The sequence below is a fragment of the Kogia breviceps genome, chromosome 10, assembly GCF_026419965.1.
Source record: "Kogia breviceps isolate mKogBre1 chromosome 10, mKogBre1 haplotype 1, whole genome shotgun sequence".
Taxonomy (NCBI): Eukaryota; Metazoa; Chordata; class Mammalia; order Artiodactyla; family Physeteridae; genus Kogia; species Kogia breviceps.
The window spans coordinates 60,846,670-60,918,758 of NC_081319.1; the positions used below are offsets into that span (position 1 = coordinate 60,846,670).

General features: G+C 44.6%; 1 protein-coding gene across 1 annotated transcript; it reads right to left on the minus strand.

Moving 5' to 3' along the window:
* Positions 1-24,069: 24,069 nt before the first annotated feature.
* On the minus strand, positions 24,070-52,058 carry LOC131764155 (death-inducer obliterator 1-like). Its single transcript, XM_067043202.1, is given in 13 exon segments — positions 24,070-25,487; positions 31,181-31,376; positions 32,189-32,278; positions 33,002-33,155; positions 33,592-34,120; positions 34,344-34,479; positions 34,725-34,830; positions 34,984-35,099; positions 35,602-35,761; positions 36,009-36,486; positions 42,417-42,612; positions 43,401-43,676; positions 51,996-52,058. Coding segments are annotated over 13 exon segments (3,918 nt in total).
* Between the last annotated feature and the right edge of the window lie 20,031 nt (positions 52,059-72,089).

The following is a 72,089-nucleotide window of genomic DNA, read 5'->3' on the forward strand; positions in this document are numbered from 1 at the left end:
CCCTTTGAGCCAAATTCCCAAAGGAAGACAGGCACAAACTCACCTCCCACCCAACACGACGGCCCCATCGCCACTGTCCCCCCCCCAGGAGAGGGTACCGGACCTCCGGTCACTTCTGGGCCGGCTTCCCGGTCCTGCAGACTATGGGAGTAAGGCCGGCCATTCTCCTCGCATCCTACGCGAGCAGGGACGAGCAAGGAGGAGAAAAGAAAAGCGTGCGGTGGATAAACACGCAGGCACGGTTCCCTCAAAAGCAGGACGGGGCACGGCTGTCACAGCCGTCACTCCTGGTGGCAGCCGTGGCGCTGGTACTGACAACGACCCCCTCCATGACACTGTCAACGCTCCCTGGGCCCTCCGCGGCCTGGTGGGTGACCCAGACCTTTGCTCCTGCCGGGTCTGAGCCGCAGCTGTCGGGCCCGAGGACATCGCTGTGGCTGTCCACCAGCTTGGAGGACGAAGAGGACCTGCGTTCTCCAGCTCCTCAGCCGTGAGAGTCGGGCCCTGCCACTCCTGCTCTGGGCCTGAAGAGTCCCAAGTGGCCAGGCCACAGCCTCCACCGAAGGCCCCCCGGAAGCCTCACTGCGTCCCCAAGAGGAAGCTCTCTTCCCCTTGGGACTGAGCCCTCTAGAACTGAGACTCACAGAACAGGAAGCAGAACAGATTCTGTGGGGCATCAGGAGAGGTAATAGGGAGAGGGGCCACCCCATTCGCACCCCTTGATTCCAGATCCAGCAAACCTGGAGCGAGAGCACCACTGGTTGCGGAGCCCAGACCCTGTCCCGGGAGACACCGCCCCCGCCCTGCCCCGCACGGGGTTGCCACCTAGCGGGCACAGTAACTGAGTCTTCAAGCCTCAGATCCTGTGCTTTCACAGCCTCCTGGCTGGCTGTGCCCCAGCTGCCATCCTGGAACCTCTGCGTGCCTGGGTGTGCCTGCTCTCCCTGTTCATCACCAGCTTTGCCAGGGAGCTGCTGCGTCCTGCACTGCTTGCTGTACGCCAGAGTACCTAGACCCTTCATGTACATGAAGTACAGCCTCATACCGTGTGTGCACACCCATCTCCTTACCTTATATCCTGCCTCTAAGCCAGGCTTGGGGGTGACTACAGTGTGCATTCAGCTATGTGAGGTGCTGGGATCAAAGTGAAGTTCCCAACTTTTGAAGTTGCAGGCTTGAGGGTCACACAGTGATTTAAAGTCGGGCCACCTGACTTAAAGCGGGGTGGGGGGAGCTGACTGTTTTAAAGCCAGGGCAGCTGACTTAAAGCCTGCCTGCGTCCCTCCGCTGCAGGACAAGACCACCTTTGGCGGTGTACGGGTTTGCTCCAAGCCAGCACTGCTGCTCAGGAAGAGCTTCCAGTAGCGCCCTCTTGCGGGGGAAATTGGTCCCTTGTCTTGCCCATTTCTTCAGAGGGGGTCCACCTGCTCTTCTGGAGGAGAATCAGGGAGGGGGAAGTGCAGAGTCCTGGGGCTGGAGTTGGGGCACCCGTTTTCTGATGGCAGGGAAAGGGGGGAGGGACTGTGTGGTGTCCTGCGGCTGGACTCACCAGGTCAAGTCAGCCTCTCAGCCTCCTAACCTGCCCCCCACACACATACAGCCCACAAGAGTCTCCAATAGTATGTAATTTCACGTTAAGTTCTCGGTCTTCAAACTCACTCACACCCAGGCTGCCAGGCCCCTTGATTCAGCCAGTTCCTCTGTGCTCTTTCTTCTATTCTATTAGATACAGACCCAGAGGGAGGGGCCTGGGGATGGGACTGGAGGGACCACGGAAGCACTGGCCTCAGCCGAGTACATAGATCTGGGGGCTTGTGCTATCACACATGTGCGAGGACCCTTAAGGCGGAATCGAAGGGGCCAGTTAGAGGCAGCCCTTGCTGCCTCAAATGAGTATAGATCACCGTCGGGTGGGGATCCCGCTGAGCGCTGAGAAGTACTGTTAGGAGGATGTGTTCCTCTCCCGGCTTCAAGGACATGGGTGGGCTTCAGGGCTCCAGTTCCCCTCCAAGCCTCCAGGTCCGACTGCACCTCAGGGGCCTTGCAGACCTGCCTTCCTGTCCCAGAACGTGCCAGTCTCCAGGAAGAATCCAGACTGCAGAGATGGTGCCTGAGTGCTCCAGCTTAAGAAGTGCTGTCCCTGGGGACACAACAGTGGAGGCAGGAAGGGTGGAGGGAGTAGGGGGGTGGGGTAGGGAGGGATGGCTGCCCTGGGAGACATTGAGAGAGGAATGTCGCCCCCCACACCCCCTGCCCCCTGCAAATGACCCACTGAGGCCATAGGATCTCAGGGCCCTTTAGTCAGAGATGCCTCTGTTTCTTTACTCCTGTGTTCAAAACTATGCAAAACCAACTCTTCATCCTCTTGCTGCCTTGCCAGGACTTTTGAAGCACTGTTGTTCTGAAGCACTCGTTCCCTAAACTGCAGTTTGGAGCTGCCCCAGCTCTTTGAAAGTGTTTTCCTTAAACTAAGACTAACTCCTATTCTTTTGGAAAACGAACCTTCACTTCAGAGGAGATTGTCTTTTCTGCCCATTCCTTCCTTCTACTGTCCTCTTAAAAACCCCTGTGCTTAAAGAGCTTGGTGATTTATTTTTTGCTTGATGTCAGAAAGAAACCTTCCCCATGCATCCCCAAAAGCTTTCCTGGAACATAGGTGTTTCAAAACCATCAAAGTGTTTTGCATTTAGTATACACTCGGTAGACTGCCTAGCGATCCCTCCAAGAGGCAGAGGTGAGCAACACCTTTACTTATTAGATTGGATGCCCTTCAAGTTTAGGAAGGTCCCATTCTTATGACCCAGCAGGTAAGACAGAGCCCTAGATGGCTGTAGCTGTGATTAGATAACTTGTGGTGATTTGATTTCCCTTCCTGAGCTGCTGCTTCTAGGTTAAATTCATTTTCTTTCCTGTCCAGTTTTAAGGAAAGACTGACAAAGTCACTGTAATAGGTCAGGAGTCTGAGCTCAGGGTTGGTCAAAGGTACTCACAGGGAGGAAGGTGGATAAAAATAGGTGGGTAGAACAGGAGGGTTGGCAAGTACAGCCAGGACACCTGTGTTCACCGTGCATACTAATAAAGGCCAGAACCTCCTCGTTTATCTCTGGTGGGAAGTTCTGATGGTTTCACAGGATCAAACTCAAATCATATTGCAACTAGCGGATATTCTGGAGCATAAAGGGAAGTATCCATCCCTAGCAGGAGTCGCTGCAGGGGAATAAAGATGTAGAGAACGGACTTGAGGACACAGGGAGGGGGAAGTGTAAGCTGGGATGAGGTGAGAGAGTGGCATGGACATATATACACTAGCAAAGGTGAAGTAGATAGCTAGTGGGAAGCAGCTGCATAGAGCACAGGGAGATCAGCTGGGTGCTCTGTGACCACCTAGAGAGGTGGGATAGGGAGGGTGGGAGGGAGACACAAGAGGGCGGGGCTATGGGGACATATGTATAGGAATAGCTGATTCACTTTGTTATACAGCAGAAGCTAACACAACATGGTAAAGCAGTTGTACTCCAATAAGGATGTTAACAACAACAACAACAAAACCAAAAAAAACTAAGTCAGTCAAGCCAAGGGAGACATTGTATATGCTAGAGTTCAAGAAATCCACCAGAGAATCCTTTATTCTGTACTTAATGAATGGACCATTCGAAAAGAAAAAAAAACTTTCTGAATATTGTTTCTCCATTTATTGTTCAGAACGTCATTTCTTACCTCTACATTTCTTACTATTCAAAGCCAAGTCACCTGAGTTACAGGGAAGCAGCTGATTGATTTAAAGTTGGGTCATGTGATTTAAAAACCAGTGGCAGTTGATTGATTTAAACCCCAGTCCTATGACATGAGGAGAGGGTGCGAAAAACTGCTTTTTCATCTCTGGCTCAGAATATCATATTTACCTTGGTTTCTCTGACGATTTCGAAAACTTGAGCTGCCTCTCCTTGGAATCATCAGGAGAACAATATAGTGTATCAGGTTCATTCTTGAAAGCAACTTCTCACTGTTAAGGTGTATTGACTAAAAGATCTTCCGAGCCCACCTGCCACTTCCAGTTTAGCGCTCCAGGGTCAGATTTGGGTTTGGAGATAGGGTTGCTGTAACCCCAAGGAGGTGAGCAGAGAGGAGGAGTTGATTACCAGTCTGCTCTGAGTCTGTGGCCAAACTTGCCTGGCTTCACAGGGGGGACAGAGTTTTGCTTTCAGCAACTGATGGGCCACTTCCAGGCTGGTCGGATCGCCCAGCGGCCCGACAGCCTGACAGGCTGACTGCGGTGTGACCGCCCTTTGTTTCTCCAGAATGTGTACATCAGGAGGTGCATGGTTGTGGGAGCCCATTCACCGCCACCCAGCCCCCCACCCCCCACCGACAGGGGGTCCTGGCACTTTCCCTGGCCGTGCCCTATGATCACCAGGCACTTGAAGTGAATGCAAGTTTTTTTGACTTAAAGGAAAAGCTCACATAACTGCTTCTGCCTCATAATGTGTGGGATTTACTGTAATGGGAGGACATTATAAAGAACAGGTAGAAAACTCACCTGTTGGTCTCCATGTAGGAGTTTATTTTGCATGAATCCCTCCTCCATGAGTAGGTAGCAGAGGTTTATTTTTGTGTCCGTGTGCGTAGTTGTGGCAGCGGATGTAGGTATGGTGATTTGAAGCCCTCAAAGAAATTTTCTCAGAACTCTCAAGACTTCTTGATTGGAACCGAAAGAGACCTGGAAAAGGAGGAAAAGAAAAGGAGGAGGGAGAACGAATGGCTGTTTGTCAGTGAATTCACCTTCCTGGTTGATTGTTCTGTCTTCTGCTTTCTTTTAACTTCTATGTATGTCTAATGGAATAATGCAGAAAGGCTGATTTTTCTGCTTTAAAAGATTTTACATCACAAGGAAACTAGAAGTGGCTAAGAGAACTTATTCAGATCAATTTGACATGGAGACTTTGATATTAAATTTGTATACTAAAATGGATTAATCCAAATTTTCTCTTTCTTTTTGAGTGAAAATTTGTAACATATTTTTGTAGATAATAATTTCCCCTAGCTATAGAAAAGTGTGAGAATGGGTACCATTTTTCACCACTTAAATGATTTCTTTTAAATAAATAGATTGTATACTTCAAATGCCAATGTTGTGTCTTACATGTTGTTTTTTAATTCCTTGATTTTCAAAACTTGTGTTTATTTAATTGATTTCTATCTAATAATCTGTGTCTCCCCTTTATTGTTTCTTACCTTAAACTCTATTGATCTATAGTTAATTTACATTATTATAGTAGTTTCAGAGGTACAACATAGTGATTCATAAATGTTTAGGTTCTTCTCCATTTATACTTATTATAAAAGAGGGGCTATATCCCCCATGCTATACAGTACATCACTGTAGATTATTGATTTTATACATAGTGATTTATACCTCAAAATCTCCTACCACTATTTTTCTCCTCCACCCTATCTCTCCCTGCTGGTAACCACTAGTCTGTTCTTTAATCTGTGAGTCTGTTTTTTTTGTTGTTGTGTCGTTGTATTCAATTTTTTAGATGCCACGTGTAAGTGATAACCTACCATGCTTCTTTTCTCTACGGCTTATTTTACTGAGCATAATACCCTCCCAGTCCATCCATGTACTTGCAAATGGCAAAATTTCATTTTTTCCTGAAGCCATCATAAAAAATCTTTTTTATCCCCTAACCTATTGATGAACACTTAGTTTGACTCTATATCTTGGCTATGGCAAACAACACAGTTATGAATATCAGTGTGCAGTTATTTTTTTGAAATAGTGTTTTTGTTTTCTTCTGATATAGGCAAGAGTGAAATTGCTGGATATGATGGTAGTTCTATTTTTCATTTTCTGTGGAACCTCCATTCTGCTTTCCAGAATAGCTGCACTACTTCCCCTTCACATCAAGAGTGTACAAGTGTTTCCCTTGTCCACATCCTCACTAACCTTTGTTATTTGTGATCTTTTTGATGACAGCCATTCTGACAAGACTGAGGTGATATATCTCATAGTTTTGATTTGCATTTCACTGCCGATTAGCTATGTTTAGCATCTTTGTGAGTTCTGGCTGTCTATCTGTGTTTTGTCCTTGGAAAATGTCTATGTAGGTCTTCTCATTAAAAAAAAGATTTGGGGTGTTTTTTTGATATTGAGTTGTATGTGCTGTTTCTGTAGATTAGACATGAACCCTTGCTCGGTCATCTTTTTGATGTTAACGTTTTATCATGTGCAAATACTGTCACTCCTTCAGCAGGTTGTCTTTTCATTTTGTCTTTGGTTTCCTTTGCTGTGCAAAATCTTTTAAGTTTAGTGAAGTCCCATTTGTTTCTTTTTGCTTTAGTTTCACTTGCCTTAGTTGACTGAACGTAAAACTGTTGCTGTCCTTTATGTTCAAGAATGTTGTACAGTTTCCTCTAGGGGTTTTAAGGTTTCTGGTCCTACATTTAGGTCTTTATTCAGTTTTGCATATATTTTATATATGGTGTGCTACAATAATCTAATTTTATTCTTTTCCATGTAGCTGACCAGTTTTCCCAGTACCACTTATTGAAGAGACAGTTTTTTCTCCATATTGCCTGCTTTGTCATAAATGAATTAAGTATAAGTGTGTGGGCTTATTTCTGGGATATCTCTTCTATTTCAGTGATCTTTGTGTCTGTTTTTGCTCCGGTACGATTCTCTTTGATTCCTTTCACGTTGCAGTCTAATCTGAAGTCAAGGTGCGTGATGCCTCCAGCTCTGTGTCGTCACGTGCTCTACTGTCGTCAATTTACAATGTTGTGGGTTCTTTTAATACATGTTTATTGGAGTATAATTGCTTTCTCACACTGTATTAGTTTGTGCTTTACAACAGCTCAGGAGTGTACAACAATTTCAGATGAAACTAATATTCATTGACTATCTCTAACTCCGCAGTTGTTGACTTCTATTAGTCATTATTCTCCTGGTGTGAGCTCTGATGTGGGGATTACAGAGGAGTCAACATTTAAATCTTCATCATCTGTGTATTTGTAGCTTCAGTATCATTAGTGACCCATCGTTTTCATGGTTTGGGAAGAGTTATTGATTTCATGTATCATGTAAAGGATTCACCATGATGATAGGGCAATTAAGATGACAATGATGGATGGTAAATTGTTCACATTTTCTCTACCCGTGCATCTATTGTATGTATATGAGTTAGTTTAGTTGTGAATATTAGTGAAATAATATAGAGGACAAGAGAACTTATTTTAAAAATCACTATTAATGTGACATGATGAAAATTTAAATGTTCCTCCATCATCGGTGATGTTGTATCTTGAGAGCCTAGATGAAATTGATATGCCTTAGTGACATAGAGGATTTTAGCCTATGATTTAACGTTGACAAAGCTACTTCACTTTGACTTTTATCTCTTTTCTTGAGAAAGACATAATTGTTATGGTGTTGGCTTGGAAGTGGTTGAAAAGGACTTGAGACCTTCCTTATTTTACATTTACATAGGTAGGATCTTGAAACATAGGATATGGTGGAGGGCATTCGTGTCACCATTCTAGGTTAGGAGTAGCCGTTTCCAGTGCTAAGACTTCTTGTTTGGAGGCAAATGCTTTTCAAAGTATGAAGATGATTATTATCATTCCTGCTGCTACTGAGATGAGTGAGCCGAAAGACAAAATATTTCATGTTGTGTGTGCTGCCTCAGAGTACTGAGACTAATGTAATGACATCCCTGAGAGGCCAGAAAGTGCTGCTGTGCGAAGTCATTTTTACTACTACAAATATACTTGTGAAGTGAATTTTTGCTCATGCTGAGTTAACTGTATAACCTGAGAATAGTGGGAATCCGTGTAGGAAGCCTCCTATAATGGTGAAGACTGCTCCCACGGACATTAGGTCATGGAAGTGTGCTACTACCCCGTATGTATCCTGGAGGACAGTGTCCGGGGATGAGTTGGCTAAGGTGATTCCTGTCAAACCTACTACTGTAAAAAGAAAAACTGAAGCCTAAAACTCATAATATATTGGACGTCATATAATACTACCTCCGTGAAGAGTTGCTAACCAGGGACTTCCGTGTTGGTGCAGTGGTTAAGAATTTGCCTGCCGATGCAGGGGACATGGGTTCGAGCCCTCGTCTGGGAAGATTCCGCTTGCCGTGGAGCAAAAAGCCCGTGTGCCACAACTACTGAGCCTGCCCTCCAGAGGCTGCAAACCACAACTACTGAAGCCCACGCCCCTAGAGGCTGTGCTCTGCAACAAAGTAAGCCTTTGCAGTGAAAAGGCCGTGCCCCGCAATGAAGAGTAGCTGCCGCTGCCTGCAACCAGAGAAAGCAGGCTTCTGTAGGTATAGAAGCAATTATGGTAGCTTTTGCAAAGTATGCTCCTGAGTGGACAGCTATCCCTATGGTAAAAATCTGATGGGCGCCCACAAGAGAAATCCTAAAAAGCCAGGGGGCAGGACTCATACTATTCCCAAATAGCTGAAAGGCACTTTTTGTCTGAAATAGTATGTGATGATATGTGAGTTTATAAGAAACCCCGGTAGGCCATGAATACAGACTTCTGGGTGACCAAAGAATCACAGTAGTTGTTGGTATAGGATACAGTCTCCTCCTGCAGTGTCAGAGAAAGTAGTGTTGAGATTTCTATCTCTTAACAGTATGGCAATTCTGGCTGCTCGGACTGAGAGTGGTAATTATAGTAATATGGCTATAGTTGGGGAAGATTAAACAAATAATGGTGTTTGGTATTGGGATATGACTGCTGGTTTTGTATGAAAGACTGTACTAATAAAAGTAATAGCACGAAGTAGAGAAGAGACACCTGCTAAATGTAAGAAGTAAATGGTTAGGTCGACAGAGGCTCCTGCGTGGGTCAGATTGCAGGCTAGATCTGAATACACGGTCCACTGGTACCAGAACCAGCTTCTACTATTGGTGATATGAGTAGGAGTAAGAACGATGGGGGAAGTAGTCAAAAGTTGACATGATTTATTCAGGGAAATGCTACCTGAGGTGTCTGAGTTCTTATTGGCCCAAGTGAGTTTTCAAACCCTGCAATATAATGGGTACAAGTATAAAGAAAATGATTACAAGTGCAGGGACTGTTAATGAGCACGTTACCGATTTGGGCATCTCCAAGTAGCGCTCCAGGTTAGCATAGCTCAGCCTGGATTAATATACTTAGGGTACTGCGTGCTACTCCAGCTCAATCACCAAATAGTAATTATAAAATGCTGATATCTTTTGTGATTTGTTGAAAATAATCAGCAGCGTATGAACAGAGGAAAAATGACTGAGCTAGCATTCGACTGTAAATCTAAAGACAGAGATTGAGCCCTCTTTCTCGCAAACCCTGTGGTGAATCAACACATTGAATTGTCAGTTCAGAGAAGCAGCTTCAATGCTGCCGGTGATTTTCCTGCCTTTTATTTCTTGTTTTCTTTCTCAAATGAAGGAGACCTAGACTGAAGCCAGTTGACTAGAGGATTTGCCTGTTAAGTAAAGTTTCCTGGGGTTAAGACTCACCAGTTTCATAAGGATTTGGCTTAATTAGAATGTTTGCTTTACATTCAATTGATGTAGGATAAAGTCTTCCAATCCTTATTTTTAGGAATTAAGCAAATTTTACTTGTTTAGGGTTTTGAAAGTTCTTGCTGTGACCTAACCTAAATTCCTAGTCCAGCACCGATAGAGTGGGTGTTACGTGTAGTAATGGTCTGGGTATTATGTTTGGTAATGATAGGAAGGTTATTTCTTTGAACGTTCAAATTGTTTTGTTTTTGTGTTGTGATGTGGAGTATGTTAGCTGAGAGTAGAAATATATGCTGAGGACTGCTAGATGGCTACTAGTGTTGGTAGAATGATGTGGTCATGTTTGTTATCTGTTGCATAAGTGTTCATTTGGGTAAACACCCTGATAATGATGGGCTGTGTCCCAATGATACTGTAATGGTGAGGGAAAGGATTGTGATGGGAGGTGTTTGACCTCATGTGTGTGATAATGATGCTCTTGTAGTACCTGATCTTGGCATAAATAAGAAGAAGATAGTGTTGTTATGATATAAATTAGTATGTTTAGAGTTGTCATAATCTGAATATACACTGTAATAGCTGTCATTCATCCTACATGGGCAGTTGATGGGGAGAGTGTAAGTTTGTCCAGGTGAGTATGGCTAAGTGTGCCTCCGCCTCCAGCTATGACGTATAATATCACTATGATCAATAGTATATTTAGGTTGATGGATGGTGACATGTGATATAAAACTGATGAGGGTGCAATTTTATCATGTTGTTAGCACCAGGTCTGCTGTTCACGGGATGCCTTGTGTGACTTCAGGCCCTCGGAAGTGAAATGGCGACAGTCCTACTTTTGTGACAAGGGCGATTGCCATGGGGGTGGATGCTGCTGGATTAAAGATTTTTGTTATTCATTGTGTTCCTTGACCGGAGTATATTAGATTCATGATAGTAGCCGTTATAAGTAGTATTGGTGTGGTGGATTGTTTTAGGAAATATTTGTTGGATGCTTCTGTAGCTTATGGGTCCGTGGTTTTTTATTAGAATGGGGATACCATTAACCAGTGTGAGCTTCTTATACACTTATATTTCCTGAGATAATGGTCAGTAGAATGAGAATAAAAACAATGAGAGTTTATTAGTACAGGAAGGATATAGGACAACATCTTTATTGCAGTATAACTGTTTTACAATACTGTGTTAGTTTTTCCTTTACAACAAAGTGAATCAGTTATACATATACATATGTTCCCATATCTCTTCCCTCTTGCGTCACCCTATCTCCCACCCTCCCTATCCCACCCTCTAGGTGGTCACAAAGCCCTATCAGATACTGGTCCATTTGGTTAGTGTCAAATACTTAGCTGTCTGATTCTCCAAATATCCTTTGCTCCTGTATTTTCCATCCCAGCATACTACATACCCATTAAGGCATTGTTTTATCTCATGTTGGACCTACTCCCATCCAGAGGCCTACACTTTGCTAGTTCTCATACTTTCTGGAAACCCTGTTATGGCCAGGTCTGGATTTTTGGGTGTTCCCCCCCAAAGCCTGTATCTTTTAGCAAGCTGGCTATAAGACCAACATAGATTTTCTAGTTTCTGGTAGATTTATGTCACAATTTGTACACTGTCATGTCTATACATATTTGTATCATTTGTACTTTTTGGCCATTACGTGTCTATTGGATAGTTTTCATAAATTGCAAAAGAATATTATATGACTTAGCACCAAATTGAATGTGCCTAATTGTAAGTTTGTAAACTATGTTGAGCTAACATGTATTTTTTCTATATCCAAATAGTAATTTACTAATATTGTCCGATTTGTAATTATGTGGGAGTTTTCAGAATTGTAAATAAATGCTTGTGGATTGAAACTTGGTTCGACTATGACTGTCCCAGATACCTTAAAGCTAGTGACCTTTTTACTCATTCCTTCACTCATTCAATAATTCTTACCTTCCTGACTCCGTTTACCCAGCTCAAATGGTTGTGAAGGTTACTAACAGTGTATGTAAGATACTTTCAGAAATGAGAAACTAAAAAGTAAAACTAACAGAAAACATTCGTTATTATAAATAACAATGGAATTTAGTATGGTATTATACCTTCAGACCCTACTGTAGGACATGCTGTTCTTTGCTGTTCCACTTGTGGCAGGATTCATAGTTTTTCTAACGGGTACAGATCACTATGCCTGATACTGTGAGCAAATGTTATATGTTAGCTCCACTCTTATGTCTCTCAGGCATTTTTTGGTATTGTGTAAAATGTAAATACATACTGTCAACCTCCTGAATGATACCAGGCACATCATAGGAACCCAATAAATGTTTCACTGTGAGTGGAGTATAAGTTGATAGAATATTTTCGAAGGTTGATTAGGCAGATTAGATTGATTGAAAATCTTTCAATATTTTAAGTTTGCATCTCTTTCATTCCAGAAATTCTATGTCTAGAAATTTATATAGAGCTCTATACATGTATAAGGATGTTCACATTGCAACCTATCTGTAACAGAGGACAAGAACAAACAAAAAACCCCCAACTGAAAACAACTAAAAGCCCATCAATGTTGGACTGGCCATGTAAATTATGTAATGTTACGCAGCTATTAAAGAGAATAGAACGGATGTACACACAAATTGACTGGGAAAATCACTATCCAAGACAGATTGTATATATGTATAGTATGCTGCTCTTCTATAAAATACAGGATATCCATCACGTACAAATACTTACATACAAGATACAACAAGTGTGAATGTAAGCACTTGGGAAATATCTGAAAGAACCACAGGAGCAACTGGGAGAGTGGGACAACTTTCCATGTCCCTTATGACTCGAATTCCGAAGGGTACACACACGAACTAATAGACCTCTCCTGCCATCCTCCGGCTTAGCAGGGAATTGCAGGCCTCCCAGTCCTGTGCTAATCAAGCGTCTCAGTCGGCCGGCGTGATGACGTCATCGCGACTGGCCTTGGCGCATGCGCAGTAGAAGGCGGTCCGCGAGCTGCGTGTGTTTGTGCCTAGGCGCCTGTGGTTCAGGGCCTGGTTCTGGCAGCCGGGTCGCCGGGTTGGCGGCTTTGGCACGCGTGGCGTTGGGTGGGCGGCATCTTGGGGGGTCATATGAACCAGTGGCATCATGCCCGTGCGCGCTGGAGTGAGGATCGCGGCTTTTCCGGCCGGACGGTCATCGGCCAAGAGGAAGGGCGGAAAGCACATCCCGGAAAGGTAATACGCCTTGGCTCCTGGGCGTTGCGGGTGGAGCTCAGAGCCCCTGGGCCTGGGCTTCGTCTCTTGGGCTGTCTCCTCTCAGTCTTGCCCCCCGCGCGCACTGCCCCGTCCGCGTCCGCGCTGTGCTAGGGGATTTTGGTCGTCTCGCGGCTCAGTTCACAGTAGCTGAAAGCGACAGTGTGTGATGTTCTGATTTCCCCCCATCGTTTTACAAGGGAGGCTGTAGCCATTGCTCCTCGGGTAAAATGCAGAGGGACTGCTTTTGAAGATGGGACTGTCAGTGTTGGGGACGGTACTTAATTACCAAAATGGAATCCCCTTCAATTCCTCAAGCTATGTTGTTTTGGCACAGAAAATGTGAGTAAGAGGTACTGGAACTAAGTTTGAGTGAAAAAACGCACCGGTACCGCCGAATTTTCCATCGAAACAGTTGATTTGTGTTGTCTCTAGGAATTATAAAGGGCGTACTGTTGCTTCCTAACCGGTGTCATTTGAGAGATCTACCTCTGTAGTGAACGTACATCCATTGATTAATTTTGAGACTTTGCTCATGTGTGTAGTAAACCCTTTGATTCCCAAAGACCTTCCTTTCCTCCATCTCATACCCCATTAAGCCCGCTTCAGTTGATCTCCTGAATTTCTTTTGAATCTGTCAACTCTTCCTCAACATCTAATACTGAACTTGCCTGTCGGTTGCAATTAGGTCCTAACTAGCGTCCATATTTCTTATTTCCTTCCAATCCATTCTGCACACAAGAAAGCTTAAAAGCAAGTTGGAACATTGCTCATAAACATCGCTCCAAAACATTGTTTAGAGAATAGAAAACAAATTGTTGGCCTTTAAGACTCTGCGTGGTCTAGAATCCTCTCTGCTTCTCTAGTCCCATCTTGTGGCACTTTTACCCTCACTTTCTATGCTTCAGATACACTGAATTAACCTTAGTTCTAACTCATCTTACAGAAGTCAGTTCAGATATTATTTTTCACTGTGATTCCTAGCATTAAGGGATTTTATTATCACGTTTTGTATGAGGACGAAAAATAAACTGTGAAGTGGAAGAATTGAGTTTAAACTATTTCGGTCAACAGGCATGTATTAACGATACCTTAGTAGTCAACACTGGGCTAGGTTTTATCAGGGATACAGAAGTTCTGGGCATCTCTGGTTTTAGCTATCCCTTATTTGTTGAGACCTTTGCATTGTTTAGCTGCCTTTTATCTGTTTTCAAGATGGGAAAATAGGAACAAGGAAAGTATAGGTTATTACTGGGGGGGGGGTTGAATAAGTGGAGCAGCAAAATGCAAAGCAGAAAGAAGAGGGACCTACTATAGAGGGATATGATTTCCATTTTCAAGGCGCATTCATCCTATGCAGGGAGACAGCCTAATATAAAATTTGCCTAACAAAAAATATATTGATATGTGGAAAGACTATCTCCCAGTGGGACAGCGGATGCCTGGCACTCATTTCATTGCTTTCAAAGTTCCTTTAAAAAAGGTAAGCGAAAGTTAATACCCTATGCTTCCAGAGATCTGAATTCACCATATAGAGCCCTGGCTCTCAACCCCGTCGTACTCCATTTTCCCTTTTTATAGCAAATACTTTTTAATACCTCCTTTACTATCCAGAAATGGAATTCATAGATAAATACAACCTACTTTTGTACTTAATTAAAAAAACCAATGGAATGGCCTAACTATAAGTAAAGAATAAAGTAATTTATAAGAAACTCTTATGTAGCTCAGTATGTAAATGTTTGGGGATGACTATACTAGAAATAAAGAAATAGTCAGTTACTTGTACCATGAATGCAATAAACTATGGACTTTGATTGATAAGGATGTGTCAGTGTTGGTTCATGAATTCTCACAAATGAAGCACACTGGTATGGCACGTCGATCATGGGGAAGGCTGTGTGGGATGAAGGAGAGAGGGTATAAGTGGGAACTGTGTACACTTTGCTCAGTTTTGCTGTGAATCTCAAACTGCTCTAAAACTAGTCTTCTAATTTAAAAAGAAAAGTGTGTTGCTGGCACTTGAATAACCAAACAGATCAATGGAACAGAGTACATTAATAAGCCAAATACATAAAGGAATATTTAGCAGTGAAAGCCATCCTTCCTATAGGTAGATAGTCCAGAAGTATTTATTTATGTGTCTATTTACAGGCAGTCTGCTTGGAGCTGGCAATACAGTGGTAGGCAAAATTGATGTGGTCCCTGCCTTCTGGGAGTTTACAGTCTGGTTAGGAGCCCAACATGAAATAAACAAACATAGAAATAAATATATAGAAGTGAGCTTATTTTCTTGTGCCCAATCTCTCTGGGGGAAAGGATTGTAAATTCCAGAGGAGGAAACTTTACTTTGAATCTCATATGTTAGCATCACACGGTTTGAATAAATGGATAATATAATAAAGGATTTTAAACACATGTTCTTTCTTACTTTATTCTTTCTGACAGAGTTTTGAAAAGAATCTTGCTCCAGAAGAATGTTTTCCCCCCTTGGATCTTTTTTTAACAAACTCCAAGAATAGAATGAAGAACTTGGGCTGATTATTGACTAAACATATACTGGCCGCTATTATAAGCCAGAGGTAAATGGAACCCGTAATTGAAAGTGACCTTCTTTCTGATACTGTAGTAATTCATAGTAATTCAGTGCTTATCATCTTATGGTAAGGTGAATCCTGGCCTTCTTTCATGGGTTCAAAAAGGGAAGCTAGTGGTTTCCTTAAATACACATTTCTAATTGCTGTTTCAAAATGACATGAAAGATATGAATTGAACTATAATATTTGGCAGTAGGCTCTAGATATGCTTAAGAAATTCTATAAGCTTCCATGTTCTCTATTTTGAAAATGAAGTAAACTTTTAGTAAGAATAGTCGTAGGCTGAAAGGAAAGAATGGTATGTCCATTATGTCTTTAGCACTTATTTTAAGCAGTTGCCTGAGCATGTTTAAGCATCACAGTAAAAGACAACTGTTCTCTACGTTTTATGCTTTCTTTTCCTAATACCTTCTGATATAGTACAGAAACCCATCTATTCTCTTGGCCCATGTAGGACATACCAGTGCAAAAGAATGATCCTTCTTCTGACCTGTTCCATAGCGTTGGAAGACAGTAACACCTAATGTTTGTTAATATTTGTATAGCAGTTTGCCATTTAGAAAGTTGTTTCATATCCATTGACTTAGTTAATCTTCACAAGAATCCTTTGCTGTTGAAGTGGAAGTAGTACTGATATCTCCTACTGAGTGCTTACTCTGCACTAAGCTCAGAGGATAGACAACTACAATTACTAATTTTGCAGATGATGAAACTGACTCTTGGAAAAGGAAGAATTGAAATTTCAACTCAGTTATTCCTCTTTTTTATTATGGTAAAATATACATACATCCTATTTATTTTAACCATTTATAAATATGCAGTTCAGTGGCATTAAATACAGTCACAGTGTTGTGTAACCATCGCCACTGTCTACAACCAAAACTTGTTCATCATCCTCAACAAGAACTCTGTAACCACCAAACAGTAACAACCCCATTTTCCCTCCCACCAGCCTTTAGTAACCTCTATTCTATTTTCTGTCTCTATGAATTTGCCTATTCTAGGTACCTCGTGTAAGTGGAATCTACACTATTTGCCCTTCTATGTCTGGCTTATTTCACTAAACCTAGTGTTTTCAAGGTTTATCCATGTTATAGCATGGAACAAAATGCCATTCCTTTTGGGGCTTAATAAATCCCACTGTGTATATAACGTAGTTTGTTATTCATTGGTTGATTGACACTTGGGTTGTTTCCACCTTGTAGCTATTGTGAATCATGCTGCTGTGATCATTGGGGTACAAATATTTGTTCAAATCCCTGCTTTCAGTTCTCTTAGATGTGCAGTGTAGGTAGTAGCAGAGTTGTTGGATCATATGGTAGCTGTACATTTAACCTTTGAGAAACTGCCAAACTTTTCTACAGTGCCGTCTTGTTTTTAAACAATTATCACAAATTTTAAATATATACGAAAGTATACAAAATACTTTGAGTGTTCCTTGTATACCCATGAACTCATCCAGCTTTAATTTTTACCAACTGATGGCTGTCACATTTTATCTATACCCCCACCTGTTTCACCTTATTCCATATTATCTTGAAGCAGCTCCGAGACAACATGTAAATACACCTATACATTTTTGGTATGTATATTTAAAATATAGCACTTGTATTCCTTAATATAATTTTTTAGTATTAAATACCCAGTGAGTGCTCAAATTTGCAGTTGTGTCCTAAATGTCACAAAAAACGTTTTTAAGAATTTTGAATTAGATCCAAATAAGGTCCACACTTTGCCGTTGATTTTTAGCTCTCTGAAGTCTTACTTAATCTATAGGTTCTCCCTCCATGTCTCTCACTTCTTTTTTCCTCCTTGAATTTTATTTTTAAAGAAACCAGGTAATCTGTCCCATCTAGATTTTGATGATTACACTCCATGTGTTGTTAACATATTCTTCAATCCTTTTATTTCCTGTAAATTGGTAGTTGATCAGAATGAAGCTTGCATGTTTTGTTTTGGCAAGACAGTTTCATAGGTGATGATGTGTTCTTCCATGGAGACATATAATTGTCTCTTTCTGTGATATTAGCAGTCACAGATGATTCATACCTACATCCATTAATTCAGTTGAGCCTTCAAAAGCTGGTGAATTCTGTTGTTCTTTTTTCACTTATTAGCTGGGTATATTTCTATCAGGAGAAGATTCCCCTCATCAACTACTTGGTTGCCCAGTTGTAGAGGCATGATTCTCTTCTTTTTTTTTTTTTTTTCCGGTACGTGGGCCTCTCACTTGTGGTCCCTCCTGTTGCGGAGCACAGGCTCCGGACACGCAGGCTCAGCGGCCATGGCTCACGGGCCTAGCCGCTCTGCGACATGTGGGATCTTCCCGGACAGGGGCACGAACCCGTGTCCCCTGCATCGGCAGGCGGACTCTCAACCACTGTGCCGCCAGGGAAGCCCTCTTCTTTTATTTAAGAGTTTTCAAAAGAATTGATTCACAAATATCCTACAGTGGTGACCAATTTTTTAAAATGTATTTATTCATGTCCCTGTGGACTCCGTCACAGTTATTATTCTAATTGAGGTCCTATCTTTGGCCAGTTGGAGCTTCTCAGTGACTCCTGAGTCCTTTTGATATGACATCAGTTGTTTCTAGACTTTTTCAGTGGTCAGAGCTGGAAGATATGTATGTTTGTTTTTAATATAAAATATGTCATAGTTTCATACTGCTACTTTCCATTTAAATTCAGAACTACAGAATTTTCACTTATCCTTTTCTGTCTTCTATTGATAGTCTACTTTCTCCCACCCTGAGAATACCAGTTCTCAACAATGCCTGAAATTTGCTCTATTTCCCAATTTGAATCCAAGTTCTTCTGACTCTATTCTACTTAAATGGCAGCCACTTTATGGCCCTTGAAATGTAAGATAGAACATAAATGTGGGTAGAACTGTTTATATCATTTTGAGTTACATGTGCATTCATTCACATAGATTTGCTTTTCCTTTTGCATGCCTAGTAACTGTCCATTCTGCAGTTTTAATGAAAATCAGGTGATACTTACTGGTTAAAGCAGCTTTGGAAAAAATGGCTCTCATCAGAATGACTGACATACTAAGTTTAATGTACTCTCTTGGTTTATATTCTGCCTTCTCTAATTAATGATTTATTCTTTCATTACAAATGATGTAATACATATTTGCATGGTTTTGCCTTGTAGGACTTACCAGAAACTAGTCCTTATTTAAGAATTTGTGCCATTGGGCATCATGTGCCAAATGATGACACTATTTTTAAATTCCAATGTGCTGTTAATGGGTTTTTGAAAGAAAAATAACGATAATGGTGAGTTGTTTCTGTATTTTTTCCTTTCCCTGAACTTTGGTATGCCTTTTGAGTGGGGTTGGGGATTTTTAACATTTTTAATAGTTCTGGCATTAGGCCTGTTGTGTTTGGTAACATTAAGGTGGAAATGTCTGATGGTGCTAATAGAGGATGGTGTTTTTCCTGTTTATGGTGACAAACAATTTAGTTTAGTTTGGAAAGTGATTTTTGTGAGAAATATGAACTGAACTAGCTTCCTTATCTCTTTTTTTTTAAAAAAAAGAGACAAGTATATATCTTCCATTTGAGATAAGTATGTATTTTCCATTTGAATGGCAAATACATAAAAAAGATAAAAATGTTCTTTTGTCCTATTTATTGGGGTTGAGAGGTGGAAGAAAAGGTTAAGACTCTCAGGTTCTCAGCGTATATTAAAGAGAAAACAAAAAGCAAAGGTTCAGAGTGGGACAGATCCCTAGAAGCAAAACAAAACAGAGCGGACCAGAAGAGTGGCTTCCTCATCATATGCGTTTAAGATATTTTTGCTGCTTTTAAAAACCTTTGGGTGCAAGTGAGGAAGAATACTGCCACCTCCTATACTTATCTTCAGACAGAAAGAACTGAAAAGGCTGGTGTTTTCTTGTTTCCACTTTAAGATCTACTCTGTTGCTAGTAGGTCTTAATAGCATCTGAATGTTAAGGACCCACTTGCCTTTTTCTAGCCTCTAATTATCAGAAGGAACATGGTATTTGCCGTGTTTGAAGACTAAGGAATCTTTCGTCTTTGGAACACCACTGACCCACATGAGAAAGTGTTCATTTTGTCCTCTTTCTAAATTTAGCCTGAGGAGTGTGCACTTTATTAAATAAATCTAACAGACAGTAAGTATTCCGTGTATTTATAAAATGATGCACATATATACCTAAAACAGGGAGTAGGGGAGAAGGAATAGAGATGGAGGTGGGAAGATAGGGGATAGGAGGTGAGAGAGAGAGGGAGAGACTGGAATTTCAAGATGAATTTTCATTCTGTAACCTGGTTGCTTAATGCAGGTACTAGCTCTTAAATATCTTAAGCCCTATTCACAGATCTTCCCTGTACTTGAGCTTTAAAACTGGAGAGGCTTGTCCTTGCCTGTGATAACCAGGGTGTCAAGAAAGGAGGCAAATTATCTGATTTGTGTTAACTGTAGTCACAGAACTGTTACTCTTAGGATGTCAGGGTGCAGCTGCCGGCCTACTAACTTCCTGCAGGCTCTTTTGTGTGTCTTCTGTCTGTTCCGCATGGGCTAGAAGATCCTTACGAGTGCATGAGAACACGTTTGTAAACTTTGATTGTTCACATGTTATTCCAAGTGTAGTCCATTGCATATGCTGACTCGTCTGTGGGTCTTCTGCATGCAGTGGGCTAACTTCACCATGCTCTCTGCCATTGCAGTCTAAGGACCTTAGTTATGATCCGCTGGTGGCTTCCTCTCCTCTAAGCCCCTCCCACAGATGCCAGGCTCACTGATAAAGAGGAGGAGACTCTACTATCCACTGCCTAGAATTGGTAGAGACTCAGAAAATAAATTGTTTTAGTAAACACCGAGAGCCTTATAGGTTTGTTGTTAGGGCACAGGAATACAGAGGTGACTAGAAGTCTTTGTTCAGTAGCCACTTAGAGTTATCTAGGAAGGTAAACATGTAGTGACTATAAGTGGGTTATTTATAATAAAAGAATCAAGTGCAGCAGGAATATAGAGGAAAAGTCGAGGAAGGCCTGACCGAGGAGACATCATTTGAGCTGGGCTTGGGGGAAGAGGATTTTGCCGGAATGAGGAAAGGACAGCCCAGGTATTGGGAAACGGTACTAAAGGCACAGGGCTTGAACTTGTGCTCTGGAGGGGCAGCCTCTGGTGTGACTAGAGGGTAGTGTGAAAGGGCAAATAATTCATACATTCATTTTCAGCAAATATTTGTATAACACCTTCTTAGTTGAAGGCACTGTTCTAGGAAGTAGGAAAAGAACAAAGTTCTTTCCCTTATGTACTTTATGTGCTAGTGGGGGAGAGAGATCAATAAATAAGTAAATATATGGAGTGTCAAGTGGTGCTAATTCATTGGAAAATAGCAAAACATGATGAAGAGTTGAGGAATGTGGTAGGTGATCAGGGACACCTGATGTATAGACAGACTTATTGGTGTCCATTGTACCCATGGTTTAAACAGGACTGGCTACCTCATCTGTAGGTGAGTTGCCAACCCCAAGAGGCAGACCATGTTTAAATTGTTCTGTTTACCATAGTAATGTAAGCTAAGGTAAGCTGAATGCAAAAAAATGCAGTCAGAGAAATGTATGAAGTGGAAGGCAATTTTGCCCCCTACTCAGAGGTTGCCACCAGTCATAATTTAGCACATATGTTTTCAGACGTAAAAATGCAGATATAAGCATATACGATGGTCCCTTGGTATCTGCAGGGGGATTGGTTTTAGGACTCCCCATGGATACCAAAATCCTCGGATGCTCAAGTCCCATATGTAAAATGGTGTAGGAGGATCGGCCTTCCGTATCTGCAGGATATGGAACCGTTGGATATACAGAACTGACTATACATGTGATTGAATGGTATAGTATTCAGACATTTTGGGTTATAATTTAATATATGGTGGACATCTTCCTATTATTATTTTTTCCCTCCAAATTTTCTTTATGTACTTGGATATAAATTAATGAACAAAAACTTAAGCAAGATACATGTAACAATTTAATAGAACCAGATACTCTAATTCTTTCAGTTTTTCCTCAAACTCATCATGGGGTCGTAAGAAAATTAACCAACATGCATACTACTACAGTGAAATGTCAAATCTTTAAGTTCTTATGACATACTGAATTCTTGTATAATGCACTATGAAGAACCCTTCAAGAGACTTGTGTTTTGAATGTAGAAAAGTGTTAAGAGTCAAATATTCAACTCAATATAAAACAATAAGAAACACTTATGATTTGTTAGGTTGTGATTGCTTCTCCTTTTACTAATGAATGATTTTTTTTAGCTGTAGTATCACTGAGCTGAACAAATATGTCATCTTTGAGTACATAAGGAAAAATAAATACATGCTGAATGGGTAAAACATTACAACTACATCTTTCCTAGACCATCTCTACTTCTAACACTTCAGAAGCTTAGAGATTCAGAGTGTTCTTGTATTAATTGCAAGAAAAATATAAAGGAGAAATTCCTTCTTTTTTGAGATCACAACTGTGAATTCGTGATTATACAAATTCTGCATTTGTGTGCAAAACGTGAAACACATTTATCTGACTTCTCCCTGCTTCGAATTGTCAGTCTCCCCGTGGCTGGGCCACGATCCACCTCCATGTTGACTGAAGGGCACCTGGATGGTTTCCTGCTTTAGACAAATGTGAATAAATCACTATTATGTACCTGAGTTCTCATCCCCTTGGGGTGACATTGCCCTCACTGGTGCTGTGTGCTTTGGGGTGAATGTCTAGCCGTGGGTGGCTGGCTTGTGTGGAATTTAATGACAAGTCACTGATTGGAAACCTGCAGCTCTTCTCCAGGACGGTGCCACCCTGGAGAAAGGGACACCCTGGGGTGGCGTCCACAGTGGCTGATTTCTTCTTCTTTTTCTCTGGCAGACCATGATACCCCGATTTGCTGCCTTGCAGCCAGAGGTGGCCGCGTGCCAACCTGGCCAATGAGGTCCAACCATTTAACAGGGGAACAGAGGCTCTGTCGCTCCTGCTGGCTTCCTCCTAGAACAGTGAGGTGATGACGTGATGGCTGCAGGGGCAGCCTTCTTGCAAACACGAGCACAAGAGTCATGAGCTGAGGACGGCAGAGCACGGGGGACCCTCAGTGACTTGGCAAGCCGCTCCAGCCACCAGGGCTGCCTGCCCCACCCTCGTGTGAAGCTCGAAGATGGAAAAAGTCTCTGCTTCCTTGGTGACCCCCCCACCTGAACACCAGCAACATGGGTGCAGGAAAAGTGGGCCAGAAACACCATTAAGAACACTTGTCTCCAGATGGCGGCATTTGGGAGGTCTTGATTTTCTTGGTACACCTCTTTCATTTCCCACATTCTGGGAACACACAGGACCCCACAAATCTCCAGGGAGCCCACATTCTCTGGAAAGCAGAAGTTAGAAACTTTTAAACAATGTGAAAAATGTAAATGATGCTTTTTTCTAAAATAAATATATTTATATTTTTAAATTTTTGGCTGCGTTGGGTCTTCATTGATGCACGCAGGCTTTCTCTAGTTGTGGCGAGTGGGGGCTGCTCTTCGTTGCGGTGCACGGGCTTCTCATTGCGGTGGCTTCTCGTTGCAGAGCACGGGCTCCAGGGCTCTAGAGCGCAGGCTCAGTAGTTGTGGCACGCGGACTTTGTTGCTCCACAGCATGTGGCTCGAACCTGTATTCCCTGCATTGGCAGGCAGATTCTTAACCACTGAACCACCAGGGAAGTTCTACATGATGCTTTTGATGAGTACTTGATACCTTAGGGAATTGCCCAGGTTATAAGTAGTGAAGAAAAGATACAAGAATGTACAGAATCCCAACTTTGTAAAAGAAAAAGAGAGGGAAAGAAAGATTAAGGGAAAAGATACAGACGGCTGCCCATGGTGACCGCTGGGTAGATAGTGTGGGTGGTGCTGGAGGGCCTCCGCTTTCCTAAATGTCTGATGGGAAGCAGGCGTCAGAGCCATCCCAAGCCAGCAGCTCCCATCCCCGCCCTGAGGGGCCTGGGTCGGAGGCTGGGGCTCGTACCCTGGGGCACCTGCCTCCCCAACCCTTGCTCAGGCCCCTTCAAGGGCACAGCCAGTTGGTCCCCGTCGCCGTGCCCTCGCCCTGCTGTCTCCCTGGCCCTGGACCAGCTGGTGCGGGGGTGGGGAGGGTCCAGAAAAACAAGAAACGTGTTTTTGTTTCCTGGTTGAAATTTGTAATTCAAATTTCTTCATGACAAGAGTAAGATGCACCTGTAAATTTTGGTGTTTCTCAACATTCCACAAACGAGCTGACACAGCCATACACAGAAACACGGGGCCGCCTGCCCCGAACAAACCCTGTGAAGTCAGCTTCTGGAAACAGATATCACAGATGAGATGTCAGGAAAGGTATGGCCCCGAGGTCCACTAAACTCCCTTAAAATGTACAATAGTCAAGTTACTAGAAAAGATAACTTCATAATCTGAAAAAGCAATATGCTTTTGTAGGTACTTTCCCATTTCAGTACATTTAAATGGAAATGTTCAAGAGTTCTTAGTGTTTTGTTTTTATTGAAAAAGCATCAGAATTGTAACGGTATGAAATTTTGCAGGAAACCATCCTACATAAAATTACAGTAATTTCTCCAGTCCAGAAGGTTCAGTCCTGTGCGTGAGCTCCCAGCTCTTTCCAGGAGCACCTGCTTAGCATGTGAGGGTGGCTTCACGAGCGGCCCTAGGTCTGGGCAGCGGGGGCGGCGGCCCGCGGGGCCTCGGCCTTGGGATCCTGGGGTCGCTCCGGGCTCCGACTGCAGTCCCTGCGGCGCTCCCGCTCACGGGCCTTGTCACGGTGCCGATTCCACTCGTGGCCTCGGTCCCAGTCCCACTCGCGGCTCCCGGTCCGGCCGCATTCCCACTCCCAGGGCTTCCCACGCTCCCGCTCGCGCCGCCGGTCCTCGAGGTCCTGCACCGGGCGGCTCTCAGCCGGCGGGGCCTCGGGCTCCTCCGGGGCCTTGTCCCGGGCCCGCCCCTCGAAGCTTGGGCCTCTGTCCTCGTGGCCCCTGCCCTCGCGGAATTCGGCCTCGGTGCTGGGGCCCGGGGCCGGCGGCTCCTGCGGCAACGGTCCAGGCTTGTGCGGCGGCGGCGACGTGAGCGCATCCGACACGGGGAAGAGGGCCGTGGAGGCTCCGACAGCGGCCCTCTGCTGCCTGAGCGCCTCCTCTTGCACCTCCACCTGCCTCTTCTGCTCTTCGATCTCCTTGTTGAGCTCCTCTATCATCTGCTGCTGCTCGGCCAAGGAGGGGGCCGGCAGGCCAGGCGCCCCGTGTGCCGCCGCACACATTCTGCCGGGCAGGTCCTCGACCCTCACTTTGGCTTCTTCTAGGATTGTCTCGTCCTCTGGGTCATAGGCCACCTCCTCCCTCTCAGCTGCCGCCGCAGCCTTCTCCGTGTCCTGGTGGCTCCCGTGATCTCCGAGCTGAGTGTCGAAGGCTCTCTCAGGACAATACTCTTCCTCGGAGTCATATGGCCTGTCGTATTCCTCCTCCTCCAGAGCTTTGTCTTCTGAGAACTGACCAAACTGCTGGACAATTGGGTCCAGCAGAAGCGCCGCCGGCAGCCCGCCGCCGGCTTTGGCTCTCGAGTCCTGGTGGGGGGCTGGGGACGACTCGGCAGGCTCTTTGGTGGGGGGGTCAAACGCCTTCCTCTTCCCAAAGAGAGTCTGCAGGATATATTCTAGGGGCGAAGCTGTTTTTGAAGAGGCAGTGACAGAGGAAGTGGCCACTGCAGCCGTCACTGATGCGGGTGATGCTGTGACAGTGTTCGAGGCTCCTGGTTTGAGCGAGGACAGTATGTGTAACACGGAAGATGAGGCCGGTGCACCCGGTGCTTCTGGAGGAGGGGGTGGGTGTGGGGGCGACCCCGGGGCTGTGGTGCTAACAGCCGCGTCCCCTGGGCACAGCGGGTACTTGGGGGACTTCTTCTCAGGAAGCAGGGCTGCTGGCACTCTGGGGTGGATGGGATCCATTTCTTATTGGGTTTGAGGCCGGGGCCGCTTCTCCTCTGTCTTGTCTAATTTGTCCGCATTTGAAGGACGCTTTCGTTTTTGACAGATTACTAACCCCAGGATTATGTTCGGACGCGGGGACTCAAGACCTAAAAAACAAAAAAAGTTGTGCAAATTTTAGAATCGAATTGTAGCCTTTGTCCTTCAGGGGTAAGCTCTGGGTGTGAAGGGCAGCAGGGGGGATGGTTTCCAGAGGGAGGAGGAGGAAATTCTGTGGCAGAACAGAAGCAAGTGTTTGAAGACCTGCTGCAAAAGATGCAGACTGCACTGCGCACCTGCCCAGCCTGACGGGCCCACAAACCACAAAACCAAGGGCCCAATGCACACGCACGTTCACCCAGTGCTAAAATTATTACAGATTTTCAATTATACACGACGCTAGGCTAGAGGCGTGCTGGAGGAGGTGGGGAAGGGCAGCACGCACACACTCCAGGCCGTTCACCTACTGGGAATGAAGCCTGTATGTACCAGGATGTTTTCTAAACAAATTCTTAGCTGTGCTCCTTTATTTTGCCTCTTGCTACAAATCAGGAAGGCAGCGCCCCCTTTCGACTTTAACTTATGAGCTGCAATGTGTCAATTAAGCTAGTCATACGAAAATTAAAGGTTCAATTAAGGACCAATTCTACAACTCAATTATAATGATCAACAAAATTATACTGATCGATATAGCATATGCCATTCGATAAGTTCATTAGTCACTGGTGTCAAAATTACAATTGATGGGAAAAGGGAGCTGACCAAAATGCCTAAAACAAATGTTCTTGCAGGTTTAGAAAGACACTCAATGACCAGTAATTTATTGAAAGCTACCGAACGCTCAGGTCTCTGTCAACACAGGACGTGCGGCTTAAAGCCCAAAGGTGTTCAGGAGAGGGGCGACAAAGGACACACCACCTGGAGAACATGCTGGGAATTTCAGAACATCGCACAGTTCTTCAAAAATAATTATTTCTTAAAAAATTATTCGTCCCAACATTCTGGACTGTGGTGCACTGTACCAGGGATGCTACTGTTTCTGTACGGCTCCTCCACCCTCACACTAATAACAAACCCGGAATACCAACAGGGGAACAGAAAAGCCCAAGTCACAGATCAGTCAGTTAGGGAGAAATGATAAACATGGGACCAAAATTTTGTTTCAACAGCATATTTAAAATGAATCAAATTGTATAAACTCGATTTACACATAAATCACTACTGTGTAAAAGATACTCATGCTATATATTTTTTGTTTACTCACTAAAAAAGAAAAGCAGCACTGTTTTTCCTGTTCTTTGTGTGACCGTAAGTTGATCACAGATCAAATAGTTGTCTCTGGACACCCCCTGTGTAGTTCTGAGCGCCTGTCACCCTTCCTAAATTCCAACAGAGATGGGTTGACATGCCGAGCACAAGGGTGGCGGATGTCCCATCCCACCCGCAAGGAGGAGGAAGACCAGGCCTGGCACAGTGAGCTGGGCTGGCCCAGCATCCGCATGGATCGGCGACGTACTGCCGGCCCCCCTCCCCACTGTGCTCAGCGCCTCGTTTCACAGGCTGACATTCAAGGGCTGAGGTGCCCATGAAGACACCCACTCGTGATCAGAGGAACGGCTGCCAGAATGTCCTCTGCCTGCCCTTCGGACGACAGTGGTGACTCCGGGGAAGGAGGAGCCGGCAAAGGAGGGTGTGGAGGCAGGAAGGCCAGGCCGCTGCACTGGGCATGGCACCCAGATGGTTCTGCTCAGATGTGAAAAGATACTCTAGCAGGTTCGCTTTCTAATCAAAATGAATTCTTTTAACTTAAAATAGTAAATCTCTCACTCACTGTTACCAGCCACTTACTGGATAATTTACAGCTAACTGATATCCAGTCTGGGGCACAGTCAATAGCTCAACTGGCTCTCGTGGCCCTTCCTGGACCGACTGTCACTGACCCGGCCCCAGAGCTGGCAGAACAGGTCCCCAGGCCGAGCCACAAGCTGGAGCCTTGGCCAGCTCGGCAGGCAGCAGCAGCAGAGGAGGAATGTGCTCGGCCACGTGCGCGGGGGTGGGGAGGGCTGGGGAGTCCTGGCCAGGGGCATCCTTGCAGCAGCCCAGGGCCCTCGACTGTCCTCAGTGCACATGGGCTATGCTACCTCTGAAGAGCTAAACTTCTAAGGTGCCAACACTAGGGCCTGCGGCGTGAATCACGCTTCAGGTCAAAGACGCTCTCTGTGGAGGGTCAGCCACTGCGCTAAATCCAGGGAGACGGATGGGGTCCTGTCCTCGGGAGGTGTGCCAGCCCTACGACTTGCAACGGCTTTACATGCTTCCTAACAAAAGTGATATATCCCAGACTCGGCGCAATTCTCTAGCCTCTACCCTCTGTGGTCACAGGCATCACAGGGGAGGTTATGATTAAGTTACTTAACATTTACATTTGTTTCGAAAACAGTAAAACTCCCTGGAGACCAGCCTCTAACTAAGCAGCTAGTCATATTTTTTAATGTTTTCAGCTCTCAACTACGTCATCTACACACAACCGTAAGCGATCTAACAAAGCTCCAGAGTCGGAGGAGTGTTAGTTTTGAATTTCCCCACTAATCTTCCGCAGGATTTTACATTTAAATTGGGCTGTTTTTGAAGCAGTCAAATCTTATCTGCTTCGCCTGTGCACGTTATGGCTGCATGGAGACTTCAAATGTAACTGGCACTGTGGAGATGACTTACTCGTGGAAGAACAAGATTCACTGTGCTACTGGAGCCTCGGCAGTGACTGTTAGGGAGACGAGGGCAACGTCTGGCTCCACCCCGCTCCGCTCCCTCACGACAGGCACCTGGCAAGGGCACGCTGGACACAGTCGAAGGGCTACTACCACAGGGGCGGTGGCAGGGGCAGCTTTCCCCCGAAGGCCCCATTTTCTGCCTGGGGCCCCTGTGGGCGCGCCCACTGTTGAGTGTGACTCCTAGAGAGGAAAGGGCGCCACCCCCCGAGAAGGTGCAGCAGCAGTGAGCACGCCGGCTGCATGCAGGGACAGGGCTCCCGCCAGGGCCCGGAATGCCTCCCCGGCTCCGCACAGGGTCTCTGTCCCACGGTTACAAGCGGGGTGCTTACTTACCAACCTCCCTTTGAGGGTAGTGGTGAGGCTTATGACTCATCAAGTAGATGAGAACTAGGTGGGGGGCCACTGAACTATCATTTCCAGACAAGGGGTACTGATCAGACTGAGCACCGGGGTGTCAGCACCCCTGCCCGACCCCCTCCAAATTGCGGAAGCAAACCTGTCCACAATGCCCCGTGTGGATTAAACAAGACTTCTTAGATGCATGTAGGTCCCCGAGTCTTCACTGTGAAAGGGGCAGCACCAGACCACCCGTGCAGAGAGAGAAGTGGACAAACCCAGGGACGAGGGACACCTTAAGAAATGTGTGTGTGGATTTCCTGAGCCAAGACCCAAACCAGGATCTGTGTTCAGGTGTGTCAGCAACAGGGCTGCGGGGGACCACAGCCTGACCACGAGCAGGCCGTGCAGGCCTCCCCGGCTCCGCACATGGGTTCAACACCTTGCGTCCTCGCCTGCTTCTCGAGTGTGAGCCATACTGTCAAAATCTACGGGGCTCCCAAGTCCAGAGACTGACGTGCCGAGTCAGGCACTCTCCACCCCCACAGACCTGCCCTCCTCTTCCCAGAGGCCCGCCCGCTGGCGGGCTGCCCAAAGTGGGAGGCCTGTGCCCCACCGAGGCCTTGGGATGGAGATGCGGCCAGGGCGGACCCTGTCTCCACGCTTACGGGCCCTGCAACCTCAGGCAGCGGCAACCCTGGGCAGTGCGGGCGCTCCCCGCTGAGGGGCTGACGTGGGGGGTCAAGGGCGCTCCCATCAGGTTGCGGGGCCAGCGCTGCCGGGCAGCATGTGCTCAAGCCCGCTGGCTGCTCCATCGAGGGACACAGCAGCCCCTCGGACTGGACCTGTGCCGTCAAAGGATGCTGTGCAGAGACAGGAGGAACACCCCCAGCCCACCTTCCCGACACTCACACACACACACAACACGCACGTGACGCACACACCACGAGCCTAGGACACACGGACGTCTGTACCAGGGAGCGCCGAGTCACGAGACAAACGTGCGAAGCAGCTCAGGCAGGTAACGTGGCCTGAGGCCAAGGGAGTCTGACTGATGTGCAAGTGTAAAATATATATACTAAATTAAACAAGCTGAGATTTAGAAGCCCTCCGATTAAAAAATTAAGTCTTAAAAGTTTATGGTAAAATTTCCCACACAATTACGTTTGCAAAAACCCCCTTACTACTTTATTTTAATGAAACATTCATTCTCTATCGTGGGTGAAAACCTGCAGGCTTTGAGCAACCCCTTCAGGAAGTGACAGCCTTGGGAATGCAGGCGGAGGAGTGACGTCCACTCCGCTGCTCATCAAGTGTGGTCACTCAGCAGACGAGGTGAGTGCCTGCCCAGCCTTCCTTGTCCCCGTGTCACCCCGGAACACCCAGCGTGGGCCCCTCCCTCCGCCAGCCGGGCCCCAACCCAGCACTGCACCGGCTCCCACCGCGGCTCCAACTGGGGGTCTCCTCAGTGGCCCCCACCCCCCTGCCTCCTCAGCACGCCGGACCTCGTCCACCTCTGCCCCCTCAGGGTCTGTCTGTGGCCCTGAACCTGGCAGCCCCCTGCTCGTGTGACAAGGTGCACCGGGGTGGAGTGGGGCAAGACCCCACCGCAGGCTCTGCAGGTGGAGCCGTGAGAGGCCCTCCAACACGGGGGAAACAGGGCTTCGTCCCCTCCCAGGTCCCACTGCCACAGATGCACAGAGGGTACGTGTCACAGGATCTACGCTCACACTAGGCCCCGCACAGGCTTCCGCCCTTGTGACTGACCGGAGGCTGCACACAGCTCCGTGTGTTTTGTCAGGGAACATGAGTCCCGCGGGCATGGGGACCGAGCAGGATGCCAGGTCCAGCCGCAGGGCCGCCGGGCCGTGTAAGTGCCTGGCTGCCGCAGGGGTGCTGGCCGTAGACACGGAGGCGCCGGGCATGGGCGTAGCCACCGCCTGTAGAAGCAAGCGCTTCAAGAGCGCTGACTGCGGGTTACCCTCAGCATCTTTTAGGCTTAGCCGTTTTGGGGGGCGCCACGGCCAAGGAGACACTCCCATTTAGGCATCTTTCTGCGAGACTTAAGTTCCGTCACCTTCTCAGGGTTAAGACGAGTTGGGTCCCCAGAGACCACGTCTCCCTTGGAATCACCCTTACTTAGCTCCCTTGACAAGCCTGAACTTTCTTTCCGGTCAGCCTGTATGTAAGTCATTCTTTAGAAGCAGCACTTTCTAAGGAATGAGTGAACAGAAAGTGGTCTGCCAAAGAGAAGAATTGGAGCAGCAGATTTCAAAGTGACTATTTCTAAAACTAGTTCCTGTCTCAACACTATTTCTCGTTTCTCCTCAAACTGAATGCCTGTAGCACAGAGGCTCGGCCTGACGCCTGCAAGAGGCAAGCCCGCAGGCCAGGTGCCCAGGCCCCGGCCTCCCGGCACTGCCCAGCTCCTGCCGCCAACACCCTGCTCACACGAGGCGGGTAGGCTCCAGATGGGTTCGTCCCTCTTCACTGGACTTTTCTAAGACAATTCGCACCTTCCTCAGGGGACCTCCGGTGCCACCCTCCACTATCCGGGAAGCCCCACAGCTTGACGCTGCTTCACCCCTGCTCCCAAGTTCTGCTGCCAAAGGCCAGGTCTGAGTGAGGCATGCAGCTTGCTGTGACAGACTCCGCAGGGCATGGGCGGGACATGTGGGCCAAAGGCTAGGGCCTACCTGGTCCCTCAAAGGGCAGGAGCTTGGAGGGGACGGGGTCCGTGGCGCTCAGCGGGATCAGGTAGAGGTTCTTGACGTGTCTGCTGTTGTTTACCACGACGCCGAAGCGGCCGCGGCTGCTGAAATAGGAGTAGAGAGAGATATAGGCCACATCCTCCTTCTCCGTCGCAGGGTGGAAGCGGATGAGACACAGCTCCTGCAACAAACAGAGGGCGGGGAGCATTGACCCGCGGCCACTCGGGAAGGCAGCCGCTTCACCTGGCACCTAAGCCCCCAAAGCAGGAGGGAAGCGAGGAGAGAAGCGACCAGCTCTGATTCTGACTGTCACAGCCCTGCTGCCCAACACATCAGGACAATGAGCTGGTGAAGAGGACACAGGCCCGAGTCTCAAGACTGCTGGGTTGGGTCTTGCTTTCAGAGGAACTGCTTTAAAACTACTTCGCCCCACTGTCCTCCACACAGAGCCCACCTCCTGGGGCTCTCGTACTAATGGGGTACTCTGTGTGCAGCGGCAGCCTGGGGCAGTGTCTGACACAGAGCTAAGTGACCACAAAGCGTGCGATGAGCTGCCCGCAGCTCCGAAATGGGAGGGCTGAACTAGACCAGGGTCGTAACCCTTCTGTGAGCCCAGTGAAAACAAGAGCCCCTCCCCCAGAGAGCACTGCACACGCAGACACACAGCTGCATCCGCATCTCAGGGGTTCACAGACTCCAGCCCAGCCGCCTCCCCCGACCTCTACTCCATCAGCTCAGAAAAGAAGGGACAGAGCATCCGTATTTCTAACTCCGAACTACACATGCGCTTTCACAAAGCTTCCACCGTCGTGCTGCTCAGACACCCCTTCACAGGTTAGCCAGCTATCAACTTAAACGTTCAGCTGCAAATATCTCATGAACTAGAGACGTTTCAGGTATTAACACGCCAGACGAGACGTCACAGAGCGAGCCATGTGTAAACAAACCCCTTCTTCCTTGGGTGCAGAGGTCAGACTGTGGGCAGGTAGGTACCTTAGACACTGAAGATCTGAGTTTGCCGACGTAATCCCAGACTGTCTTTGGGGCAATCCTTCCGCCGATGTGAATCGTGTTGGGCAGGACCTAAGTGAAATGAACTCTGATTAAATGGCCGGTGGAACCGTGGCGGTCACAGAGAGACCCTAAACTACCCGAGATTCACAACTAAGAAAACTGCAACTATCCCAAACAAAACGGCAATAACTGTGTCGAATGTTGCTTAGTTGACTAACATCCCGGATCATGAGTGACCAAACCCAAGGGTGGTAGGAGGATAAGCTTCTGCTAAATAGGATGACATTTAGCACAATATTTTACTGTTGTCTTTTATGAACATACACACATGGTAAAGATCCAGGTATGTCTCAGAAGTGACTGAGCACTCGTTGTCAAGTCTGACATGCTAGTGCTGTTTTTGTTCATTTTGAAAAATAAGAGACCTTTCATGTGTGCCCCTCCACACCAAGGCAGGTCACGTGTGTCTGGCCACACCTGCAGCGGGCACATGCACACCCAGGTTTGGTTTTGCACAAGCTCTAGCGGGACAGAGGGCGAAGGAAGACAAGCTTCAACTTTTTCAGAAAAGATGGAGGGTCTGATTTCTCATTTGAATTTTCCCCACTGTCCAAACTGCATAACCTGCTGACTTGGCCCAGCAACCCCTATTTTGCCTGCAGAGCTGCTTGTGCGTCCAGATACTCAGCAGGAAGGTGGTCACACGCCTGACTCCAGTGCGGGCTCAGAGCGCCTGTGGAAAACGCGCGCACGCACACGCACACACACAATTCTCTCCCTCCTGCTCCTAACCTCACTGAGATAATCAAAACATCCAGAGACAGGATACGCCTTAGTGACAAACTTTGCTACACTCTGCATGTTCATAAATCCTTTCCAAATGGTGCTGAGTGTAGACAAAAAGAGGGTGGTATCTCCTTCTGGAGGGGACCGGGACTCTGAGATGCTGCAAAACAAAACCACAGAAAATACATGAATCTTTCTCTGTGCCCAAAGAATCCCCAACATTTATTTATTTATTTAACATGTTTATAAAAGCAAAGTGAATTCCTGCAAGTTTTGATAGCTTACTTTTTCAAATTAATTACCTTAATCATAATGATATAAACACATTCTGGTCAAAGAAATATACACTATTTAGGCAACAAACTGGATGGCTGTACATTCAAATTCCAGTTTTCAAGAACTATATTTCTAAGGTGATAATTAGTCATCCTAAAACTGAAGCTTTAAAGAACGCCTTTTTAAAATAGAAAACTGAGGAGAGTTGTATTTCTGGGTGGATTTCAGGGCCGAATGACTGAATCGCTCATTACTGCTCCTCTGTCCATCTGAAAGAAAGGCCACAGCTTGGCTGCTCAGACCACACACGGGGGCCGCACCTGATGCTCAGTGACTGCGGGACCGACAGGAGGTATCTGGGATCGGGCGACGTGGACGGCTTGACCAGGATTGACTTAGGCACCGTCACGGAAGTCGGCACAGGCTTCGGGATGCCCTGTCGGGGTTCCGCTGGGTGGGCGCTGCCTGGGCGGGCTGCCGAGGGAGCCGTACCCGTGCTCGGCCCGCCTGTTGCAGTCCTGGGGTCTCGGCCAGACACCGTGACTGTGGTGAGCACTCCGCCGCCACCTGGGGCTGGGCAGGGGGCACCTTCCAGGGCAGAGGGCTCGGGGTGGCCATCCTCTGGAGGCACCGGGAGGGACTTTCCCTCGAAATGGGCATGAGCAGCGCTTTCCAGGTCTGGCTCCGAGGCGTTTTCAGGCAGGGTTTCTGCTGCCACATCATCGGCTGAGCTGAGAGCGGGCTCAGAGGCAGAGTTGTCATGCTTGGACTTTGAGTCCTCCTTCTTGGCAGAAGTTGACCACTTTCGTGTTTGCGGCACTGGCTCATCTTCCGACGATGGAACCTGACCTGGAGAACAGAAGGAAGGCCTTCGTGAGAAATCCCACATGTTCGAGAGCAAAGCCTGCCCACGGGTGGACGGACGATCACCGCTTTAAAATGACAACACTATAAAGGTAGGGGCTCACTTCCTAAGCTTGAAGAAACAATTCTAGCCTTTCCACTGTGTCACTTGCTTTGAATGCAGCTGTCCTGACAAGGGTCTCCACAGTCTCCCCCCAGATCTGCTCACCTGTGCAGATCTTACAATTCAGGTCAAAGAGGTGCGCCCGGTGCTGCCGGGTCATGTCCTCCAGCACACTGCCGACAAGGTCAAGCAGGGGTGCTGCATTCCTCTCGGGGGCCGCCCGCACCGATTCTTGCTGTTCCTAAAGCACAAGGAGGAGATCATTTCTTTTCCACCCCCTCTCCAAATTAGCAGTACCCATGGAAAAAACTTCTTACGTGACTGAGAAGCACTGAAAAAAGAGAAAAAGGACTACTGAATACAAGTACTTGAGAAGCAATACAACTACACACACTTGTGTCAGCTCAGTGTCTTGCCCAGTAATTCAGGCACCTAACAACGTCTGGAATGGGATCATCTTAGTCACTGGAAATCCTAAATGCTTACATCACAATCTGATACTGGCGTAGAATCTTCCATATTGGAAATATTTTCCTGTTTAACGGTAGGCTTCTTAGTCTCCTTATGCAATTTAGTCCTGGACTCCATCACGTAAGATGAAAAAGACATACAAACGTGAACCCTTAGCCCTTCTTTCGCAAGGGGACTCTCTCATGCCAACAGGCTATTCATTCACTCCGGGGTGGGGGGGGCGCTGGTGTCAGGCTTGTGGCACCCGCAGCCGCCTCTCCCGTCAGCACTCACAGGCTTTGATGATCTCTCTTTCCACATGGGAAGCTCTTTGGAGACAAGTTCTTCTGGCTTCATTCTCACAAGTTTTGCCAAAGAGATTTCTTCATGCAGAACACGACGGAAGAGCCCCTGTAAATAAACATCTCTCGTTCACTCGTTCAAAACCCTCTAAGATACTAGAGAGGATGTAGAGAAGGGCAGCGAGGCAAGCCCCTGCCCTGCGGCGTGACGAGGGCCCGGAGCATCCCATCGATGCTCGGAGAACAAGGGCCCCGAGGTCGGGCAGCTCATCTCGAGAATCCCACCGCACTGACCCTGCTACAAAGACCACCTCACGGAAAACACAATCGACTGAAGAAGGTACAGTGTTAGGGACAAATGTAGAAGAAAGCCCTTCTGCCAGGGGGTTAACAAGGTGAAATGGAAAGTCAGAGTACGTGCCCTGCTTCTAAACACAGGTAAGAGGTCAAGAGGCCTACCCGGACAGCGTGGGCCCCGGCAGGCACACAGGCGTGCAGGAGGCAAGAACCTCAGCAGGCGAGCACCTGGCCCCACGGGAACAGCGTGCCACTCCCCCACGGCCGCAGGGGGACCCGGTGCCCTAACCCAGGCCTGACGGTGGGACACGCACCTGGTTCCTGCGGTCCCTGAGGTTGAACATGAGGCTGCGGTACTTGCTCTTGTACCGACTGTCTGTGGCTCGGAACAAGTTAAACATCTCCTCCTCGATGTGCAGTGCAATTTTTCCGACTTCATTTTGTGTCATGAATAAGTCATCGCTGTCAGTGACTCTAGATGGAATGAAAAAAGAGACACGGTAACTGCTGCACTGACATGCCATGCGGGATCTCAGCTCCCCAACCAGGCATGGAACCCCGGTGCCCCCTTCAGCGGAAGCACGGAGTCTTAACCACTGGGCCGCCAGAGAAGTCCCACATGTGACATTTTTCTTAAACAGCGGGGCCACTGTGAAACAACCACCCTTTACGTGGAAAACTTTCTACTTTAACAGGTAAGACACAAAGTGGAACAGCCCACCTTTTCCACAAGATCTCCTTCAAGGAGCGTCTTATGTTTTGCTGCATTTGACAACCTGGCTGTGACGAGGCGGGGCTCGCGGGGCCCAGGCGTCCCGGGGCTGGAGAGGCCAGGGGAAGCGAGGTGGTCCCAGGCTTCCTGACGGCGCCCACTGAAGCAGTGGAGCCGGGGAACTTTCTGGAAGCAGACGTGGCAGCAACAGGTGCCAGCCTTGCCTGCTTGGCTGAGGAAGTGCTGCCCGAGGGGGAGGGGGCAGCCGAGAGCCACGGCCTCTTGGGGATTGTGTCCTTGAAACCCGGTGGCGACTTTTTGATGGCCGGTTTGGCTGCTGCCGTGTTTGCCAAAGGAGGGCACTTCTTCGGAAGGAGGATCCTGGGCGAGGGCTGCTTGCCACCCCCAGAAGAGCCTGGAGGAGCCACCTTCTTCGCCACCGCCACCACCCCTGCCTTGGCCTCTGCGCATCTGTCCTCCTTCACGGCTGCAAAGGAGAGGGGCCCGCTTAGTGAGGCAGGGGTGCAGGGGACCCCACACAGCATGTGCACCCGAAACCAGCAAAGCTAATAACCAGGCATCACTGTGAGACAGATTTAAAGAGCATTTTTAAAGTAACTGTTAAATTCAGAAAAGGGGTGTCAAAAGGGCTACCAGCAACATTTATGATAGTGAATATACTTTGTTTCAGAAAGGAATGCTTCATTATTAAAACTTTTACTTCAACCAATAAACCAGTAAGCTCTCAAAGGCTTGATTTAAACCATTAGCTTAGCTTGGAACTGGAAGGGCAAATTTCGCTGTTATCAAGAAAGGTACAGATTTCAAACACCACTCTCGTGGAGAGGCCCAGGGCAGTTTCTGGTCAACAGGAGCTGAGAAAATCCTTCCAGGGTGGATCAGACACTTCTCTTCGAAGGCACACCCAAGCCCCACCCCGGGGGCCCTTGGGGCACTGAAGGGCCAGCAGGAGCCCACCGTGGGGCGGGGCTTAGAGGTGCTCATCGTCCTCTTGGACAAATGTCAACCAGACAAGGTGACTTAATAAAAGACAGAATGTTGGCAGAAAACTGCAACACGGGGGGAGACCAGTTATTTTTACACTAGGAGCCGGGTGGCAGGAATGCCACCTGCTGTCATTCACGTTCCCATTCGCGCCCCTCTAGCTGCAGCTCGCTATTGGGGAAGACAGTAGGTTAGCACTTTTAACCCAAACAAGGATTACAGCCAAAAGCTAAAAGGAGAGTCTCTATGCCAGTACTTCGCATGGACTGATGACATTTAAGCCTGTATCGGACCATCAGAATTACAGTCAGAGGCAAGCAAGCAGGTTCATCCTAAGGCCAGTCCCTCGGTCTTAGGGGCGTGTGGCCCAGCAGAGGTACATGGGCAGCCGTGACTGAGAGCAGGGGCGTGTTCCCAGACGGCCCTGCTCAGGCCCACCGCCCAGAACGTCTGGGGCCCAGGGCAGAACGGGTTGGGGGGTGGGGGGCTGGCAGGTCCAGGGAGCAAGCCAGGAGAGCACAGGGACACCACCTAGGGCCACGTCACACAGGACCGACGGAGAAGCCACCTCCCCAGGCGCAGGCTTTTCTCAAACTACCCACAGCGCAGTGAACCCCAGATTCTAAACGGGACACTTCGAGATGCTCTAGCAGCCTTCCGATTTGACGCAGGGCTTGAAGACCCACCAATTCCAGTCAGCTGCCGGAGCTTCTTGCAACTGTCCTAGTGAAGCAGGGAGAAAATGTGAAGTCCTGGGAGAGAGGTGGGACCCTGTCTACAAATAAGGCCTGACCCCACAAGAGCCCCCCAAGGCGTTCACAGCCTACACCCTGCGTGACCATCCTGGCGAAGGGCCAGAGCGCTGCTCCCAGGACTGCCTTCCTCCAGCACTCGTCACGCCAGTTCAGCCACAGGTGTTAAAAGCCCAGGGACAGGGACCGCAAGATTTTTCCATTTCATAGTACAGGGGAAATTACTTAATTTTACAAAGTTTGCAACAGCGCTACACACATCCAAAACTTAGAACCATGTTAGAAGTGCTTCACTGTCATCAAGCAACAGCCCTGACTGCAAATCTCCTATTTTCAACTCACAGAGCCCCCCCAACCTCATGTCCCCTTGTCCACGGTGTCCCAATCACTGGCCCCACGTGTGCCGGCACCCCCGGGCTAGGCTGTCCAGGCTTTCCCAAGACAACCCGCTCCCCGCTGGGCAGCCCGCTTGTGCTCTACATCCATCCTGCTGTCACCCATGTCCCGTCAGCAAGTCACAGCTAACTGTCTAACAATGTAGGTACTGGGAACATCATAGGAACTAAAGCTAAGAACTACGTTTCTACGTATATTATTTCATCAGCTCAAATCCATATTCCTAAGGTGCTACCAGACCTCAGTACATGGAAAGTTATCTTTACCAGCTCAGCCTTGGCTAACAGGGTCCACAGCACCTAATCTGGGGGTAGGGGACTGCTAGAGCTTAGGTTAAATGAAATGGACAGAGGCCCCTCTTCTTGGGGGAAGGAACGAGACCGGAGTGGGGTAGGACCCGGTGCCAGATGTGACTGCCAGCAGGGGATGAAAGAACAAACCTGTCAGGATTAAAATCGAGTCCTAAAACCAGCTCAGTCACTGACTTTTTATAAACTTTGCTGAGATTATTTTAGTAGCACACTTTTAAGCAACTCTAAAAAGCTGGCCTAAGGTGCTTCCAGAATTCTCAATGAGGCGCCCATGATGGGGCCTCAATCAAATCTTATCATGTGACATTTACATTGTTTCAAGTGACAATTCCTGTTGACTTCGAAAACATTCACTCCCTAAAATCAACGCTTCTACAGGTCTAACCGGGGTTTTCTCTCGTTCAGGGAAAACAGAAGCCAGGAGCTTATTTTTAGGGCACTCACAGTACAGGTGATTAAAGTGACCTGCTATCCAAGAGTGGTAACGGTAAATGAACGTCATCTATTTAAAAAGCAGGGGATGGCTTTCCTTAACCATTATGCTGCTCTTCTATACAATTAGCTGCTTCTGGCTTTTAAAAGTCAACTTTCAGGGCTTCCCTGGTGGTGCAGTGGTTGGGGGCCCGCCTGCCGGTGCGGGGGACGTGGGTTCGTGCCCCGGTCCCGGAGGATCCCACGTGCCGCGGAGCTGCTGGGCCTGTGAGCCGTGGCCGCTGGGCCTGCGCGTCTGGAGCCTGTGCTCTGAGATGGGGGGGGCCGCAGCGGTGAGAGGCCCGCGTACCACAAAAAAAAAAAAAAAAAAAAAAAAAAAAAAAAAAAGTCAACTTTCATTATCCCTCACCCACGTCTCAGAGCATATGTAAGTATAATCACGGAAATAAAAAGTTGGTAAGATGTGGAAACTGGTGGCCCTCAACAGCAAGTCAGCTCTATCCCTCCACTTCTTTGAGGAAAAATGCTCAAAACAGAAAACAGTTGCGTCTGGCCCCACCATCAGCTGGATGTGGGTTAGCTGCTGCTGGAATGGCAGTGACACTGTGTAGTGCTCAAGTGTCTGACAGTGACAGAAGCATTACTTCTGAGTCGAGCTAAACTCAGATTTGCAAAATTCTTCATCCAAATTCCCTTTTACCTGTATTCTGTGTATACATTCACAGAAGAGCAAGGCGTAACCAACCAACCACGAAGCACCAGTTCTAGAACAGGAAAGCAGCACACCCCCACGGTAGAGTGGCTCCAGCAGTGGCAGGCCCCCAGTGCTGCCAGCTCGAGGCAGGGTGACCACCTGCCCATGTGCTGGACAGAGACGGCCTCGTGGGGGTGTACACCCAGTCTGGGCCATCCCGGGGGCTGCCTATGGGGAAAAGAGTGGCCCACGTTCCAGGCCAGGTGCTGTCTTGGGGAGCAGATACAGGAGGAAAGGCTGGCCGGTAGCCAAGCCACCGCCCCAGATGACGTCCTTTCTGCTGGCTCTGCCCATTGGTTTATACTGGAAAGGAGTTGTTTGTGGTGAAGCCCGGTAGGAACCAGGCAGGCTGGTGCGCTCAGGGACCGGCAACACTCTAATTGGCTAACTTCCCAATAAGCATGAAAGTGGGGGCCTTGTCACATGGCAAGGTGGGCCATGGTGTTATGGCATTGCAGGCCACTGGGTGGCACTGGTGGGCCTTGGTGGGGACAGGAGGAAAGGGGAGTGGAAGCTGGGTTACTGGGAGCAGACAGTGCTGTGCAGCAGGAAGAGGAACCAGCGCCGGGCCAGAAGCCCAGTCGCAGGGCATTGCGCGGCCCCAGCCCAGTGACAGCTGAGTGACAGCCATTGCCGGGGTGGCCCCTCACAGGGACCAGTGAGAAACCCTGAGGGACGGTCACTGCTTTATACCTTTTGTCCTGTGCCAAAGAGGTGCCAATTTACCCTGAAAAGCCCCAGATATGGGGCTTTGTCACACTGACACAGTAGGGGCTATGGGGGGGAGACACTACTCAGAATGATTGGCTGTAAATGCCAATGGAATCAAAGAGCTTCCCATGTGACCAGGCGCCAAGCAAGGCCACGTGGTGCAGGTCGGAGCGTCCCCTCCCCCCCCATTCCCACAGGGCCCCAGATCCACCCAGGCTCAGGGGTGAGGCCGAGGCAGCTACCGCCACAAGGACCGGGTCATGTTAAGGGGACCATCCAGGGCTCAGAGGACACAGTGGAGCAGCAGCAGGGGTTGGGGGGAGTGGGCTCTGCTCATTGTGACATCAGCTCTATTTTCAGCTTAGCCTGACACGTGTACGAGGACGTTTCTCATTTCAACTTTGTTTCTTGGCTGTCAAGACTTGTCCTAGTGTGAAAATTCAAGTAGCAAGAGAGAACCATTTTGCTTTTGTGCCTTTGCTTCAATATTCTGCACTGAATTATTCCTATACATGTAAAGTTATGCTTACACAGAAACAGAGAGAATCCCCACCAAAGACTCGGGAGGCCTGATCTCCATCTCTGGGGCCCTCGCGCCAGCTGCTCTCCATCGCTAGGGGTCTGTATGTGGGTCCAAAGCCAAACTGCCATGATCTGGGGCTACACAAAGCTTGTCCAGACTGACTTTTTTCTTACTGATGTGCAGTATTTGAGCGACTTACACCTCAAGAGAGAGGTGCAGAGAACTGGCCATAACAAGCTTGCAAAAAACCAAGTACACCTCTGGAGGCAAATGGACCCTTCCTTGTTTTGAGTTTCAGCTTTTGAAAACCAAAACCCAATTCATGTTGGACTGGTAATATATGAAAAAAATGGTCACATCATCCCTCAGCATGAACCACGAGAAGGAAACGGGGCCGAGGCTGTGTGTGAGGCAGGCGTTCCAATCTCCTGTCTACGCCAACTGGACTGGCGGGGAGTGGCCACCAGACCTGAGACTCAGCTGGAAGTAGAGCTGCTGCTTTCCCTCACCTCCAAAACCCGCCAACAGGCACTTTCACCACTTTGACTAGGTTCAACTTTAACAGTTGTCTGTGCCTGCATCATCTGCTACTTCAAGCAACATGAGGGGGCCGGGGGTGTGTTAAGACTCTGGGGCTCATAGCCTGCGGCACCTGCTGACCCCGGCGGGTTAAGCGGCCATTACCTTTGTGCTGTCTTGTGGACGCCTCCAGGTGCACGGCAACGCCCCGACCTTCTTTGACAGAAATCAAAGTGGAAACCCTTCTTACCGATCTTCCAGGTTTACTTCATTAGCTTTCAGAAGGTGAGACTGACTACGTGCACAGTCATGTGCAACGCGCACAAAATCAAAAACATTACTTTACAGCTTCAAATACACCTGAGACTCCTCCACTGTGTGGGAGGCTTACAGCTGCACCTTCAGAAAGAACCCTTGGGACTCGATGTCACCTAAGGGACTCTGCCGCGGGACCGTCTGTGAACAGTGCCATAGGAGATGCAGAGCCCCAGAGGCCACACGAAGGCCAAAGGGCAGGTGAGGTGAGCAGGACCAATCCTGCTAGAAACTTCTACCCACCCCCACCCCTGCTAAAGCACAAGAACTAAGGGGGGCAGCCAGGGTACATCTGAGGGTCTCTGTCAGAAAAAGTACATGTACATGCAAAACCGTCCCTGCACTAATTTTCTGAACAGTTGCCTATTTTTTAAAAACCTGTAAAAAGTAAAACACTTAAAAATACGAGAGAATGTCGAATGACCAAGAAAATTCCAGCTATGTGGATAACTTTAAAAACAGCTGTCAAGGTAAATCCTTATCAGGACAAGTTTTGGTTCTCTCTCCAAATGGGGGGAGGAGAATGTTGAGATGTACAAGGCTGCTTTGTCCCACCCACATTGTTTTGCCACTAAAGATCTGGAAGAGCCAGATAAAAACAGCTCACGGAGCTGATAAAAGATGTCTCTCCGACCTCACGATTTCTTTCCTTCCGGAAAGACCAGGAAGCATCCAGAGCTCCACCCGGGTGATACATACATGTATACAACAGTGGCGGCCAGGGGGCAGCAGTCTTTTCTGGCTTTACTGCATTGTAATTGTGGTTGCTGGCCCAGGATGGCGTGCTGCTCTCACAGGTCGGCTCCTTAGCAAGGACCACGGCCATCTTCTTCACTGTGTTCTTCTTCTTCTCTGGAGCCAGTCTCTTGTGCACAGAAGAGATTTTCATGCCTGCCTGGATAATCAGTAAAGCAAAATCATTGACAAGGTCAGAAATTAACCTTTGCTCATTTCACTCTGCAGTGAGGGTCAAGACGCAATCAGCTCCTGGCCCATCCTAAGCCCAATACACTGCATCTGCTCGGCAGAGGCCTTGGCTACTCCCCCACATCCAGCAGGCACGCATCAACATCCAAGCGATGAGAAGGTCCCTGACAGAATCATCCGCCATCCTAGCATCCTGATGAGGTGCTAGGCCGCCAGCATAACCGAGGGGCCATGGAGTGAGGCAGTGAAGCAAGGCGGAGAGCACAGTGCACTGGGGCCCCGTGTGAGAACACGTCCAAGCAACACGGACAGGCAGGAACTGCAGACACAACAGCACGTGGAGAAAGGACAGGCGTACAAACGACATCCCTGTACCTCACCAGGCCCTCAGTGCGGCACCCTCAGAACCCACTAGCCACCCGCTGCCTGTGCGTCAACTCCCCACACAGACTCCAACGGGGACGGCTCTCCTCCCAGCGGGGCTGGTGTGTGGGTGGAGAGATATTCCATGCACCAGCCGGTTCCCACGTTTCTAGCAATTAATCCCTCGGCTAGAGGCGGAGAAGGAAAACATGAGAACACGTGCCTGCTTGTAATTCTGACGAGAACACTGGTGGGCAAGGCGGAAGGCAGTGTGAAGGTGCCTGCATCCCGTCTGGGCCTGTGTGCCCTACACTCCACATCAACCCACCGACGCTGTAACCTCCAGGCACTTTTGGTTTCAACGACACAAATGGTTGGTCTCAGTCAACTTACCTGAATGCTACATTTCTGAAGAACGATGTTTTCCGGATTTGTCTTGGGTTTCTCTTTAGGCGGTTTCTTCTCTTTCCCTGCGCTCTGGAAGCGCTTGGTGGCCACGGCGTGTTTCAGGATATGGTCGCTGCGGCAGTAGACAGAGGCGGGCTGCGCCACGCTCGAGCGCCCGGGGTCGATGCATCTGGCGGCACCAGGCGCCTCTACCACCTGCAGGATCACACACGGCTTCAGTGTACTCACCCACTTTGGTGGGTATGGCACTTTGTAACCTAACTATTTAGAGTACCGAGATTACTGCTTTTAATCATGTATGAAATATTATGAATAAAAATGTACCTTTCTTTATCCAAAACACACAAATCTCCCTCCCCTGAGTAAGGCACTCAAGTTCTTAACTGCCCTTCATGCCACGCATGATAGGCAGAACTCTAAGGGGACCCCGGGACGCACGCTGCACACTTCTGAACACAATGGGATTTCACACCACAAGCAGGTTCCCTTATGGGGCAAATGGGCAGGGACTTTACCGACGAAATTAACATCCCAAGTGAGAGGACTCTGGTTTAGTCCAAGGGGTCCAACTTCATCAACTGAAAACCCTGAAAATGGAACTGAGCCTCCAGGAGAGAGAGGATTCCACTGCTGCCTCTGCTGAGAGGGCACCCATGCCTAGGCTCCGCGGGCAAGGTTGTGAAACGACACCTAGGACACCCGATTAAACGTGGGTCTCGACTCAGTTTGGAAGATGGCAGAAGTGTAAGACGCGGAGATCACCTCGCTCCCCACAGATACATCCGAAATATATCTACACGTGGAACTGCTCCTATAGAACACCCACTGAACGCTGGCAGAAGACCTCAGACCTCCCAAAAGGCAAGAAACACCCCACGTACCTGGGTAGGGCAAAAGAAAAAAGAATAAACAGAGACAAAAGAATAGGGACGGGACCTGCACCAGTGGGAGGGAGCTGTGAAGGAGCAAAGGTTTCCACACACTAGGATCCCCTTCGCAGGTGGAGACTGACGGCAGCGGAGAGGGGAAGCTTCGGAGCCGCGGAGGAGAGCGCAGCCAAACGGGTGCAGTGGGCAAAGCGGTGAGACTGCCGCACAGAGTATCGGTGCTGACCTGCAGTCACCAGCCCCAGAGGCTTGTCTGCTCACCTGCCAGGGCGGGCGGGGGCTGGGAGCTGAGCCTATGGCTTCAATGGGATCCCAGGGAGAGGATTCAGGTTGGCAGAGTGAACAGAGCCTGAAGGGGTGAGTGCACCACGGCTAGCTGGGAGGGAGTCTGGGAGAAGTCTGTAGCCCTGGAAGAGGCAAGAGACCATTGCTTTGGGGTGCGCCAGGAGAGGGGATTAAGTGCGCTGCTTAAAGGAGCTCCAGAGTTGGGCACAGAGCTGCCCAAGAGATAGTTTTATATCTTCACATTTCTAAGTGCAAATGCCCTGTCAGCTGAAAACGGCTCCATTTCCTAAGCAGACCTAAGAATACCACGAAACCTTAGGTTAAGGTCTAGCGCTAGTGTCAAGTAATGACCTAGGATTAGTGTCAAATCCTTAGTTACTTAGAAAATCAGGGCCGAATTTAGGACCTGTGTCAGGGCTTCAGGTAGGGGCAGCGTCAGAGCCTGCACTTCACATACCTGCAGCGTTCTAAATGATAACTATCGTCCAAAAATATATTGATGTTAGGCAACGAAGAGGATTTGAAAGCAAGGCACAATTGCAGGAAACATCGCTGTAAAAATCGCTACAGATCAACTGAATTACAAAACAGAAGAGAGTCACACATTTAGAAAACACACTGATGCTTGCTTAAGGGGAAAGGTGAGGTGGGATGATGCATAAAACAAGAGTTTCAAATTAGCACAGATGCCGTTCCATAAACCAAATATGGAATCGTCAAGACCTACTCATTGGTCAATGATCTGGACTCAACGCACCCTATTCACTGCAGAAGAATATATCTGAGTAGTACAAATAGTAAAAAGTATTTATTGATATCCCTGTGGAAGTGAATCACGTTAGTGTAAAGCGACATAACCACAGCAGTTAAAATCAGCTAAACCCCATTATAAAAATAAATATATTGAGGAAAAACACATAGGCCCTTTGGCGAACCAAACAACCGCGAAATGAAAATCAGTGCTACAAAGAATTCTGACTTCGCATTCGTCCAAAGGGCCATCTTGGAAAAGTGTAAAACCAGAAATGCAGCTCAGGGCATGGAGAAAAGAAAGCCTTGTTACCCTGATGGGGGGGGGGATGTAAATAGCCAACGGCCACTCTGGAGAAGTGTGTGGTGTTTCCTAAAAGTTCTAAAAACTAGAGCTACAGACCATACGGCACTTCCAATCTTGGGCGTATATCTTGGTAAAACCAAAAATCTACAGGACACAGGCACCCCTACGTTTAGTGCTGCTCTGCTTAGAAATGCCTCGACTTGGGTACAACATACATGTCCTTGGAAGGAAGAAATGGATAAAGAAGATGTGGTACTTATGTACACTGGAATATTCCTGAGCAATTAAATCAGTGAAATAAGGCCAGTTGCAGCAACTCGTGGAGACTGAGGTACGATCATTCTAAGTGACATAAGTCAGACATTCTAGAGACTTATCATAAGGTATCACTTATAGGTGGTATGTAAAAATGACTACACATGAACTCAATTACAAAACAGGAACACAGTCACACATTTAGAAAACACACTTATGACTGCTAAAAGAGAAAGGTGGGGTGGGGTGATGCATAAACCAGGAGGTTGGAATTAGCATAGATACGGTTCCATAAACAAAATACGTAATCAACAGGACTTGCTGTATAGCTCAAACAGCTGGACTCAGCACACTGCTGTCACCGGAAAAGCGTATATAAGACTGTAAGAATCTGTAAAAGAATTTATTGATGTCTCTCCTTAAGTGAATCAAGTGGATAGATGTAGTGCAGGAAGAATCATAGCATTGAAAATCAGCTATACCCCATTATAAAATTAAATAACAAGAACCAAAAAAAAGACAGTGAGAGGGAGAGAAATTCTTACCAAATGTGTTCAAGGGCTGTGATGCAACCTGGGCTGATCACATCTAGACACACAGCTGGATGGGACCTAAGGCTCTACACTCGTGGGTCTGAGAGGCTTGCTGAGGATGGGACAGCAAATGCAGCACTTTTAGAGTAACACTGCCTGGCCCCCGTTCCATGGGTCCCATACCTCCAGGTGCAGAGGACCCTTCCTACAGCTAAAACATGAATGGGACATCCAGAGGATGGTACACCGTCTGTTCGGGAAGAGTTTGGAAGAGGTATCGCTTCGCACCAGTCAGAATGGCCAACCTCACAAAGTGTAAAACCTGAAAGGCAGGACAGGGCGTGGATAAAAGGGAACCCTGACAAGCTGATGGTGGGAATGTAAATTGCTAATAGGCACTCTGGAGAAGTGGGTGGGGATTCCTTACAAATCTAAACAACAGCTTCAGAGCATATTGTGCTTCCACTCCTGGGCCTGTATCTTGGAAAAAAAAAAAGGTAAATTGACAGTACCCGGGCACTCCGAAATTTATGCAGCCCTGTTTACAAGAGCCTCTACTTGGAAGGTACCTAAACATCCTTGGAAAGAAGACTGGATAAAGAAATTATGGTAGATATGTACAATGGAATATTACTCAGCCATACAATGAATGAAATAAGGCCATTTGCAGCCACTCGGAAAGACCTAGATACATTCATACTAAGTGGCATAAATCAGACAATGATAACTATCATATGATATTACTTATCGGTGGAATCTAAAAATTGATACAAAGGTACTATCTTACAACACAGAAACAGAGTCCCAGACTTAGAACACAAACTTATGGTTACCAAGCTGGAAAGGTGTGTTGGAGGCATAAATCATGAGGTTGGAGTTAGTATATACATATTTACAGACAGGAAACTTGTAATCAAACTGGACCTGCTGTAGAGCACTTGGAACTCTTCCCAACACCCTTTAGTAACCTCAAAGGGAAAATAATTCCAAAAAGAATATATAGTCATCTCTGTATAAATGAATCATGTTGGTGTATAGCAAAAACGAACACAACATGGTAAATCCACTATACTCCATTCTAAATTTAAAATTAAATTATAGAAAAGAAAAATGATCACTAAATTCGTTTAGTCACGGTGAAAGTGCTAGTGTCACATCCCTGGACACAGACCCAATTTGGTCCCAAGGCTGGACTGCTGTGGGCCTGAGGACCTCAGGAGGATATGCCAGCTAATTCACCCTCCTTGAACATGTAGTACCTGGTCCCCGCTGCATGGGATCACAATCTCCAGATCTAAGTGTGCCCTCATACTACTAAACCAACCCTGTGACACCCAAAGGATGGTGGAACTCTCTGGGCTGGGTGACATTTGGAAATGCACCTGGTCTCAACATATCCTGGTGTTTGGGTTCCGACCTCCCGACTCCTTTGTTAGGGTCATCGCACTCTACAAAACAGCTCCCTCAAAGGGTGACTTTGCAGGGTTTTATGCTTGTCTGGGGGATGAAGGGTAAGGGGGAAGGAGGAATGGGACGGAAGCCCTTACGTGTTCGGTCAGGCACATCCCACTCTAAGTTAAAACCCAGGAACAGGACTTTCCCTACAACTAAGGTTGTGTCAGTAACCAGAGAGGACAGGAGAAATCCTGCCACCTTCTCTTTCCCATAACAGAAACTCTAAAACTGGACCCTATAGGCACTTCATATTCACAATGCCTGGGGAGCTGTGACAACAGCCCTCAAAAAATGTCTTGGGGGGCTTCCCTGGTGGCGCAGTGGTTGAGAGTACGCCTGCCAATGCAGGGGACACGGGTTCGTGCCCCGGTCCGGGAGGATCCCACATGCCGTGGAGCGGCTGGGCCTGTGGGCCATGGCTGCTGAGCCTGCGCGTCCAGAGCCTGTGCTCTGCAATGGGAGAGGCCACGGCAGTGAGAGGTACGTATACCGCAAAAAAAAAAAAAAAAAAGTCTTGGGGTAGGTCATCGAAATAGACTTCAAAACAAGGCAACCTTACAATAACCCTTTTTCAAGGGGTAAATTTTACTCACACTGTTCAAACAAAAAGCACATATGAAGATGCTCACCTTTGCTTTATGTTAGACAAATGCAAATCAGATGTACAAAGAAGTATCACCTAGAACCACTCTGAATACCCATCCTCACAATGTCTAGAAACAAGAAATTCTTCAGAAGGTGTGGAAAAAAGAGAAATCTACTACTTACTATTCTTATTTTTTAATCTGCTTTGGGTCCCCTTTGCTGCATGCAGCTTTTCTATAGTTGCAGCAAGTGGGCGCTACTCATCGTTGTGGTACGCAGCTTTCTCTTTGCAGTGGCTTCTCTTGTTGTGGAGCACAGGCTCTAGGCACACAGGCTTCAGTAGTTGTGGCACGTGAGCTCAGTAGTTGTGGCTCGTGGGCTCTAGAGTGCAGACTCAGTAGTGGTGGCGCACAGGCTTAGTTGCTCTGAGGAGTGTGGGATCTTCCTGGGCCAGGGCTCGAACCTGTGTCCCCTGCACTGGCAGGCAGATTCTTAACCGCTGCGCAACCAATACTACACACTATTGGTGGCAATGCCAATTGGTAACAGCCACTATGGAGCACAGAATGGAGGTTACCAGAGTAAGGGGAGGTGGGAGGGATAAATCGGGATTGACATATACACACCACTATATATAAGAAAAAGACAACAAATAAGGACCTACTCTATAGCACTTGAGGAACTCTACTCAATACTCTGTAATGACTTGTATGGGAAAGGAATCCAAAAAGGATTGGATATTTGTATAACTGCTTCACTCTGCTGTGCAGCAGAAAGTAACACAACATTGTAAAATCAACTATACTCCAAGAAAATGGAAATTGAAATGAAATAAAATAAAATAAAATAGAGCTACCAGATGATCCAGCAAGTTCACTCCTGTGCACATATCTGGAGGGAAGCATAAATCGAAAAGACACATCTTCCCCAATGTTCACTGCAACACTCTTTACAAAAGCGAAGACATGGAAGCAACCAAAATGTCCATCAACATACGAATATAGGTAAAGAATACGTGATACATATATATATAATGGCATATGACTCAGCCATAAAATAGAAGAAAATAGGGGCTTCCCTGGTGGCGCAGTGGTTGAGAGTCTGCCTGCCGATGCAGGGGATACGGGTTTGTGCCCGGGTCCCGGAAGATCCCACATGCCATGGAGCGATTAGGCCTGTGAGCCATGGCCGCTGAACCTGCGCGTCCGGAGCCCGCGCATCCTGAGCCTGTGCCCCACAATGGGAGAGGCCACGACAGTGAGAGGTCTGCGTACTGCAAAAGAAAAAATAAACAGAAGAAAATAATGCCAATTACAGTAACATGGATGGACCTAGATATGACTGTACTAAGTGAAGTCAGTCAGACAGAGTAAGACAAATATTGTATGATATCACTTCTAGGTGGAAACTAAAAATTGATGCAAGTGAACTAACTTACGAAACAGAGGCAGACTCACAGACTTGGAAAACAAACTTATGGTTACCAAAGGGGAAAGGTGGGGGGTAGGGATAAATCAGGAACTTGGGGTAAACATATGAATACTACTATATATAATATAGATAAGCAACAAGGACCTACTGTATAGCACAGGGAACTCTATTCAATATTCTGGGAATATCTTTATCAGAAAAGACTGAAAAAGAATGAATATATGCATATGTGTAACTGAATCACTTGCTGTGCAGCTGAAATGAACACAACATTGTAAATCAACTATACTCCAATAAAATTTAAATTACAAAATAAAGAAAATCACCTATATTTCAAAAGAAAAAAAGAATTCCCATGTATTTTTATGGCTTGATAGCTTACTTTCTTAGTGCTCAATATTATCCCACTCCCAGAATATATTAATACTGTATCATTTCACTCACCTATTGGAGGACACCTCAGTTTCATTCACATTTTGGCAATATTGAATTAGGTGCTATAAATATCCATATGCAGGTTTTCATCTGGAAGTATGTTTCAAACGACTTTCAGTTCATATCCATGAGAACACTTGCTGGAGTGTACAGTAAGGGAATGTTCAATATTAGAGCAAGTGTCAATCAGACTATCAAACTAGCTGTATTATTTTTCATTTCCACCAATAACAAAGGACATTTCCTAATGATCCACATCCCCTATGGAATTTGTTCTTGTCATTGTTCACATTTTAGCCATTCTAAGTGTTACATAGTGGTATGTAATTATATTTTTAATTTGCTTTTCTATGGCAGCATGTAACCTGGATTACTCTTCTGTATACTTATATGCATAGTGTCTATTTTCTTTGGTGAGGTGCCCATAAAGTATATTGGTCTACATTTTATTTAGGCTGCCTTCATTTTTTCTAACCAATCTGTATTGTTTTATTTATTTTCATACCTTATTGCATTAGTAAGGACTTGGAGTAAAATATGGAAAAGGAGTCATGAAAGAGGACATCCTTGCTTTTACGTGAACTTAGTGAAAAAGCTTCATGTTTTTCACCATTAATCATGATGTAAGATAAAAGTATCCTGTAGATCTTTATTATCAACTTGAGAAACCTCCAGTCTATTTCTTTAACTGAGAGTTTTTATGAAAAATGGGTTTTAGGTTTTTTCAAAGGTCTTCTGAATCTAGTGATATGCTAATGGTTGTCTTAGGGTGTTGATAAGATGGATATAATTATTTGATTTTAGAATGTGGAACCAGCCTTGCATAACTGGGATTATTCCCTCTCATTCATGATATAAAATTCTCTCAAAATATTGTTGGATTTGACTTGTTATTATTTTGTTGACGATTTTTGCATTGATGTTCCTGAGAGTTATTGGTCAGCTTTACTATTCATATGTTCCTCTAAGTTTCGATGTTGTGGATTTAGGGTGAGACATTCATTTGGGGAGGTTCTCAGTCATTTAAAAAAATACTTTCTGTTCTGTTATCTTTATTTTCCTCCTGCTATACCCATTATGTAGAGTTCACAGCATTTTCATTGTTCCACAATTATGGACTACTCTGTTCTGTTGATTTCTTTCCTGCCCATTGTCTCTTTTCTTTTGAGATTTAAAGGTTTCTCTTGATATGTCTTCAAGCTCACAGATATTTCTCCTCAGCCGGCTCTTTGACTGCTAAAACAAAATACGAGAGACTTGGTATTTTATAAACAACAGAATATTTCTGTTTTCTCATAATTGCTGAGGCTGAAAAGCTCAAGAACAAGTTACCAGGGGCTTCCCTGGTGGCACAGTGGTTAAGAGTCTGCCTACCAGTAAAGGGGACACAGGTTCGAGCCCTGGTCTGGGAAGATCCCACATGCCATGGAACAACTAAGCCCGTGCACCACAAATACTGAGCCTGTGCTCTAGAGCCCACAGGCCAGAACTACTGAGCCCGTGTGCCACAACAACTGAAACCCGCACGGCTAGAGACCATGCTCCACAACAAGAGAAGCCACCCAGTGAGAAGCCGGCGCACCGCAACAAAGAGCCAACACAGCCAAAAAATTAATTAATTTTTTTAAAAAAAAGAACAAGTTGACAGCTGACTTACTGTCTGGTAAGGGACAAATATCTGGTTCATAATTTGGGTCTTCTTGCTCGGCAATGAAATCATGTAACGGGCATGAGATCTTCTGTGTGCTACATTTATTAGGTCATTACTCCCATGTTTGGGGTCTCTGGCCTCATGACCTAAGCACCTCCCAAAAGCCTCACCCCCTAATACCATCAACATGGGAGCTGGGTTTCAAAATTTTTAAATTAGAGGTACAAAATGTTTACACCATAACAGGCACCAGAGTTAACTGAGTTTTCCTTTCATATTAAAGGTTTGCACATTTGTATTTATTATATAATCCCCAAACCCTTGGTTTTTTTAAAGATTCTTTTCCCATATACGCCAGTACACATCATTGAGTAGAGTTCCCTGTGCTATAAAGCAGGTCCTTATTAATACTTACTTATTTTGTATATACTAGTGTGTATATGTCAGTCCCAATCTCCCAGTGTATCCCTTCCCCACTTATCCCCTGGTAACCATAAGTTTGTTTTCTATATCCATGACTCTATTTCTGTTCTGTGAATAAGTTCACTTGTATCTTTTTCCTTTTTTATTTTTATTTTTATTTATTTATTTATTTATTTATTTATTTATTTATTTTTGTGGTATGCGGGCCTCTCACTGTTGTGGCCTCTCCCATTGCGGAGCACAGGCTCCGGATGCGCAGGCTCAGCGGCCATGGCTCACGGGCCCAGCCGCTCCGCGGCATGTGGGATCTTCCCGGACCGGGGCTCGAACCCGTGTCTCCTGCATCGGCAGGCGGATTCTCGACCACTGCGCCACCAGGGAAGCCCGATCTTTTTCCTTTTTTAGATTCCTCATATAAGCAATATCATATATCTGTCTTTCTGTGTCTGAATTTCTTCACTCAGTCTAACAATCTCTAGGTTTATCCATGTTGCTACAAAACCCTTAATTGTTAAGGATAACTCTCAATTTTTTCCAGTACCATCAGCAATTCTTTCTGGCAGACATGTGATAACACTTTTTAAACAGGGATATTGAGACCAAGGCTCCTGACCTGCAAACAAACAAAACATCATTCATATAGTGAAAACTTTGCACATCAAAGGATCAAAGTACTTGGTCTAAATACCTTTGCACCCACTGCTGACAGAGGGCAGAGGAGATTGACTCACTCATCTGTTTACGTGAACTTCCTCCTAAAGGGGTATTCCATCTAAAACTTATAAGAAGCGGGAATGCATCACGGAACACACCAATCTCTATCACAGATTCTGAAGCAGCACACACACACACACACACACACACACAAAATGAATCCATCCAAAGGGTTCTGTCCACATTGTTACAGTAGTTTTCCTCGCACTGTGAACCCTTTGCAAATGCTATCACTTGACCCAACTTTTATTTTATTCAACAAAAATCATGTCAATCTGCAGTCACATGCTCCAGGAATATTACACTATCCCTTGTGCCAGTATGTAGGGATTCAAGGAGCTATATGGGAGGCTATCATGAGAGGTTGCCTAGAGTAATTAGGACATTTCATTTAATGTTGGCTCTTCTCCCTAAGCTGTCTGCTGTCCTCTTCTTTTTGTGGTTACTAGCATTGAGAACGTGACCAAGATAAGGCCCTTCGCTTTTACTGCCCATGAATGCAGCTGTGATTAACCCCACAGACCTTGGTGCTTCCAGAATCCCCTGAACCTACTGACCCTCCATGCATGGCATGACACAGGTAAGGATAGTGACGTGTATACTTGTATAGAGCATGCTATAAAATTTTCGACTCTTCCCTTCCTCATAATTCCAAAGAATACATTTCTTTGGATTTCTGCTTTATGCTTCTGGAGTTGGTACATAAGTTGTGGGAGGTATCAGGGCACACCAAAAGAGAGGGTAACTGCACAGAAAATACAAGCAGATACATTTCTGTATAGTTTCAAGCAGATTGTTTGCTATATCAACCATGGTGACATGTTGACCCTTCCTCTTTCTACTAGCAGTACAACAAACAGAAAGGATATTTAGGCTGCTTGTTTTATCCCCACCTCTCACAACTGATCTGCATGCACATATAGCACAATGAAGGGCAATTTCTACCATCTTAACCAATACTTGAGAACTAGAAAATGTCCAGACTTTTCCGGGGATTATTTTCATATTCCCCAATCAGGCCTATGAAGGAATCTTACCTATTGTGTTTAATGAACTCATATCTCTGATGGGATCCCATCATCAACAAAACTGGAAAGAAATTTGAAGGGTCTTAGATTTTACCATATTTGAAATTCCAATATTTTAGCCTGATACGTTTTTGGATTTTAGAAAAAAAATTTTTAATGAGACAAAAAATCATTTTTATGACACAAAATGACAGCAATAATTTTATATTTTTATCTGTTCCACTTGTGCACAAAAGTCTCATGGGGTTATGTAAAGCAGTCCTGTTCGGTGCTGTGCATGGTGCAAGTACGCATTAAAGCTTAGGAATCTTAAGCTTCAGTCACCTGAAACTTTTAAATTGAGATGCAAGCAATCCTGTCCAATATTTGAACAGAGCAAGACACTGTCTTTATTTTAATGGTCAGGTAATTAATCTGTCTTTTGCCCCAAGGAGACAAACAACTGGCATCTTCCATCAATGTGTTGTACAAAAATCTTTGAACACAGAGTGCAAGCAGAGGCTGATACAAGATGTGAAAAAACAGACAGACCCTTGTGGCATTTACTCCTAAGTTATTGCTATCTCCCATTTAACATGTGGGATAATCAATCTTCTGAGGAAAAAGGCCCAAGGAAGATTTTTGCTTCTCTGGAATAATGGGATTGCTAAAGATTTCAGGAGGCAAGATGAATTCGTGAGAATGGCCATGAGAAATCAGAGAAAAGTCAGATCCATGGATGAAGAGTTGTTTACATCTGTAAATCAATAAGAAGTAGGAGCAAATGAAAAGAAAGCTGAATACAACATTTTCTGAATAAATGTAACCTTTCAGCTGTCATAGAAAAATTAATACTCACTATGATACAACATATTTAGCTTAGAAAGTTAACGTAAGTTTAAAGCTTAATAATTAGATTTACTGAAGAAATTAAAACATCTTTGTGGTTTAGAATGAATAATGTCTTCTGTTACAGATAAGAAGACTACATAAAAAATAGAAATAAGACTAAATAAATACAGAGGAAAATCACAAATTACATGTTATTTAAAAACTGACACTCATCTAAAGAAAGAGAAGGAGAGACAGAAAGGGAGAAGAACTCATAGCAAGCATATATTAAATACTCCTAAATAAGAAGTCTTCAGATGTTAAAAAAAGAAGTCTTCAATAAGAAGACAGTGTAATAGCAAAAATGCAGAAAATATACCAAAAGCTATTTCAAATAAGAGAGTACAGAATGTTAAGTAAACATATCAAAAGATGCTTGGCTTTTTAGTAGTCAATTAAATGCAAAAAACTGATACCTGATATTATCACTCACCAACCAGAAAGTCCAAATGAAAAGGACAGGTATTATCAAGTTTGACAAGAATGTGTATAATCCTTGAATCTCATTCACTGTTGCTGAGGATGAAAAATCATACAAGTGTTTTGAAAATATTTAGAAATACCTAAAAAGATAAACACATGAAAGCTATGACTCGGAAATTTTATGACTACATGTATACTGAACAATAATTTATACACACACCACCAAAGCTCAAGTTCTAGAATTGATATACCAGTGCTATTCTCAATAGATACAACCTAAAAATCACTCATATTGTAATACACATTGGAATAAATTAATTAATAGTTAAATATTTACTCTATGGAATCCTTTGCAACAGTGGCAATGCATGATCACTACAACAGGCAACCATATAGGTATATTCACAAGCAACGTAAAAGAAAAAAGCCCAATCCAAAAGTGATTTCACTGTGCCATAACATTTATATAAAATACAAAATACAGGTAACGTGATCTTTTAATTAGATACAAGAACAATATTAAACCTTAAGGGGAGTCACTAGAATGGGACTGGGGGCCTCTGAGTATCTGGCAATTTTCTGTGTCTTTATCTAGAAGCTATGTATAGAGTGTATTCAGATTCTGAATTTTCTGAAATTTGTCATTTCCTTACACACCATACATGTTTTAGTTGTTTTTTTATACATAACAAAAAGTAAAAAAGATAGACTAGGGAAGCTAATTATATTAGCACATTAATATCCATGCTTTTCAAGGCGGAAGTGAAAGGTATTAAATACTTGACATTGTGATTACTTCTTAAAAGTAAGCTGAAAATTTGAGATTAATAAATAAGACATACTTCCTCATATATAATCCTCAAAGAGGAGCGGTAGAAAGGACTATTATTTTTCTATTTACTACAGAATCATTAAGATAGAAAAATAATGAAAACAGACTAGGTTTAAAAAAGAGCACACTGGAATTCCCTGGTGGCACAGTGGGTAAGAATTTGCCTGCCAATGCAGGGGACACGGGTTCAATCCCTGGTCTGGGAAGATCCCACATGCCGCAGAGCAACTAAGCCCATGTGCCACAACTACTGAGCCTGCACTCTAGAGCCTGCAAGCAATAACTATGGAGCCTGCAAGACGCAACTACTGAAGCCCATGCACCTACAGCCCATACTCCACAACAAGAGAAACCACCGCAAGGAGAAGCCCGTGCACCGCAATGATGAATAATCCCTGCTTGACACAACTAGAGAAACCCTGTGCAGCAACAAAGAAAAATACATAAAATTAAATCTTTTGAATTCTGAGATGACTCACTCACATGGCTGTAGGTAAGAGGCCTCAGTTCCTTGACACATGGATCTCTCCTTAGGGCTCCTTGAGTGTCCTCATGACATGGAAGCTGGCTTACCCCAGGATGAGTGATCTAGCAGAAACCAAAGCAGAAGCTTCAATATCTTTGATAACCTTGGAAGCTGCACTTTGTCATTTCTGCAATTTCTTATTAGTTAAACAGTGAGCCCTTTTCAACTGCGAGGAGCCACACAGGTAGATGAAGACTGGGAGATAATTAGGGGATAATTAGGGCCATCTTGGAGGCTGGCTACCAAAGTGGCTGACTAGCCGAAGACTGCATTTTGTTTTCTTCACTTCTGGAGAGAAAATGGTCGGTGAATCCCATTGGTGGTCTTTGAGATGGACCAAAGCTATCTCTTGCTCTCACCCCCAGCCGTGTGGCTGACAGCAGCCATCTTGCTGCTCCGGCCAGGTGTCAGGCTTGTGCCTCTAAGGTGAGAGAGCCAAGTTCAGGACATCTGTCTACCAGAGACCTCCAGCACCTTATAATATCAAATGACGAAAACTCTCCCAGAGATATCCGTCTCAATGCTAAGACCCAGCTCCAGTCAGAGACCAGCAAGATACAGTGCTGGACATCCCGTGCCAAACAACTAGCAAGACAGGAATGCAGGCCCACCCATTAGCAGAGGGGCTGCCTAAAATCATAATAAGGCCACAGACACCACAAGAAAGACAAGATCCAGACACACCCACCAGAACACAGGCACCAGTCCCCTCCACCAGAAAGCCTACACAACCCACTGAACCAACCTTAGCCACTGGGGGCAGACACCAAAACAATGGGAATTACGAATCTGCAGCCTGCAAAAAGGTGACCCCAAACACAGTCCCCAAAGCCAAATGAGAAGACAAAGAAAACACAGCAGATGAAGGAGCAAGGTAAAAACCCACCGGACCAAACAAGTGTACAGAAAACAGGCAGTCTACCTGAAAAAGAATTCAGAGTAATGATAGTAAAGATGATCCCAAATCATGGACCTGGAATGAAGAATATACAAGAAACGTTTAACAAGGACCTAGAAGAACTAAAGAGCAAACAAACAATGATGAACAACACAATAAATGGAATTTAAAATTCTCTAGAAGGAAACAATAGCAGAATAACTGAGGCAGAAGAATGGATAAATGACCTGGAAGATGAAATAGTGGAAATAACTACTGCAGAGCAGAATAAAGGAAAAAGGATGAAAAGAATTGAGGACAATCTGAGACACTTCTGGGACAACATTAAACACACCAACATTCGAATATCAGGGTCCTGGAAGTAAAAGAGAAATAGAAAGAGACTGAGAAAATATTTCACGAGATTATAGTTGAAAAGTTCCCTAATATGGGAAAGGAAATCATTAATCAAGTCCAGGAAGTGCCAGAGAGTCCCATACAAGATAAACCCAAGGAGAAGCATGCCAAAATATATATTAATCAAACTATCAAAATTAAATACAAAGAAAATATATTAAAAGCAACAAGGGAAAAACAACAAATAACATACAAGGGAATCCCCAAAAGGTGAACAGATGATCTTTCAGCAGAAACTCTGCAAGCCAGAAGGGAGTGGCAGGACATATTTAAAGTGATGAAAGGGGAAAAGCTACAACCAAGATTACTCGACCCAGCAAAGATCTCATTCAGATTTGACAGAGAAATTAAAATCTTTACAGACAAGCAAAAGCTAAGAGAATTTAGCACCACCAAACCACCTTTACAACAAATGCTAAAGGAACTTCTCTAGGCAGGAAACACAAGAGAAGGAAAAGACCTACAATAACAAACCCAAAACAATTGAGAAAATGGTAAAAAGAACATACATATCAATAATTACCTTAAATGTAAGTGGATTAAATGCTCCAACCAAAAGACATAGACTGGCTGAGTGGAACTGAAAACATGACTGGTACATATGTGGTGTACAAGAGACCGACTTTAGACCTAGGGACACATGCAGACTGAGAGTTAGGGGATGCAATAAGATAATCCATGCAAATGGCAATCAAAAGAAAGCTAGGGTAGCAATTCTCATATCAGACAAAAAAGACTTTAAAATAAAGACTATTCCAGAAAACAAAGAAGGACACGACATAATGATCAACGGATCAATCCAAGAAAAAGATATAACAATTCTATATACTTATGCACCCAACACAGGAGCAACTCAATACATAAGGCAAATGCTAACAGCCATAAAAGGGGAAATTGACAGTAACACAATCATAGTAGGGGACTTTAGCACCCCTCTGTCACCAATGAACAGATCACACAAAATGAAAATAAATAAGGAAACACAAGTTTTAAATGATACATTAAACAAGATGGACTTACTTGATATTCACAGGACATTCCATCCAAAAACAACAGAATACACGTTTTCTCAAGGGCTCGTGGAACATTCTCTAGGATAGATCATACCTTGGGTCACAAATCAAGCCTTGGTAAATTTATGAACATTGAAATCATTATCAAGCATCTTTTCCAACCACAATGCTATCAGACTAGATATCAATTACAGGAAAAAAAATCTGTAAAAAATTACAAACACATGCACACTAAACAACACTCTACTTAATAAGCAAGACAACACGGATGAAATCAAACAGGAAATTTTAAAATACCTAGAAACAACTGGCAATGAAAACATGAAGACCCAAAACCTATGGGATGCAGCAAAAGCAGTTCTAAGAGGGAAGTTCATAGCAATACAATCCTACCTCAAGAAAAAAGACACATCTCAAATAAACAAGCTAACCTTACACCTAATGCAATTCGGGAAAGAAAGAAAAAAAAACAAAGTCAGCAGAGCAAAGAAATCATAAAGATCAGATCAGAAATAAATGAAAAAGAAATGAAGGAAACAACAGCAAAGATCAAACAAACTAAAAGCTGGTTCTCTGAGAAGATAGACAAAATTGATAAACCATTAGCCAGACTCATCAAGAAAACAAGGGAGAAGACTCAAATCAATAGAATTGCAAATGAAAAAGGAGAAGTAACAACTGACACTGCAGAACTACAAAGGATCATGAGAGATTACTGCAAGCAACTATATGCCAATAAAATGGACAACCTGGAAGAAATGGACAAATTCTTAGAAAAGCACAGCCTTCCAAGACTGAACCAGGAGGAAATAGAAACTATAAACAAACCAATCCCAAGCACTGAAGTTGAGACTGTGATTATAAATATTCCAACAAACAAAAGCCCAGTACCAGATGGCTTCACAGGCAAATTCTATCAAACATTTAGAGAGGAGTTAACACCTATCCTTCTCAAACTCTTCCAAAACAGAGAAGAGGGAGGAACTCTCCCAAACTTATTCTATGAGACCACCATCTCCCTGATAGCAAAACCAGACAAAGACGTTACAAAGAAAGAAAACTACAGGCCAATATTACTGATTAACAGAGACGGGAAAATCCACACCAAAATACTAGCAAACAGAATCCAACAGCGCATTCAAAGGATCATACACCAAGATCAAGTGGGGTCTATCCCAGGGATGCAAGGATTCTTCAATACATGCAAATCAATGTGATACACCATACTAAAAAACTGAAGGATAAAAACCATATGATCATCTCCATAGAGGCAGAAAATTCTTCTGACAATATTAAACAACCATTTATGATTTGAAAAAACCCAAGAAAGTAGGCATAGAGGGAACTTTCCTCGACATAATAAAGGTCATATATGAGAAACCCACAGCCAACATCATTCTCAATGGTGAAAAAGTGAAACCATTTCCACCAATATCAGGAGCAAGACAAGGTTGCCCACTCTCACCACTATTATTCAACACACTTCTGGAATTTTTAGCTACAGCAACCAGAGAAGAAACAGAAATAAAAGGAATCCAAATAGGAAAATAAGACGTTGAGCTCTCACTGTTTGCAGATGACATGATACTATACATACAGAATCCTAAAGATGCTACCAGAAATCTACTAGAGTGAATCAATGAATCTGGTAACGTGGCAGCATACAAAATTAATGTACACATATCTCTTTCATTCCAACACACTAAAGATGAAAAATCTGAAAGAGAAATTAAGGAAACACTCCCATTTACCACTGCAACAAAAAGAATAAAATAGGGTTTCCCTGGTGGCACAGTGGTTGAGAATCCGCCTGCCGATGCATGGGACACGGGTTCGTGCCCTGGTCCAGGAAGATCCCACATGCTGCGGAGCGGCTGGGCCTGTGAGCCACAGCCAATGAGCCTGCGTGTCCGGAGGCTGTGCTTCACAACGGGAGGGGACACAGCAGTGAGAGGCCCGCGTACCACAAAAAAAAAAAAAGAATAAAATACCTAGTAATAAACTTACCTAAGGAGACAAAAGATGTTTACTCAACGAACTATAAGACACTGAGGAAAGAAATCAAAGATGACACAAACAGATAGAGAGATATACCATGTTCTTGGATTGAAAGAATCAACATAGTGAAAAAGAATATACTACTCAAAGCAATCTAAAGATTCAATGCAATCCATATCAAACTACCAATGGCATTTTTCAGAGAACTGGAACAAAAAATTTCACACTATGTATGGAAACACAAAAGACCCCAAACAGCCAAAGCAATCTTGAGAAGAAAATCAGAGCTAGAAAAATCAGGCTCCCTGACGTCAGACGATACTACAAAGCTACAGTAGTCAAGACAGTATGGTACTGGCACAAAAACAGAAATATAGATCAATGGAACAGGAGAGAAAGCCCAGAGATAATCCCATGCACATATCGTCACCTTATTTTTGATAAAGCAGACAAAAATATACAATGGAGAAATCATGGCCTCTTCAATAAGTGGTGCTGGGAAAACTGGACATCTACAGGTAAAAGAATGAAATTAGAAGACTCCCTAACACCATACACAAAAATAAATTCAAAATGGATTAAAGACCTAAAGGTAAGCCCAGACACTATCAAACTCTTAGAGGAAAACATAGGCAGAACACTCTATGACATCAATCACAGCAAGATCCTTTTTGACCCACCTCCTAGAGAAATGGAAATAAAAAGAAAAATAAACAAATGAGACCTAATGAGACTTAAAACCTTTTGCACAACAAAGGAAACTGTAAACAAGATGAAAAGATGACCCTCAGAATGGGAGAAAATATTTTCCAACGAAGCAACTGACAAATGATTAATCTCCAAACTTTACAAGCAGCCCATGCAGATCAATATCGAAAAAACAAACAACCCAATCCATAAATGGGCAGAAGACCTAAATAGACATTTCTACAAAGAAGATATACAGATTGCCAACAAACACATGAAAGAATGCTCAACATCACTGATCATCAGAGAAATGCAAATCAAAAGTACAATGAGGTATCACCACACACAGGTAAGAATGGCCGTCATCAAAAAAATTCTAGAAACAATAAATGCTGCAGAGGTGTGGAGAAAAGAGAACCCTCTTGCCCCGTTGGTGGGAGTGTAAATTGATACAGCCACTATCAAGAACAGTATGGAGGTTCTGTAAAAACCTAAAAATAGAACTACCATATGACACAGCAATTCCAATACTGGGCATATACCTAGAGAAAACCATAATTCAAACAGAGTCATGTTCCATAATGTTCATTGCAGCTCTATTTGCAATAGCCAGCACATGGAAGCAATCTACATGTCCATCAACTGATGAATGGATAAAGAAGATGTTGCACATCTTCAATATAAAATGGAGTACTACTCAGACATAAAAAGAAATGGAGTTAATTGTACTGAGGTGGATGGACTTAGAGTCTGTCATACAGAGTGAAGTAAGTCAGAAAGAGAAAAACAAATACTGTATGCCAACACATATATATGGACTCTAAAAAAAAAGAAAAAAAAGGTTGGGAAGAACCTAGGGGCAGGATAGGAATAAAGACGCAGACATGGAGAATGGACTTGAGGACGGGGAGGGGGAAGGGTAAGCCTTGACGAAGTGAGAGAGTGGCATGGACTTATATATACTACCAAATGTAAAATAGATAACTGGTAGGAAACAGCTGCATAGCACAGAGATCAGCTCAGTGCTTTGTGACCACTTAGACGGTGGGATAAGGAGGGTGGGAGGGAGACGCAAGAGGGAGGAGATATGGGGATATATGTATATGTAGAGCTTGTTCACTTTCTTATAAAACAGAAACTAACACACCATTGTAAAGCAATTATAGTCCAATAAAGATAATAAATAAATAAATAAATAAATAAATAAATAACTTATGGCCCCCAAATTAAATATTTTTTAAATAAATAAATAAGAGCACTCAATAACATGATAACTCTAAACCTAAGTGTTTTCAGTACTATAGTAAATGTAAATGGATTAATATCTCCTATTAAAGTATAACTTTTATATTATGTGCAACTAAATTTTTTTCACAATATACAGGTAAAATAAAAGAATTACATTAGAAAGGAGAAAACATACCGTGTATTTAAAAACAATAAAACAATAAGCATATATCATGCCTATAATAAGCATGTAATAAGCATATATAAGCATATATAAGCATATAATATCATGCTTATAATAAGCATCTTAGATAGTGGTTTTTTTTTTTTTTGCGGTACACGGGCCTCTTACTGTTGTGGGCTCTCCCATTGTGGAGCACAGGCTCTGGACACACAGGCTCAGTGGCCATGGCTCACGGGCCCAGCCGCTCCATGGCACGTAGGATCCTCCCAGACCGGGGCACGAACCCATGTCCCCGGCATTGACAGGCGGTCTCGCAACCACTGCACCACCTGGGAAGCCCGATAAAGTAGTCTTTAAGTTCAGAACAATTTGTCATTATTGTAATTAGCATTATTATCCCAATTTCTTAAAAATATTTCAATACTTTTTCTATTTGAAAAACTGTTTTATTTTTTTCTTCACTCTTTTGTGGTCTGATACATGGTAAGTATTTAGGTGCTAACATAACGTAAAAATATATGTCGGTTTTTTACAGCCAAACAAAACTGAATCAAGAAGAAATAGATAACTTGAACATACTGATCAGTAAAAGCAAAACAGAATCTGTAATTAAAAAAAACTCCCTACCAACAAAAGTCCAGGATCAGATGGTTTCACAGGCAAATTCTACCAAATATACAAAGCAGAACTTAACACTAATTCCTCTTGAACTCTTCAAAAAGATTGAAGAGTAAGGAATATTTCCAAAGACATTCTATGAAGCCACCACCACCTTCATATCAAAAACAGGTGGGGGGAGTTACCTGGTGGCACAGTGGTTAAAGAATCCATCTGCCAATGCAGGGCACACAAGTTTCAGCCCTGGTCTGGGAAGATCCCACATGCCGTGGGGCAACTAAGCCTGTGTGCCACAACTACTGAGCGTGCACTCTACAGCCCACGAGCCAAAACTACTGATCTTGATAGCCACAACTGCTGAAGCCCGCGCACCTAGAGCCCATGCTCTGCAACAAAAGAAGCCACGGCAATGAACAGCCTGCACACCACAATGAAGAGCAGCCCCCGCTTGCCGCAACTAGAGAGAGTCCGTGTACAGCAACGAACACCCAATGCATCCAAAATAAAGAAATTTACTAAAACAAACAAACAAACAAACAGATGAGGACTTTTCTGGTGGTCCAGCTGTTCAGAGTTCGCCTTCCAGTGCAGGGGGTGTGAGTACAATCCCTGGTGGTGGAGCTAAGATCCCACATGCCTCACAAACAAGAAACCAAAACAAAACAGTAGCAATATTGGAACACATTCAATAAAGACTTAAAAAAAAGCAGAAGAGAAAGACACTATCAAAAAATAAAATTGCAGGCCAATATCTTTGATAAATATAGATGTAAAAATTCTCAACTGTATATTAGAAAACCAAATCTGACAACACATAAGAGGATCATACACCATGACCAAATTTGATTCACCCCAGTGTCACAAAGTTGTTTCAACATATGCAAATCAATCAACATGATACACCCCAGCAACAAAGGAAAACAACAAAACAAATGATCATCTCAATAGATGCCGAAAAAGCATTTGAAAAACGTCAACATCCATTCATCATAAAAACACTTACCAAAGTGGGTAGAGAGGAAACATATCTCAATATAATAAAAGCTATTTATGACAAACCCACAGGCGATATAATACTCAATGTTCATAGGTGAAAGCCTTCCCGCTAAAATCTGGAACAACACAAGGATTCCCACGCTCACCTCTTCTCTTCAACATAGTATTGGAAGTCCTAGCCACAACAAGCAGACAAGAAAAAGAAAAAAATCTAACCAAATTGCAAGGGAAGAGGTAAAGTTGTCCTTATATGCAGATGACATGATAATATACATAAAGGAAATCCTAAAAATTCCACACAAAAACTACTAGAACTGATAAACAAATTCAGCAAAGTAGCAGGATACAAGATTGGTTGCATTTCTTGGTTTTCTTTTTTGTTAATTTATTTTGGCTGCATTGGGTCTTCATTGCTGTGCACGGGCTTTCGCTAGTCGTGGCCACTGGGGGCTAGTCTTCATTGTGGTGCACAGGCTGCTCATTGCAGTGGCTTCTCTTGTTGCAGAGCATGGGCTCTACGCACGTGGGCGTAAGTAGTTGTGACACACGGGCTCAGTATTTGTGGCTCACGGGCTCTAGTGTGCAGGCTAAGTAGTTGTGGCACACAGGATTAGTTGCTCCACAGCATGTGAGATCTTCCTGCACCAGGGCTCAAGCCCATGTCCCCTGTATTGGCAGGTGGATTCTCAACCATGGAGGCACCAGGGAAGTCGTTGGCTGCATTTCTTTACACTAACAATGAAATACCAGAAAGGAAATGTAAACAATCAATCCTTTTTTTTTTTTTTTTTTTTGGTGGTACGCGGGCCTCTCACTGTTGTGGCCTCTCCCGTTGCGGAGCACAGGCTCCAGATGCGCAGGCTCAGCGGCCATGGCTCACGGGCCCCACAACTCCGCGGCATGTGGGATCTTCCCGGACCGGGGCACGAACCCGTGTCCCCTGCATCGGCAGGCAGATTCTCAACCACTGCGCCACCAGGGAAACCCAGCAATCCTTTTTTAAATGGCATCAAAAAAATAAAAGACTTAGGAATAAAACTCATCAAGGAGGTGAAAGATTTATATGCTGAGAACTACAAAACATTAGTAAAGGAAACTGAAGATGATTCAAAGAAATGGAAAGACATCCCACGCTCTTGGATGGGAAGAATTAATACTGTTAAAATGGCTATACTACCCAAAGCAATCTACAGATTTAATGTCATCCCTATCAAATTACCCATGACATTTCCCCCAGAACTAGAACAAATAATCCTGAAATGTATCTGGAACCATACAAAGTCAGAACTGTCAACACAATCCTGAGGGAAAAGAACAAAGCAGGAGGCATAACCCTCCTAAATTTCAGACAATACTACAAAGTTAAAGTAATCACAACTGCATGGTATTGGCACAGAAAGAGATACATGGATCAATGGAATGGAAGAGAGAGCCCAGAAATAAACCCACACACCTATGGTCAGTTAACCTTTGACAAAGGAGGCAAGAATGTACAATGGAGAAAAGATAGTCTCTTCAGCAAGTGGTGTTTTGAAAGTTGGACAGCCGTATTGAAATCAGTGAAGTCAGAACATACCCTCACAGCATACACAAAAATCAACTCTAAATGGCTTATATGCTTAAAGATAACACACCTTAAAAATCCTAGAAGAGAACATAAGCAAAACATTCTCTGACATAAATCATACCACAGTTTTCCTAGGTAGTTCTACCTACGCAGGAGAAATACAGTAAGCCACCTACATACGAACTTTCAAGTTGAAAACTTTCAAAGATGCAAACGTCCATTCGCATGTCCAACCATGTAAGTTAGTTCACGTGTCTGGCATACATTGTCACGTGCACGCATCCTCTATAAGTGGTGGTGCTTTTGTGTACTTTACAGTACCGTATAGAGTACAGTAGTACAGTACCTTTATTTCAAGCCCAAGATGTCTGGAGGCAAGCGTAAAAGCAGCGGTGATGTAGCTGGTACTGTTAAGAAGCACCAAGCGATAATGATGGAAACAAAAGTGAAAGTAATTGAGAGAGTGGATCGAGGCAAAAAGCTGTTAGACATCGCTCATTCTTATAACATGAATCATTCAATCATTGGCACGAATCTCAAGAACAAGGACAACATCATGGAACGTGTGAAGTCTGCTGTGCCGACGATGTTGACAAAATATCAAAGAAGCGTGGAAAAGTGATGGAGGAGATGGAGAAACTTCTCAGTATGCAGATGCAGGATCAACATCAGCGCCGAGTCCTGCTCAGCTTAATGCTGATTCAAGAGAAAGCTAAAGGCCTTTCTGAAGACTTGAAGAAGAAACACGGCAAAGAATCAGAGGGCACATCTTTTAATGCCAGCCATGGCTGCTTTCGTCAGTTCAAGGCTAGAGCCAAATTTCACAATGTAAAAGTAAGTGGAGAGGCAGCAAGTGCATATAGGGTAGCTGTCCAGGAACTTCCGGAAACACTTTAAGAAATTATTGATGATGGTGTGTATTTACCCAACCAGGTTTTTAATGTGTATGAGACACAACTGTACTGGAAGATGCCAGACCAAAATTACATCTGTAAGGAGGAGAAGTTGATGCCGGACTGTAAAACAGCAAAGGATAGGCTAACTGTTGTTTCGTGGCAATGCTTCTGGTGAATTGAAGCTGAAGCCTCTCTTACTTTATCATTCAGAGAACCCAAGAACCCTTAAAAACATACCCAAGGGCTCTCTTCCTGTTGTGTGGAAGCATAACCCTAAATCCTGGATTGCACAGGCCACGTTCCAGGACTGCTTTTACCACCACTTTATCCCACATGTAGAGAAATATTGCTTGGAGAAGGACGTTCCAGCAAAACATTCTTTTGCTGCTCGACAATGCTATGGGCCATCCCCCATCCGTGGATGACTTTCATCCCAACGTCAAAGTAGTGCACCTGTCACCAAATACTACATTTCTCATCCAACCTATGGACCAGGGAGTTAGAGCGACTTTCAAGAAATATTACTTATGTCACACTTTTTGGCAGGCAGTAAAAGGTAAGTGACAAATCAGGAACAACCTACGGACAACTTTGGAAGAACTATAACATCTACAAGACCATAAAAAACACTGACTTTGCACGGTGTGAGGGTACGGTGGGCACCATGGACGGACTTTGGAAGAACCTTGGCCCACAGTTTGTTCATGATTTTTGTGGATTTGAGAAGGGAGATCAGACGTCTGAAGAGGTCTTCAGCAACGTAGTGACCCACAGTGAGAAGCTGCAGCTAGATCTGCAAGAGGACGATTTCATTGAACTCCTTACTGGGCAACATGAGGAGCTTACTGATGGAATTGGAGGCCCACAGAAAGGATGAAGAGGGACAGGAGGAAGAAGAGGTAACTGAAGAACTGAAGAGATTCACAACACAGAAAATGGCAACGGAATCTTCTTTATTTGAGGAAGCACTGTTAGTTTTTGAGGCACAGGACCCGAACCTAGAATGCTACCCAAAGGTGGTAGCAGCCATTCAGAATGCAATCCGGTGCTACCTTGTCACCTATGATGAGAAAAAAGGAACTCTTACCCAGACATCAATGGATCATTTTTTCAAGAGGGTAGATAGAATTAAATCCAGCAAGGAAACACAACCTGTGCCATCAACGTCAGGCGTGAGTGAAATGGCAGCTTTCCCTCTGTCTCCTACTGCTGATAATCCTTCACCTCTACCTTCTCCCACCTCCTCTGCCTCCTCCAGTCAGTAACTCTTCTCGCCTCTTCCCTCCATGCTAGCCCGAGTATCCCAGCTGTCGTACTGCATTACTGTACTTTTCAATTTACTGTACTATCAGATTAAAAATGTTCTCTTTATTTTTGTGTTTGTTTTCTATGTATTGTTTGTGTGGAAAGTATTATAAACATATTACGATACAATACCATGTAGCCGACTGTGTAAGTTGGGTATCTAGGCTAACTTTGTGGGACTTAGAAACAAATTGGACTTACAAAAGCACTCTTGGAACAGAACTTGTTCATATGTAGGGGACTTACTGTAAAAGCAAAAAAGAAACAAGAACTAATCAAACTTATAAGCTATTGCACAGCAAAGGAAACCATAATCAAAATGAAAATACACTCTATGGACTTGGAGAAAATATTGGCACATGATGAGACTGACAAGGGCTTAATTTCCAAACTATACAAACAGCTCATACAACTCAACAACAAAATAACAAATAACTCAATGGAAAAATGGGTAGAAGACCTAAATAAACATTTCTCCAAAGAAGAGTTAAGTATAGCCAATACGCACATGAAAAGATGCTCATCATCACTAATGATTAGAGAAATGCAAATCCAAATTACAATGAGGTATCACTTCACACTGATCAGAATGGCCATCATTAAAAAAATCTACAATTAACAAATAAATGCTGGAGGGGGTATGGAGAAAAAGGAGCCCTTCTACACTGTTGGTGGCCATGTAAGTAGGTGCACCCACTATGGGAAACGGTATGGAGGTTCCTCAAAAATACTATAAAGAGAGTTGCCATATGATCTAGCAATCCCACTTGTGGACGTATATCCAAACAAAACTATAATTCAAAAAGATACATGAAACCCTATGTTCATAGCAGCACTATTTATAATAGCCAAGACTTGGAAACAACCTAAATGTTCATTGAAAAATGAATGTATAAAAAAGGTGTGGTATACATATACAATAGATATTACTCAGCATAAAAAAGAATGAAATAATGGCATTTGCAGCAACATGGATGGACCTAGAAATAATGATACTAAGTGAAGTAAGTCAGAAAGAGAAAGACAAATACCATATAATATCACTTATATGTGGAATCGAAAACAGGACACAAATGAACATGTCAGCGAAACAGAAACAAACACACAGATACAGAAAACAGAGTTGTGGTTGCCAAGGAAAGAGCGAAGGAACGATTGGCAGTTTTGGAATAGCAGAAGCAAACTATTCTACATAGGATGGATAACCCACAAAGACCTACTGTATAGCAGAGGAAACTATAGTCAATATCCTGTGATAAACCATAATGGAAAAGGATATATATATATATATATATATATATATATATATATATATATATATATACACACATATATACATACATATAACTGAATCACTTTGCTGCACAGCAGAAATTAATACAACAATGTATAAAGGCTGCAGAGGGTGTGGAGAAAAGGGAACCCTCCTGCACTGTTGGTGGGAATGTAAACTGATACAGCCACTATGGAGAACAGTACAGAGGTTCATTAAAAGCTAAAAATAGAACTATCATGTGACCCAGCAATCCCACTACTGGGCATATACCCAGAGAAAGTCATAATTCAAAAAGATACATGTATTACAATGTTCACTGTAGCACTATTTACAACAGCCAGGACATATAGAAGCAACCTAAGTGTCCACTGACAGATGAATATATAAAGAAGATGTGGCCCATATATATAATGGGAGTATTACTCAGCATTAAAAAGGAACAAAACTGAGTTATTTGTAGTGAGGTGGTTGGACCTAGAGTCTGTCATACAGAGTGAAGTAAGTTAGAAAGAGAAAAACAAATACCATACATGAACACATATATATGGAATCTAGAAAAATGGTACTGACGAACCTAGTGACAGGACAGGAGTACAGACACAGATGTAGAGAACGGGCTTAAGGACACAGGGCGGAAGGAGAGACAAGGACGTAGTGACAGAGTAGCACTGACATATATACATCACCAAATGTAAGAGAGCTAGTGGTAAGCTGCCGCATAGTGCAGGGAGATCAGCTCGGTGCTTTATGAGCCACAGAGGGGTGGGATAAGGAGGGTGGAGGGAGGCTCAAGAGGGGGGATATAGGGAATATATGTATACCTATAGGTGATTCACTCTGTTGTAAAGCACAAGCTAATACAGTGTGAGAAAGCAATTATACTCCAATAAGCATGTATTAAAAAAACCACAACATTGTAAATCGATGACACTAGAAAATATTTCTTAAGTGCAAAAAATTTTTTGAATGTAAGTTTTATTTTGTGTTTGTACCACAGCTTCAATATATATGAATTATGTCAAATTAATTACATTGTTTTTCAAGATAAAGAATCCTTGATATTCTACATCAGCTTCTTAATATAAATGCAGAAAAACTATATTATTTTTCTCTAAAGTTCAGAAAGAGCCATTTTCCTCATTCGGTATACTATAAACCACTAACTATTGAAAAGGGATTCGAGACCTCTTCCTCTTCCTTGCAAAGAATTATTTCTCCACTCACACAAGTTTAATAGAATGTTCCACAAGGAATTGACTTCCCACCTTAGAGACACGAGATTTGCATCCTGAAATCCCTTTCTTGCAAAAATGTCCAATTAGCATCCTAGCATTACAGAAAATAAATGTTTTCCAGATCTCAAATTCCATACAACTTTATCAAGACATCACGTATCTTTTTTTACACACACAGACTGTATTTTATTTTTACAGCAGCTAAATTAACTGACACCAAGCATTGTAAATGGATGATCACAAAAACAGCAACAATGATTGCAATTACCAAACATGAAACGCACTCATACTATGTCATAATATTGACATTCAGTCCAGTAATCCTCCACTGTAACAGCTTCTCTACTTTGCAGTGAAAGACATCATGTATTTTTAAATTATCAGCACTCACCTGACGTCTTTAAAAAGCAACAGAAACATAATGTTGTGATCTCTTCCATTTATTCTGGTTCTAAGTGGTCATTTCTAAACGAAAGTATTTCAGTATGTTAACGTCATCTTATAACATCGTATTTCAAATGACTGGCTACTGTCTCTCCAAAGATGAAATATGAGGAACTCATAATTAGGCTCTCCAAAGATTTACTCTCTGAATCTCTATTACCCTTCTGTTGAACTCCACACTGTCCATTATTCTCTGAGAATAGTATTTTTCTTGTATGGCCATCACATGCTCTTTCATTTCACGAAGTTTTTTCCTACAATTTTATACCTAGTTTATTTCTGAGAATATGCATTATTTCAGATGGATATTTATAGACACAAAGACTTCTCTATAATTCCCTGAGAGTTTCAAGAACTCCTTCTTTATTTTAATACCTACATGCTGAAGCTCTCCACAAAGCATTACTAAAGTTACATTTACATAAATATCTACATATTAACCACACATTAATGCATTTACAATTGTATTATGCTTTATTGTTAATTTTGGAGCATAAACGTAGCTGTCTTATTTACCACCCTCTTGGAAATCATTTTAATATTT